Raw genomic sequence first — 72,089 nt, 5'->3', positions numbered from 1 at the left:
ACAAAAGCTGATTTTGGCCCAGAGAGGTATTTTGTTTGGCATGCACTGGATTTTTTTTTTAAAACTCAAGCCAACGTTTAAAAATCTGGATATCTCATGGAGTTATTTGGACTTGCAGCTTCTTTAGAAAGATCAAAAGCTCTGACACTTGGTGCCCCAGTGGCACTATTTCTGGGCCAACAGACAGCAGGTGCTGAGCAGGGGCTACGGCTTACTTCTCTGAGCCTGTTGCCCTGGGACCCCCTAATACAGGGTGGGCTTTGGCACTGCACCCCAACAGTCTTACTGGCACTTATGGTTGACTTTCTGATTTGTTTTTGAGCCTGTGGACCCCAGTCATCAGATAACAGAAAAAAATTATCGTCCATCATAACCTAATCTGTGCTGAAATCGAGCAACACAAAGTGAGTTGCTCACGGTTCTTTCCAAACCAGAAAAGGGTATACACTTCATTTTCCCCCAGGAACCAGCCAAACAACACCAGCCAACTAGTCAAAATTATAGCAACACTATTTTCATTTTTAAAATATTGTAACCACAAACGTATCTAGAGGGAAAAAAAAGCTGCTGACTTTGACGTTGCTGGTCATTTCCAAGTTCCCTGTTGTACACTGTGTCTGCTCCTTTGCTCACTAATGCAAGGCAAGCATTATCAAAGCCAACGGAAGATTCAACAGTGACTTGCCTTCTCTGGCTGCCTTGGGGGGAGGGTGCCTTATGTGGCATTTACAGAGCACAGTGTGGCCCGGAGACCATGCAGGTGAGGAACCAGGACTGCTGAATCTTATTTTCTTCAAGTGGCCAAAATGGTTTTTTTCTGGGTTTATACCTGGAAGGACTGATGTTGAATCTGAAACTCCAACACTTTGGCCACCTAATGCAAAGAGCTGACTCATTTGAAAAGACCCTGATGCTAAGAAAGATTGAGGGCAGGAGAAGGGGATGACAGAGGATGAGATGGCTGGATGCGATGAACATGAGTTTGAGTAAACTCCAGGAGTTGGTGATGGACAGGGAGGCCTGGAGTGCTGCAGTCCATGGGGTCGCAAAGAATCGGACACGACTGAGTGGCTGAACTGAACTGATATGTGATGACAGAGAGGCTGAGAACCAAAGTGAAGTGGGGATGGTGGGGGAGTGGGAGGCGTGAGGTGGGAGAGGATGTTCAGTCTTGAGGATGAGAGGATGGGTAGATGTTCTCCAGGCAGATGAGGCAGGAAAGGCATCCCAGACAGCAAGGGCCAAGCTGTGACTATGTCACATGGTCAGCAATCACAGGTGTCTTGGGTTGATCGCGTTGTAAGGTGCAGAGGACAGATGCTGAGCGAGAGGCGTGGCCTGACCCTGGATGATGGAGTGTATTTCATGCCATTTAACTTGAGCCTAGGGGGTTCAGTGACATAGTTACATTTACAGGGAAGACAGGAGGAGCAAAGTGGTTTTTTTTTAAACTTGGAAGTGAAATCTCTGGTAGCAGAGAAGGAAGGGAGGGACATCTTCACTGTTGCAATTCAACAAAGCACAACTGGCTAAAAGCAAGCAGAATGCAGAGAGGACCTGTGATCAAGCGGGTTTGGTAACCTTGAATACCGTGTCCTTTGCTTGAAGGGACTCAATTTGTATATGACATATGAAAAGTCCCGAGAAGGTCTGCAGTACAGTAATTTGCTCAACTATGTTTATTTTGGCAGTTTCTAAACTTATTTGACTATGATGTTTAAAACATATTTATTAATATTTTTGCAGGACATTACAGTTCTAAGGAACACATACTGGGATAAATTGGAAAAATGGATTTTCAGCTCCAGAAGCCTGGAAAGCTAAAACCACAAAGAATCCCAGACACTGGAATCTTCCCCGAGCCAGAATCCTGGGTCTGGATAGCTTTGACTACCCAGGGCTTCCTTGGGCTGTGGGTGCTGGAACTGTTGCTGTCCATGGCTTTCCCTGATCCACGGCGGGCCTCGGAAAGAAAGGCCAGCAAAGCGTCACGAGTGCTTCTGGAAAGATGTGAACAGAAGGCGGGGAGCCTGGTTATGTCAACCTGGTTGACAGTGAAATTTCTAGTCCAGAAGTGCAACTGAAAACCATTCCTCTGTTTCTGGAACTGTGGGCTCTTCCTTGACAAAGCAGATTCAGTAAAACAAACACAGAAACAAAGGCAAACAAAATAAACAAAGGCAGAAAGCCTCCTCCAACTTGGCCAGGAGATGAGGATGGGGGAATGGAAGCAGAATTCTTACCGTTCCAGGTGAAGAAGGAGGGCATTGGCCCTACCACTTGAGGTCCCTGAGGAATTCCCAGTCCTCCTTTTTGCTCAGAGGAGGTGTCTTAGTTGGCCAGAATTGCCATTAAAAAAAAAAAAATGAGCACAAACTTAGTGGCTTGAAACAAGAGAAATTTGTTCCCCTGGGATTCTGGAAGCCAGATGTCTGTAATCAAAGTTGGTAGGGCCATGCTTTCTCCGCAGGTTCCAGGGAAGAATCCTTCTTGCCACATCTCGGCTTCTGTCCTTCCAGTGAGCCTCAGCGTCCGTGCCTGGCAGCTACATCACTCCAATCTCCACCTGTCGTCACAAAGCCTTCATCCCTCTGTGTTCTCTCCTCTTCCTATAAAGACACCATCATTGTCTGATGATGTCATCTCAAGGTCTAATTACTTCTGCAAAGACCCTATTTTCAAATAAAGTCACATTCTGAGGTTCCAAGTGGACATGAATTTGGTGGGAGGGGGATCCCATTCAAGCCCCTACAGGGAGCCAGCAATTCCCCGAGTCTCCAGCAGGTGTTCCCGTGGCCCCCCTCTTGGCAGAGGCTGACATGTGTGTCTGTGGGGCTGTCTCTTTCTGTGTTGAGTTGGATTCGATCACGGCCTGAAGGTCTGGGAGGTCGGAGGCTGGGCTGCAGCCCTGAAATTCACCAAGCCTCTCTTGTTACCCTGTGAAAAGCCAGAGCCCCCACCTCTCAGACACAGCAACGCTATTCATATCCCCACCAGCCGGCTGAGGCACAAGTGACCGAAATTTCACGGGGAGTTGAGTTTGGCTCAAAAACTTGAGTGAGCGGGAACTCAGGGTTGTGATGGAACTTAGAGGTTTTCCTTTGTCTCTTTGCTTTCCTAACCTGCCATTGTGTTCCTGAAGTCATGAGCTGGCTCTGTTTCTAGAAGTGGCTGGAAACTCTGTAATCACTTTGGGGATGGACTTTCTTTGTTGCTGGACAAAGTGGCTCCAGGGGTTCTGGGGAGCCCTTTGGGGTACACTGCTCCTTCCCCAGGCCCTGAACTTGGAAGCGCAGGGGGAAAAGTTAGGAGAGGCTTGGAAGCAGATTTGGGGAGAAGTTAGGAGAGGTTCCCCACCATTGACAGCTACAGATGCACATAGGGTCCCAAGAGACAGGGAGGCTCATGTCCGACTCTGCAACCCCATGGACTGTAACACGCCAGACTTCCCTGTCCTTCACTATCTCCTGGAGTCTGCTAAAGTTCATGTCTATTCAATCAGTGATGCTATATAACCACCTCATCCTCTGTCTTCCCCTTCTTTTCCTGCCCTCAGTCTTTCCCAGCATCAGGGTCTTTTCCAGTGAGCTGGCACTTTGCATCAGGTGGCCAAAGTATTGGAGCTATAGCTTCAGCCATCAGTCCTTGCCAGGAACATTCAGAGTTGATTTGCTTTAGGATTGACTGGAGGGTCCTGGACTACAAGGAGATCAAACCAGTCAACAGCCCTAGGGGGTAAGTATAAGTCACCATCCCCATTTGGCAGGGGACTAAACTGAGGCTCAGAGAGGCATGGCTTGCTGCCTGTTGGCACACAGCTACGATGGAGCCGGGATTCTGACTAGCCGGTTTGACCCAGGGTTCAGGTTCTCAGCTGCCACACCGCACTGCGGCTGCCACGTGAGGGGCCTCTGCAGGCAGCCTGCTGTCACCTAATGCCCATTCTAGTGGCAGAACCTATGACCCACTCCGAGCACAGCCTGGGAGGTAGTGAGCACCCGTCCCAGGAGGCCTGTGAGCAGAGGCAGGATGGCCGCTTGGATGAGACCACGACAAGGCTGGCTTCCCACCCCGGGGGAGCCTGAGAAACAAAGTGGAAAGAAAGCTGCGGTGGCATGAATTATTCAGAAACTCCAAGGGCTGAGCAATCTCATTAAGTGTGTTCTGTTCTCAGGGTTTGTTCTTTGCTTTGTTTTTTGAAGTGTTTTTGTTTTCTTTCCTTCTCATGAAACTTCTAGACCTGGAGGAAATTGTTTGATGATCTCAATCCTCGCTTTGTGTGTATAAAAGAGTTTGTTTCTCTCTGGGAAAAGACATTAAATCCTTTTGCTTCAGCTGAGGGCAGATCAGTTCAAGGAGAGTCCTGAGGCTTGTTCTGGGAAGGCTCCATCTGTGTGGCTCAAGGGTCAGCCTCCTGCAAGTCCCTGGGTCACCCTTGGTCCCTTCACATTGGAAGTCCCAGAAATCCTGCTGAGAATGTGAAGTCATTGCTCTGACCCCTGAGAATGACATCCCATACCCTGCATGAATTTCCACGTATCTCAGGGGACCATGTCCACCCCAGTCCTCAGTACAGATTCCACGTGATGCTCGGAGACAGCAGAGGAGAAAGAGAGGGTGAGCAAAGAGGGGAGACAGGCACTCCTGGTTAAGTGTGTTTAGCTATTGTTGGTTGAAACACAATTACGCAGGATTCTTTATTACAGGACTTCTCAGAGCCTTTGGGTGTCTATGTGCATTGTGACAAGGAGACTTTCGACTATCTTGTTTTCCTGAATTATTTAATTCTTGCCTCCTTTTTAAGAGACTATTATTTGGAGCCCCCACCCCCCGCTGAGTTTTTCCTGAGGGATATATCAAGCGACTATCTCTTGCACATGTTCCTTGGCATCGCCTTTTGGAGGAAATAACCTTAGACTGTCCTCTATTAGGACCTTTTCTCTCCACAGATGTTTTTCTCCACAAGTATTTGTGGAGTCAGTCCCTACAGTGAGCCAGCAAGGAGGCCAGGTGCTCTGGGGACATCTCAGGGAAGGATTCATCTCTCCTGTGGTTTTCTGAGTTCGGTTCAGAACTCAAGGCTAGGGCTTCTCATGGGCCTCTTTGCTCAAGGAGGGGACACGGCACCCCTTCCCTCCTTCCACAGGGGCAAAATGTGGCGCTCCGGGCTAGACCCAGAGAAGGACGGCCCTTTAAAGGTCCCCTCCCTCCTCCTGGGTCTCCTCCTTCTGTCTTCCCTCTCCTCCCTGACTCCACTTCGTGCTCAGGCATCCAGGCCTCCAACATCTCCCCGGGACTGGGAAGCTGTTTTCAGGGCTCAATACCATGGGGCGCTCCAAGCCAGATGGGGTGATGAGACATGGCTCTGGCTGTGGAGATGGCCCCGGCAGGCACCGCCCGCCCCAGTGAAGCGGGGAGGGCTGCAGGGCTGCGGGGAGTGGAGGCCCCTGAGGGCAGAACTGGGTCTGAAGGCCGGGGCTGTGTGGCTCTCACCGCAGACCAGTGCGTTATGGGGGAACCCTGACTCCCTGCCGGTTGTGGGGAGAGTGGAATGAGCACACTGCTTCTCTCCCAGCTCCTTCCTGATGATTCGTGAGACCACGGAGAACCTGAGTTTCCTGGAGCTACACAGGCAGAGTTACTCCTGCTCAGAAAACACAAGACACCTCCCTGGGCTCCGCTGACGGAGAGGAAGAGGACGTTTTCCAGGGACACTTGGAGGCTCATTAATCAGAATGTTACGGATGTTCTGATCTCACTGGGCTCTTTGTGGGGAGAACGCAGAGGGGAGGAAGTGAGTCTTCTCAGAACCCCCAGGAAAGCACGCAGCTTCCCTCTGGAGCAGAGGGGCCTGCAGTCTCTTACCAACGACCATCTCCCCTGAGACAGCACCAGAAATGAGAGCCAATATTCATCAGTATTCATCCTGCCAAGCTGTGTCCCAAGAGCTTTTCAACTTAACAAGGGAAGGACTATCATCGAACCCATTGTACAGATGAGGAAACTGAGGCGTGGGGATACTAGATTCGCTGGTCAGAGATAACAGAACTAGCAAAGGCAGAACCAGGAGTCAGAAGTGGGGTGGGGAGTCCGGGGACAGGGCCAAGATTCCATGGAGGAGCAGCTCAGGGGGTTCAAAGAGCTGCTGAGAGGGACAGAGTGGGCAGAGCCAGCACACCTAGGTGGCAGGTGACAGCACTCAGGGGTCACTCCGCCTGCTCTGCCTGCGGCCCCCTCCCCGCTTCCCTCACTCCCCACAGTACAGAGTGAAGTACCGGCTTTCCTGGACGGATTGCATCTTGGTTATCTACAGATTTCAGAGAAGAAAAAGCAATGAACATCATTTTCCTCTCTCAAAAGTGCTGCTTTATTTTTCCTGTATTCATCAACCAGAGTAGAGATACTATTCAGTTAGTAACTACCCTTCAGTTAGTAAGTTTTCAGATAATCGCATTTAAATAAGATAACTGTGTGCTAAAGGAAATGAAATATGATGAGGAAAAGATGTGTGAGGAGGCCTGTCCTGCTGCAGGTGCCAGGGGAAAATGGAAACTTTTGGAACACGATTGCCCAACACCTGTCAGTAACCTTTCTGGAACACTGCAGAATGTGGGGGCCACCCCAGGGCCCAGTCAGATGGGAAGGCCTCTGGTGCCCTAGGGGTGAGGACCAGGCTGGTGCCAGGCTGGTCTCAGAAGGCTGTCCGAGCCCTCTGGAAACGCCACCTCTGGGCAGCCGCTGTGGCCAAGCCCTCCCCAGTCCAGGCCCTTCCCTGGGGACTTTAGTGGGAGCCTGTTCCCGTCTCGTGGGCCAAGGCCGTCTCAGTACTGTGCCAGCCTCCACTCAAATCCAGCCTCCTCCCTGACTTCTCCCAAAAGCCTAGTGGCATCAACCACAAGGTGAATTTCCTACTTTTATTAAAGATTTGTGGAGTCGTGGGAGAGAGCGCATTGCACATGGCATTTCTGAGAAAAATCCCCATTTTCACGTGTCTTCTCCCAAAGCACCTTGATGACGGCACTGCAATGGGGCTCCGGACAAGGCTGGGGTGAGCGGAGCTGCTATCTCCAGCTTGTGCTCCTGCAAGAGCAGCGAGGCTGGCGTGCCTCTGCCTCTGCCTCCGGAAAGCAGCCCTCTTCATCGTCCCCACCTGCCTCGCCCCCTGCCCCGAGGCGGTTCAGTTCAGTTCAGTTCAGTTCAGTTGCTCAGCCGTGTCTGACTCTTTGCAACGCCATGGACTCCCTGTCCATCACCAACACCTGGAGCTTACTCAAACTCATGCCCACCGAGCCGGAGATGCCATCCAATCATCTCATCCTCTGTCAGCCCCTTCTCCCGCCTTCAATCTTTCCCAGCATCACAGTCTTTTCCAATGAGTCGGTTCTTTGCATCAGGTGGCCAAAGTACTGGAGCTTCAGCTTCAGCATCAGTCCTTCAAATGAATATTCTGGACTGATTTCCTTCAGGATGGACAGGCTGGATCTCCTTGTAGTCCAAGGGACTCTTAAGAGGCTTCTCCAACACCACAGTTCAAAAGCATCAATTCTTTCATGCTCAGATTTCTTTATAGTCCAGCTCTCATATCCGTACATGACTACTGCCCCGAGGCAGGGACGGTAATAAATAAGTCATCCAGACCGGCTTCCTGCTGCGAAGGCAGGGGCTCCCCAGACCCTCCCCTCTGGTATCCTGACCTTTCTCCCCCAGTGGCCCACTCTGCCCTCTGTGGCTCTGTCATTTCTCAGGCTCCTGGAAGACTGAGGCCGGGGCCTCCACATCCTTTCCTCAGGGATGTCAACAACAGTGATGGAGGTTCGGCACATGTTCATACTGAGCAAAGGCTCATTCACAGGAAAGGAGACTTTGACGGGTGTGGGTTTCCTGCAAGGGCACCGCGCCTCCACCTGCTTTTGTGGGAAGCCAGACAAGGGCAGGCCAGCCCCTGCCTGGAAGGTGAGTCATGGACCTGACAGCCAAGATGACTCTGCAGACCTCTCAAGGCCCTTCCTGGACACGGATCAGGTGCCACTAAGACGCACGGGCTCCTGGACAGGGGACCCGGGACAGAGACCCAGGCAGTATCTTAGATGATGGGCCGGGGAGGGGAGGACAGGAAGCAGGTCTCAGGGGCCCCTCAGAGGAGATGCTCCCTGCCACCTCTTACCGGGACAGCCCAGTCCTCCTGCTTCTCTTCCAGCCCCCCCAGGCCCCCTTCTCCACGCATCCTTTCACTCTGCATTTATTTATCAAGGGCTTTCTGTGTGCTTGACCCTCTGCTGGGATCTGAGGGTTCAGGAAAGCACAAGGCTGACCTAGCCCTGCCTTCATGGAGCCTACAATCTCATGAGGAAGCCAGGGGTTCTGGAAAAAGGCAAGCAGGATCAGGGTTAGTGGAGTATGGGACCTTGCTTGTAAGAGGAGATCAGAGGGCCCCGGCTGAGGTTGAGGTGACATTTGAGCAGAGGTCTTGGGGAGGGAAGAGTGAGCCCTGTGACCGGCAGGGAGAGCGAGCTCCGAGCAAAGGACACAGCCAGTGCAAAAGTGTTGAAGAGGAGTGGATTAGCATGTTCCAAGGCCAGAGACATGGACAGAAGCTAGTTAGTGGGCGGGGCTAGACAACACAGCCGCTGCCACTGCTCGGTCACTCACTCACGCCCCCGACTCGTCTGTGACCCCATGGACTGTACCCTTCCAGGCTCCTCTGTCCATGGGACTCTGCAGGCAAGAATACTGGAGTGGGCTGCCGTGCCCTCTTCCAGGGGATCTTCCTGACCCAGGGATCGGACGTGTGTCTCTTGTGTCTCCTCACTGGCAGGCGGATTCTTGACCTCTGCGCCACCCGGGAAACCCTTAGATAATGCAGGGCCTCCCTTACGGACAAGCGTGGTAAGAGCTTTGACTTTTAAGTGTGTTGGGAGCCACTGGAGAGATGTGGCCAGGGCAGCATTTGATGAGAATCTTGTGTCTAAAACATCACTCTGGCTGCTCTCAGGGCTTCCTGGGTGGCGCTAGTGGTAAAGAACCTTCCTTCCAGTACAGGAGATTTAAGAGACACAGGCTCGATTCCTAGGTCGGGAAGATCCTCTGGAGAAAGGCATGACATCCCACTCCAGTATTTTTGCCTGGAGAACCGCATGGACAGAGGAGCCTGGCAGGCTACAGTCCGTAGGGTCACAGTCAGACAGGACTGAAGCAACTTAGCACACACGCACACACGCTCTATGACTAGACCGCAGGACTAACACGGGAGCGGGGAGATGGCCAAGCTGTGGTTTTCTCCACCAGACCTGAACTCCCCTCAGGGGCAATGCGCTGGCCTGGCCACAGTGGACAGTCTCACTGGCCAGCAGGTCAGGAGCTTCTGCTCTTTCCTCCTCACCCGTCTGTCAGAGAAGCAGATGTCAGCTGCCACCTGGAGCAGCTGGTGGGAGCTGCTGCCCGGCTCTCTGATGAGCTGGCCCCCAGCTGGGCCCTCATGGGCGTCCAAGCAGCTGGTCCACACATTCCTCCCACCCGGCCCTGGGGGAGAAGTCCCACATTCCTGAAAAATGGAACCATTTGCTTGAGTTGGTTGTAGGCCCACTGTCCTGACCACATCTTTCCGTGCGGCTTTTATCTGCCTGGAGACCCTGGGCTCCTGCCTGCTCATCTTTCAGGGCCACGCTGACACCCCTCCCCAGGAGCCCCCAGTGTCACCTGCTCCCCATCCTTTCTGAACCGTGGGGCACCCTGCTGTGGGCCTCTCCAGCTCTGGTCTCTGCTCTGTCCTTTCAAGGCCACTCCCAGTGGATTGTTCCACCTCCCCTGGGTGGGGTGTCCTTCCCTCTTGGGCCTGGGGCTGCTCCTCACCTCCCCGCTCCATCCCAGCCCCCCGTTCTAGGGAAGGGCCCCTGTTCCCCGACCAGGTGTGTTGAGTCCCTGGCAGACAGTGGTGGCTCAGTCGGTACTTGGGAGCTTGGTGGTTCCCATGGGTAGGGCTGGGGTGGGAGATGGGGAGGCCTCAAAGGCTGGCGTGCGGGAAGGGGAGGTGAGTCTCAGGCAGGAGGAGGCTTGCTGAGTGTCCTGGAGACGGTCAGAGAGGAACCACTGGAAGCGGATGGAGCAGGGTTCTGGAGATGCCTCACGGAGAGAAGGAGGTCCACCCTGGCTCCAGACCAAGTCCTTTCTGCTCAAAACAAGTTTTCCACGCTGCCAGTGGGCGATGTTAGGGATGCCCAGAGTCACTTCCCTTCTTCCTTTTCTCGCTCCCTTCCTCCCTGTCCCGTTCTGATCCCTGCTCCTGGCCTGTGTCACAGAAGCAAGACTCTCAGTCCTGAATGCAAGCTGACAGTCTCATCTGTCTTCTCATGAACAGGGACGCAAGCAGACCACACACGTTCCTGAAGAATTTCTAAAGACCTGAGCAGCGTCTAGACTGGCGAGCCCTCACATCTGTCACCTGTCATCTTCGCTCAACCATCTCGGGAGGCAGGCAGTATCATTGTATCAGTATCATTGTGAGGCAGGGCCTTACAACGAGGCCCAGGTGGCAGCTTGTCCAAGGTCAGTCAGTTAGATGGCAGGGACACACCATCCCCAGGCCACGCTTTCCTCTTTGTTCCACAATGTGGGCACTGGTGTTCAGAAGCACACCTGAGCAAGTTTGCAGAGGCAAAAAGCAAAACCCAGGGCTTGACTGACAGTTACTCAGCTGGCCGGAGGGGGGCTCCAGTCGGCTCTCTGCAATGTGCCATGGCATTTCCAAGAACACAAGCAGATCAGATTCTTAACATCCCCCGAATTAACTAACGTTACACTTTCGCTAGAATACTATCCTCCAGGACAGCTGTGAGACTGCTTCATGGGACACAGTCTATTTCCCTTGGCCTATTCTTGCCAAACATTAGCTACTTTAGCAAGGGCCTATTGTTCAATTACATTCCCAGCTGCTGTGAGCTCTAGACCACAGGGCAGTGAAATTAATCTGTAGAATTATATTTTGTCCTTGGACAGGTGGCTCTTTAAGAAAACAATCTGAGTGATTTCCCTCCAAATCAGGAGATCCAGGTTCAATTCCTGGGTCAGGAAGATCCCCTGGAGAAGGAAATGGCAACCCACTCCAGTATCCTTGTCTGGAGAATCCCATGACAGAGGAGTCTGGAGGGCTACAGTCCATGGGGTTGCAAAGAGTCGGACATGATTGAGTAACTAACACTTTCACTTTCACCCTGGCTGAAGCACTAAGGCTCTAGATGGTAGAATGTCAAAATATTGGAATAAAGTGAGCTCTTGCTATAGCAGAACACGTTAGGAGGTGCCTGGAGTAAAACTGAGATTTATTTTAAAATGCTGATAATGAAACAGCTCTTGGATTTAAAATTTTCTATCACCTGTTGATGTCAGCTATCATCAACTACCATCTGTTTACTCAGAACTGTCAAAAATAAGACTAGGTCAGTCTGAGAGATGCATGTTGTGTGTAGTTTCCCAGACCCACTGTCATGGGAACAGGGGTCCATGAGTCAGGTGAAAGTGAGTCACTCAGTCGTGTCCAGCTCTTCGCAACTCCAAGGACTTACACAGTTAACAGAATTCTCTAGGCCAGAATACTGGAGTGGGTATCCTTTCCCTTCTCCATGGGATCTTCCCAACCCAGGAATCGAACCAGGGTCTCCTGCACTGTAGGCGGATTCTTAACCAACTGAGTTACCAGAGAAGTCCTGGGATGAGGCTAACATCTTTCTGAAAAGAGCTAAGTTACAGTGCATCAGGGCTTCCCTGGTGGCTCAGACTATAAAGAATCTGCCTGCAGTATGGGAGACCTGGGTTCAATCCCTGGGTTGGGAAGATCCCTTGGAGAAGGAAATGGCTATCCCCTCCAGTATTCTTGCCTGGAGAATTCTGTGGACAGAGGCTACAGTCAGTGGGATCGCAAAGAGCTGGACACGACTGACTAACACTTTCACTTTCTAGGACACCTAGTCAGAGGAGGATCTGCCCCCACAAGGACAACTGGGTGCAGTTGAAATTTCATCTCAAGTTGGCATTATGGACCTAGAGTGGCAGTGGGTGAATTTTTTCCTATAAAAGGCCAGACAGTAAAATATTTTAAGCTTTTTAGGACATACAGTGTCTGTCCCAAGTACTCAAATCTGTCAAATGAAAGCAGCCGCGGACAAGGAACAAATGGGCGCGGTTGTTCCAGTAAAACTTTTATTTACGAAACAGGCAAGGAGCGGGATCAGGTCTGCAGCTTGCATTTTGCAGCCCTTTACCTCGAGGGTCTCAATGAGAGGTCTCTTCCTGTGCAGCCCCCCACCATCCGCCCATACCAGCCCACCCTACTTCAGTTTCAAAAAGGCCGTAAACACAAGGGAAAACTGATCCAAGCTATATTTTTAAGGCAGTGACGGGAGAATATCCTTTTTATCTGATCTTAAATTCTTAACTATTTGTTCAGTCCTTCTGAAGCTATCATCACAGGGTTTTTAACAGCCTTCTTGCCTAACTGCACTTGACTTTGCTATAAATAAACATGGAAAACAGAAAAGCTAAAAATCAACCCAAATCACCTATGGAACCTAGAATATCTTTCCTTCTTTTGTACTTGGAACAGTTACTTTCACCTTGACTAAGTCCTATTTCTCAGTGTCCTTGAAAAAAAATAAGTGGGGTTGGTAGTGTTAGTTGGCCTTTTTAGGTAAAAGAGCCAAATACTGAAGCAAGATGCCTGCAGGGACTCATCTGAGAGCCACAGTCACAGAAAATCTCAGTGGGAGAGAGGTGGGACTTTCTTGGCGTTATTTTGCGTGGGTCTTGTGAGCAAACACATGCAAGGAGCCTTTAAGGACAGGAAAGACAGCGGGGCAATCTGCTCATCCAAGTGTCCACTGGACCCGCCCATCTAATTGGAGTTCAGCAGTTCTCAGGAGAACTGCATTCCTAAAGCCTAGCTCCTTTGCTTTTCTTCTTTTTAAAACACCAGAACACTCAAGTATTGGTAGAGCCAATTTAAAATGCGTTTACATTTTAATTGAGGGACTTCTTTCATTCACAAAATGAGAATGAGTCACTTTGAGTCAGTCAAATCAATTGTGAGCAAGACCTCAAAGAAATAAAGCCCTACTGGTTCAGAGAATATTTTTACTTGTCTGTCAATTTCTGCCTTGCAGAATTCTTTTATTCTAGTACAACTGCCAGTATGTACCTGAACACTTTACTTCAATTGCAAAGTGCTGCTGAGGAGAATGAAATACTCTGCGTGATCACGAGCTCAGGAATCACAGACACCTGAGACTGTCCTCATGCGAGATGGAATCTCCAGGCAATTAACAGCCGAGAGAGGCACTGTTCTCCTATGGAGGTGAGGGCCACTCTGTAGAGAACTTCTGATATGGTGCCTCTGGGAGGGACCTGAGGCTGGTATTGACACTGCTCCACTATTGGTTTTGGGAGAACAAAATGTCCTGCTCCCACTTTCAAAGCAATGGAAAGACCTTAAGCAAGAGCGTGGGGAGGCCCAGGGCTGGTCACCATCTGCAAAACAATCAGCAACAGAACAGGGAAAAGGTAACGGTGAGTGACAAGAGGCGCGGGAGGGTGGGTCTCACGCTGGCAGAAGCTCCCCCGGTTTCCCCGCTCCGCCCAGCCTGTCCACTGCCAAGGAGCGAGGCCTGACAAGCACGTCCAGGGGTGATCTGCACAGGGAGATGCCTGCTGCCCTGAAGTCATTGTCTCTCTCCTTCCAAATGCCCCACTGCTGGTGTCACCCCGGGAAGCCTCCTTTGCTAAAGCACAGATAACCCAATGTGCTTAAAGTGCTTCCATGCAGAAGCAAGCTGAAGGTCAGACTCTTGAAAGTGATTCACTCACCCTTGTCTGCTCTTGAATTCAAATGCTCACCAGAGAGGAGTGGAGCAGTTCCAGCTTTCAGCCCACAAGGTCATGGGGAGAGGGCGGTTCGGGTTCTGCTCGGACCGGACTTTAAGTTGTGTCCTGACCCAGACTTGCTGCCACCCTAACCAGCTGGGCTGTGACACGGTGCAGGCTCCCAGGGCCTCTCTGCTCAGCACTGGCTGCTGAGCTGCTCTGCCTGGTCCTCTACGCACTCCCACAATCCAGCAGTGGATCACCGCCTATCTGTTGGCCTCCAATCCCAAGCACATTGAACTTTCAAATGCCCTCTGCTGGAATTTCTACTTCTTTCTCTTTGCTTACTAAGGCCGGCATTCTTTTCTCCCTTAGCCAGTTGATGGCTGAATTAATAAAGTTCATCCTGACAATCATTTTACCTACTAAACAATATAAAGAGAGCTGGGTTTGCCTCTGGCCTTTAAAAATTTGGTGGCACCTACCCCGGCAAAGAAAGGGCAAGAAGGTGACCAGCCACAGGACCAATGAATGGATCCTGGGTCTCTTCTAGGACATTTAGCAAAAGCACTGGCCTGGGAACAAGCATTCCTGGGACAGGCCCTTCCTCTCCATGGACCTCAGTTCCTTGTTCGAGGGAGGTTGATATCTAAGGGCAGAGACTACGATTCTATGTAAAAACACCTCCCGGTGGGTGTTAGTACATATGCCACCCTGGACGTCCAGGGGAAAGACAGGAAGACCATTACCTCACCACTCAGAGTCACAAGCTGAGCCCTGCCCACCCAGGAACCCCAGCGCAGGTGTTCCACCCTGTTCTGTGTTGCAGCCCCGAGTTCCTGCAGCCCGGTTCTGGATTCAGCAAAGCGGCGCTGGAGGGCGGGCAGCTGGACCAACTCCTGAGGCGCCAGCACACCACCCGACGTGATGCAGAGCAGCTCAGAGGACACAAAGGCCTGGCTGGAATTAATTCCCTTTTTATCATTTCTGTAAGTTACACACATTTAAATTTTTAGCAATAATTTATAAGTCACATCTCATATAGTTCAGTCATTGGAAGAACACAAAGACAGAAAATTATTAGAGCACAGAGTCTTCAAAGAGGAGGTTACTGTAACCCATCACAGAAGGAGCTAAAATCCCAAATATCTAAGACTCCACAGACAAAACCTAAAGCTTACAATTTCTCTAAGAGCCTATACACTTGAAATTACAAAATTCAGCAACTGCCTAACCAAGAAACGAACAGTTCTGTTTTCAAGGTAAGAGAACAAGGAATGCCATGGTAAGTCACCTTTACTGTTTAAATGTTTCTGTTCTGTTTATACCTTGAATGGCTGTATATACACACAGGCACAGCATGTATTTCAGTATAGCTCTCACAAGCTGCTTTTACTACAGATTTAAATCTAGTCTATGTGAAAAGCAATTCAATTGCTTGGATCTTAAATTTTTAAAAAATGAAAAGCATTTCTAGGGACTCTTAAAGCTGTCTGCCAAAGTATAAAATGTTATACTTTCAATATCTGAAGCATTCCTGTCTTTCTCTGAGATAAATACAGGTCCTGGGACTGGCTTCTTATAGTATAAATGCTCACATACTGTTGTGCATACATGGTAAACAGTCCACGAGGGCCCCGGAGGGGACGGGACCCTCGTAGGTCTGGCTGTGACCGTCCACAGCCAGACCAACACCCCGGCCGCTGCTCTTGAGGCCAGGTGCCCTGGGGCACAGAGACTGGTCACTCTTCAGTCAGTCAGTTCTTGCTTGGGGGATTCCAGTTCGGTCAACAAATCTCTGCCAGCTGCTCCAGCCTTTGAAGCAAAAAGAACTGCTCCCTGTTTAAACCCGAGGTTCTTTAAACTTCGGGCATAATCTGCATAAATAGCAGAGATGAGCTTCTGTAAACTGCAGTTAAGGAAGAGAAGGGCAGAGAGGGCTCCAGCAGGTTCCCACAGGCTGGAAACAAGGACCAGCTCTGCCAGGGGAGGGCAGCGCGGGAGGAGCACAGGGAGCTCTTCTGGGGGAGGGCAGCTCACGGCGGGGAGGTGAGGTTTCAATCTGCAATGTCCCTGCACTGGCACCAGCTGAGCCCAAAGCCCGACCTCCTACAAGACCCAACTAACATGCCCTCAGATGCTCCAAGGTCTAAATGCACTGAAGGAGTAGAGAGGGAAGGATGACAGAAGAGAAATACATGTGCAAACCCTTGAGCTGCTTGCAAGCCTGAGAGGTTGGCATTTAAGGGGCAGATCCAGCCTCACTGAGTGGCTCAGATGGTAAAGAATCTGCCTGCCATGCGGAAGACCTGGCTTTGATCCCTGGGTTGGGAAGATCCCCTGGAGGAGGGCATAGCAACCCACTCCAGTATTCTTGCCTGGAGAAATTCATGGACAGAGGAGCCTGGCAGGCTACAGTCCATGGGGTCGCAAAGAATCAGACACAATTGAGTGACTATCACTTTCACTTTGGGGATGTTAGACAGCCCTGTCCCACTGTGTTCTGATATCCAAAACAGCTCCACTGAATCAGAGCCAACTCCGCCAGTGCCGAGATGCATGACACTGAGTTCAATTTTCTGTTAAAAAAAAATACAGAAAAATAAAAAACATGACATATAGCTATGAGGCCACAATGTAACCACTCAAGAAAAAGTGCAAGGAGAACAACAAGGCCTCTGCAAACACAAGGACCTGAGAGTGGGATTCTCAAGCTCCTTCTTTTCAAAGAAAAACAAGTGACTCAAGTGGCGGGCGGAAGCACTGACATGCTCCTGGTCACACGGGGCCCCCGTGACCTGCCCAGGTAGCGCACCTCTCTGAAGTGCCGCTGCGTCCTGCCCCGCGTTGGCGCGCCCCTGCGGTACCAGCCCGCCTCTCTGACCCACTCTGTGGGCATTTACTCCAGCAGAGCCTCCCGCACCTTTCCTGCACTGCTAGTTCCTCTGTCTTCTTTCTAAGTTCAAACAAGACATCACAAAACCTGGGCTCCCTCCACCTCACAGCCCTCCCTGGCTCTCCATTTATCTCACAGCTGATGCCGGTGGGGCAACAACCTTCTTTCTGATTGGTCGCTTTTTCCTGGCTCTGAGCAGTCAGAACACAGATTTTTCTCCATACAATAGTTTCCTCCCAGGCAGCACAGCCAACGGGGATGCTTAAAACCCACTCACGGCATCTGGTTCCCCCGCAGCAAACACGTCCCAGCAAAGGATATCTGTGTCCTCACTGACTTCAATGGCTCCGTACTTGAGACAAGCTTCCATAAACAAGGCCGCTCTGTCGAAGTACCTCATGCTGCTCAACAGAACACAAAGCGCGTCAGGAGCTGTGACTTTCATCATCTAGGGGTAGGACCATCCCAGGGAGTGTTTCTATACAAGGACTTGTACATACTCTCCATAGAAGCCCGAGGGCTGCGTGAGGCACACCAGCACTGGTCTCTGCCCCAGCTTAGAGGAAAGGAGAATTCTCATGCTCCAACCCATTGCTGTTTTCTATTAACTCTTATAAAACATTTGTGAAATCACTGAAATAAAGACAGGACAAGAATCCTATCTTGTCTGATCTACAGAGACAGGACAAAAATCCACAAACCCAGGTCCAGATTTCACAAGTAACTTTCTGTCCTATCTGCCTCAACCTACCTCCCTTAGTTTTAAATAAACAAAATGTCCTATGGTAAGTGATAAACATTAATATCCCTTCAAGGTTCTCAGAGGGGACACCTCTAACTTGCCACACGTTCTTCCTCCTTCCTACTGCTTTTCTGCCTTTGTCTCAGTTGTTCTACTCAAAGCTAAATTGACCTCAATTCTTTTTAAATATTCTTTTTAAACAGTTAACTATTAGGTTTGACTAGCAGATTGGCAGAGAAGTAGCAAAGTTCCTACACCAAAAGAATAATGAATAAGCATGGGCTGTTTCACTCCCTTTAGTTTTTTTCTAAAAAATAAACCTAAAATATATGCTTCTCCCTTCACTCCCAACATCAAGGACTATCACTTTCCTGGCAGAGCCTCATGAGCGTGAGGTGGTGAATCCCGGGTGGTTCTGACCAGCCATGGACAGCGGGTGTACCTGTGAAGCGTCTCGGCCACGCTGGAAAAGCAGCCCAGGGAAAGGAGAACCAGAAGGGCCTTGGACTTCTGGTTCACTTGAGGGGAGCAAAGGTGGTCAACCCATCGTTTCAAAACGTCAGCACACTCTTCAGAATTTAAGCGGACCTGAGAAAGATGCTCATGTTAAAAAGGACACCCTGCACTATACTGAAAGAAAAAAGGAATTCAGTTGAAATGAGATCAACAGATCTCAAGTTGTTACCATGAAAGAGAGCTCATCTCTGCTTTATGACACAGCCCCTGCTGCTGCAGCACCGTGACCAGAGGTGACAGGGACCTACGCCTCAGGACCAACGGGTCCAGGACCACCTCTTCGCTGTACGTAGTCTGGACTCACACCCCAGCAGGGACAGGAGGCAGCTACTTTCACTAATTGCTACCAATGCAACCTCCACTTTGCAGTAAGAAGAAATGCAATTTATATGCAAAGAAGAAGAAGATGAAAGTTGCTAAGAAAATATTTGTAAAGCCGCTCTGCAGCCCAAAAAAATACCTTCAAATCATGAGTCAAAAATTCAAGATTGAACTTTCCCGCCTGAAGTTCCAGGCACCTACTAGAATCACCTACTTTGGCAAGCCACGCTGCCCGGTTCCACTCGCCGTAGGTCTGCAGGTAGCGGCAGGCATCCGCAGCTTTGTCTATCAGGCAGAGCAGCTGGACGCCCTCTGGAAGACAAGACAGCAGCCCCATGAGTAAGGCTGGAGCTGTCTCTCTGGCGACTCACTGAAGGGTAAAACCACCATCTGACTTCACCTGGTCTTGGACATCTTATACCTACTGGAGACATGACTGACTTAAATTTTAAAATGAAGTATTAAAATAGGGTTTTACAGTGTTGTCACTCAAGTAACCTGGGTTGGCAGTACAAATACAGTCCAGAAAACAAGAGTCAAGACTATCTCACTCACTGGTTTTAACGTTTAGGGTGCCCATGTTTGTCCAATTTATGTATATTATTCTGGCAATTATTAATAACACCGCTTTTACTCTTTAAAAATGCACTGGTCTAGATGCCTAAATTATATGGTCATCTTATAATATGAGGGCTTCCCTGGTGGCTCAGATGGTAAAGAATCTGCATGCAATGCAGGAGACCCAGGTTTGATCCCTGGATCAGGAAGATTCCCTGGAGAAGGGAATGGTAACCCACTCCAGTATCCTTGCCTGGACAATTCCATGGACAGAGGAGTCTTGCAGGCTACAGTCCATGGGGTCACACAGAATTGGACACAACTGAGCGACTAACACTTTCATTATGTAAACTGCTAGCAATAATTTATTTTTCTCCAGTGTATATAAAAAAGGAAGAAATATTCCTAATAACCAAATACTTTCCTAGGAATGGGTCTGATTTTTCAGAGTACTGACAAATATACCCCTATGCTTCACCTGCCAGTTTTCCGTTGGCGATCATATTAGTTGCCACAAGCTTGATGGTGCTCTGGGAGGGGCCTGACGAGGTGACGGTGGTGACCAGGCAGGCTTTCAATGAATCACAGTAATAATGCTGGTTGTCTGCGCTGGTTTCCAAAAGCAACTGCACGGCTCTGTCTGTCTAATAAGGCAAACAGTTCTTCTAGTTATGAGGCCATTTTCCTCCAACATAACCTTTCAAGATTCGTAATTTGGAACACTGAAGTTTTCAGCTTAAAGAAGACTTTCATTGTCAAAAATTATCCATAAACACATAGTTTACATGTATACAAGTTGAACAAAAGTGCAACACTGCTTCTTTAGAACAACTGTAAAACCACAGTCTGGTTTACACAGGTACTTATTTAAGCTCTGTACTAGTCAGACAAAACCAAAACAAAACAAAAATAGGCAGGCCTCATGTGACATTATGGAAACCAAAATTACAAGTTGGTTTACCATATATTTTTGCTTTCTCAGAACATCTGTTGGTCTTATTTTGAGAGAAAGCATATATTTACACTTATACTTTCAGGGAAATGTTATAGTGTGTGTGCACGGTGTTTGTGTGTGATATAAATGATGCTCTAAAATACTAATCAACCATCAACTCCCTGAAACATGAAAAGAGATAAAAACTGACATACTTGACCCAAGAGAAGCAGCTGGTCTGTACATTTCCTTGTATGATCATAAGTTGACCGTTTTACTTCCTGAAGATTAACCCTTTCCAACTGAAATTTCTAGAGCAGAAAAAAAAAAAAAAAGAGAAAATTGAGTCTGGATTTTAAAAGTTTTGAATTATTTAACTATTAGTAAACATTGCTTAGACTTCTGAGTCAAAGAAGAAGTCCAACAATTGAACAAGAATTTGAGAAGAAAAAAATGTTGAAATGTACTATAATCTGTGTGCATGTCTGCCTGCTTACAGAAACTGGCACTTTAGTAGAGCTGGAAGAAAAATCCCTATGTGTAATTCAGTACTCTACTGGAGGTTAAACAAATTATGAAACTACCTTTATATATATAGAACAGCAAATTCAAACCAAGTAAATTAAGTATTTGTTATTTACAGAAAATTAGTAACATGAGAAAATTAAAATGAACCAAGTTAAAAATTTTTAAGACCCCCCCCAAAATTAAAAGGCTGTTAATAAAAAAATTTTAATGTCTACTAAAAACTCAGTAAGTGTTTATGAGCTTTTCAAGTCCTGAATCAGGCCTTTTTTATGTGACTGTGCCAAGAGACTCATTTCTGTTATGTGGACCTTTACTGAGTACAAAGTTTCCCAACTTTAAGATACTTACAAAGAAAGACATAGCTTTAAAGGTTTTTAATATATGAAACGTAATACCTGAAAATAGGCATTTTCACAGAGGACGTCGTAACATATATCTAGCGGGTTGTTCACTCTGTCCCGAGGAGCGGCTTCTTTAGCCACTGGTGTGCTCGCGGCCTTTTCCTGGGACAGGCTGTGCAGATAGTGGGCGGCAACAGTCCAGAAGTGCAGCTCCGATTCATCACCATAAAGCCTGGCCAGGGTGAGACCACAGTCTCCACTGACCTCACGCAGCAGCTTGGGGCCTGGACAGGGGCTCCCCACGGCAGCCTGAAGTGCCAGGAGCATGGTGCTGGCCCGTGAGAGACCACGTGCTGGCTGATGGAAGAGCTGAAGCTGCAAGTCCTCCAGCCCCGTTACTGGCTCTCAAACAGCACAGGGCCCTGACTGCACGGGGCCGCTTCTGACCCAAGCCTCCCTTTGTTCTGTTAAGAGCAACACTGTGGTGCTGTAGCCTGTGCTATTATTTACCTGGTTTGCCATCAGCACATCTTTCAATCTGCACCAGTTAAGGAAGAAGTTCCTCTGGGATCACTGACTATATAAGGTGTGGAAATAATATGCTCTTTATTCTCTGGGGAGTGAAGGGAATGGTCTTTCTTATAAGGGATGGCTCTACTCTAAGTAAGAACATATAGGTTATTACTTCTAAATATAATCTAAATATAACTTATGGGTATACTTAGGACATGTCCCTTGTAGCTGATATTTTAAAAAGCTATCTGTAGAATGGAGTCTTTTCAATAGAGAAGGCCTAGATCTCATGTTTTTTTCTTTTTCCTATTTGTAATACTACTTTCAAAACAATCTGTAAGCCAACTATAAAGGATGAACTGATATATTTTCTAAAATTCCAAAGAGTTTGGTTTTAACTAACAACTCTTGATGAAAGGAGTGAGTTAACCTGAAATTCCCTGTCTCTTACACAGGACACTTCAAATAATGTTACCTTGAAACAAGCAGGCATCTCTGCAGGAGAGTAAACTCCGAATCAAGCAAGAGTTTCTTTATGTCACTGCAGGCAGGAATCCAGACAAAGGCAAGACAGAATTTTTGAATCCATCAATAAAGGAGATAAATCAATACACTCTTAAAATGGAAAATTCTACCCAAAAGATATGATAAGAACCTACAAAAGAAGTCACTTTGCCACGGCCCTAAAACTGCAAAAGCTTACAGAGCTTAGACAGCATCTAGGCTTGGAGAAGTGGAACCCATCAACCACCGCAGCTTAAGGTTCTAATTCTGATTTACCTTCTTGAAGCAGCTCAACTCCCATTCTAAAAAATATGAACAGCTACCTAACTACAGGAATAAGAAAGTCATTGTTGATAAAATGACTTTAGTAAATGATCATCAGGAACACTCTATACTTCAGAGAAGATGCATTCAGAATTTATTCTTCAAAGTACTGAAAAATTAAAATATATAAGGAAGAAAGGCTAGTGTTTCATAAATTGATATTTCTACAATAGCCCATTATAGACTATGACCTGTGTGCTACACCATACCATTGTGGAAACAATAAATGAAATGGCATTGCCCTGATCTTTTCAACAGAAAAAAAAAAGAAAAAAAAAATAGACTTTATAAATCAGAAAGAAGAGGAGATAGTCTTTAAATCTATTCTTTTCCATTTAAACATAAATGCTAACCTTGGGACAGAAAAGAGAAAAAAGTAATTACTTTGAATTTGACATCAATATAATATTCCCTTAGCATTAGTTTATTAAGTATTAAAATATATGTGATGGATTCTAGATTGCCAAGATATGTTTTCCCAAGAACTCCTTGTGGAGTCAAGTTTTTCTACTTCCTTTCCGTAGAAAAGGAATAACACTCCTTTCCAGTGTTATTCACAGTACCTATCTGTAAATGCTCTTGACTCTAGGGAGCACATTAATTTCTTAGCCAGAATTGTGCACACACAGCAGCTGACACAGAGAACTTATCTCAGCAGAGAGAAGCTGACACACAAGAATTGCCCTGTGCACATCCATCCTCTAACGTGAGGCTTCGCAGGGCATTTGTGCTGGAGGCAGGCTAGCTACAAGGCGGCTTACCCCACTGCTTCATCTCCTGCCCTGACATGAGACCACAGCAATCTGAAACTTACTTCCACAAAACAAAGACTCTAAAGGGAAACAAACTGAGGCGAAGAGAAGAGTCTCTCCATGGGCCACTAATATTTTCCAAAACAAGGCTTATTTTAACTTTAAAAAGTCTAAATCATTATGTTCTTCTTTTTCATAAGCTTATTCTCTAATAAAACATAGTCAGAGTGCTTACTTAGACAATGAGTTCAACTGCTCTTGAAGGAGATTCTTTATTTCTTCATTTTCTGGATAATCACTGTGCCAAGAAAATATTTTAAATGAGTTCATTTTTTATTTACCACCATTTATTTCTTTACCAGGAAAAAAAGTTGTGTTAATACAGAAATAACTTCTTTGTAGTCCTTGGTTAAAAAACTGCATGTAGACTGAAATAGCAATAGACTACTCAGGAACCTACCAATCATCTTTAATGTCTGCTTTTATCTTATTGAGTCAAAACTGAGAAATGAACACACAAAGTTTCTCTGGCTTTCAAGAAACCAGAAAATTTATTAGTGAGCTCTAAAACTATCAGGTTTTAGATTCATATTAATAAGGAACTTAGCAATGGCTACAGGAATCTGCTCGTTGCTCTGCAAAATTAACATTCATTTCTCTGAGTAGATACTTCTTGGAGAAAAAACATCTCATCACATTTATTATTTTAATTCTCCTAACCCAGGGCTTTGCTGGTGGCTCAGTGGTAAAGAATCCGCCCGCCAGCGCAGGAGATGTGGGTTTGATCCCTGGGTCGGGAAGATCCACTGGAGAAGGAAATGGCAACCCACTTTAGTATTCTTGCCTAGAAAATTCCAGAGAGAGAGGAGCCTGGTGGGCTACAGTCCATGGGGTCACAAAGAGTCAGATACGCCTAAGTGACTGAGCACACACACAACCCATGTCTATCTGTGCATTCCACACAGCAAAGGTCCCATAACACTTGTGGTAGTTTAACTAACCACTACCAATAATGGTTTCTGTGACTATTTTTTGCAAGGAGGCAGGCTATAAAACATAAAACACTTCTGAAGTAGATTCTTTTATGCTACTTTTAAAAAGATTTAATCTTGTCCCCTGACCCTGATGCTGGGAAAGATTGAAGGCGGGAGGAGAACGGGACAACAGAGGATGAGATGGTTGGATGGCATCACCAACTCAATGGACGTGAGTTTGAGTAAGCTCTGGGAGTTGGTGATGGACAGGGAGGCCTGGCATGCTGCAATCCATGGGGTCGCAAAGAGTCAGACATGGCTGGAGTGACTAACTGAACTGAATCTTGTCCCCAAATTCCTCTTGGCCTCAACTGGCCCTCTCCACACTCAGAATGGCATGCCCAGGTTCAGACCGTAACATGACCACAGGGCCACCTGACAGCCCTGTGTGTACTCACAGCTGCGCCCAGGTCCCCAGAGTGGGAAAGACAAGAGGCAGATCAGTGACTCTTTCAGGGTCTCTGCCATCACTGCCTCAACTCGGTTTTAAGGTTCCAATCCCTGTAAGCCCTGGAGACCAGCCACTGCTAATTTTCATGGGGTGTCCTTCAATCTTAAATCAATTAAGAAAGGAAAACAAAAATGCAAAAAAACTTACACATGAGAAATGTCCAAAGAATACTGTCCATTCCAAGGCTGATGTAATAAGAAAGCTTTCAAGGTGAGAGCAGCCCTGGGAACAAGGAGATATGGGCACCACACAGGCTCTAGACAAAAACACAGATTTTGCTTTTAACAAGTAGAACTGTATACAACTATAAAGCTTCTGCTATAGACAGTTCACAGAGAAGTCAGAAGACAACAATGTGTAAGTCTGGTGGTGGCAACTCAGACAGTATATTAGTGTAATCACTGCTTAAGACACAGGGGCTAAGTGTTGGCAGAGAGTTAAACCGAAGAGTCTCTGACCCCACAGAGATAGTACTGAAAGTTCTTGGAAACAGCATCATACAAAATATTATTAAACAAGTCTTATAGTTCTGGATTCTTTTCTAAGACACTGCTAAAAAGAATATTGTTTTATGCCATTTTACGCCCCTGATCTAGGCAGCAGGTAAGAAGGATTCTCCAACTTAAAAACAGGGATTCTAATTATCTACATTTGTCTGATTTCCCCTTTTACTGGGAGAAGAGGCAGTGTCAGAAAAATGTAAATAAGGGGCGGGGGTGGAGGAAGAAGACTAAGCTATTCTAAGAAAACAGATTTGAATCAACATCCTATGATCTTCTCTACTTGTTATAAAGGAGAAATTAAGCAAATATATTAAATATTATATCACTGCATATGACCTCAAATGATTTTATTATCCTACATCAATACGGTCCAAAATATATTTCTAATTCCTCAGAATAGAAATATATTACATCAAACATATTTTTCCAAGCTCAAATCAGCACATTTCTGGCAGCAAACACATAGAAATCTTTTTCCTAACTCCATGTTTACATTCTCACCTGTCTTTATTCTTTAACATTTATTGAGTGTTGTTATGAGTTTAAAGTTCAATTTGGGGAATATATGCACAATTTCATTGACTTTCCCCTTTATTACTTTAAAACTTGCCCTTTTTGGCTGAGATTGCACCACTAGAGATTCGATAGGATTTTTTTTTTTTTTAGGAAAATTTTAAAAGAAAAATGTAATATAAAATCTGGTTGAGGGTCACCTGTTCATTCATGGTATCAAACAGTCATGGTATTAAACATGGTAGCCCATTAAGCTAACAATGGGCTCTCATTCATTATATAAAGAGTTTAATTTAAAAACAAGTACCTTGGCTTTGGAGACTTTTAGACTCAAATTTTAAGATAAAGGTCAAAGAATAGCTTCTCAAACATCTAGATTATATTTGCATACTTCTTTACCTAGAACTAATAACTAAAAGAAAAAATCATTCTTGAAATTCCCTTAATTTCCTCAATAACTTTATGTTTTAAAGTTTGTATCTATGCTTGTCCTTCCCTAGAGGGAGGTCCTGCTACTTCTGCAGAGCTGGCAGGGATCCTGAGGACAGATGTGGGAATGCAGTGCTCCACTGCAGCTCACTAGACGGCAGTCACAGTTAGAGTAAGAAGCGATGGTTCCCAAATACAGTGGCAGGGGTGGAGAGTGACACAAACAAAAACCCATTTAATCTAAGTTAAAGGCAGCCCAGTCAACATTCACAGCAACTCAGTAGTGCCTCAAGCACAAACATAACATGAAGGGTCATGTTTTTAAAACCCTACTGACTCTGAATGACAAAGACTGACTCTGTGAAGGTACAGACAATTTCCAGAGCTGACAGTTTCTATGATGAAACTCTGTAAATGATTAAACAATTCTCTTATGACTTTTTTTTACAGATGAGATAGCCCAGTGTGTATACCAAAGGTATGCTTGGAGAAAATTTAATGAAGGGACATCTCATTTTCAAATAGATTGATGAGTACATTCACAAACTTCTCATTCATAGCTACTTTTTACTAAAATAGCTTTCATTCTCAGAAAAAAAATCGCAAAACCATCATATAAAAAAAGGCAGGGTAGTGCAATCATCTAATTCTGTTTTGGCTGGCCCTTTAACAAGTCATAAGACAGGCATTACAATTCACACTTTCCAAAGTTATTCTTCCATGATATATGGTTGCAAAAGACACAAGACTCACTATTAAAAAGCCAGCAGCACTTTACCACTAGATTTGTGTCCTCTGATGAGCTCTCCTAAAGTCTGAGGAAGTCATTTTTATTCATGTAAACATCTTTGATCTTTTGACAGAGCACTCAGAAAGAGGTCAAGGAAGGGGCACTGCATAAACCAGCGTTGGGGAATGACTGACATCTAATTACAGACTCTAGCATCTCAGCAGTAAAAACACTCAAGCTTTAAGTTAATATACATTCTCAAACGTAGATTCCTAGAAAGAAAGAACAAAATTAAAGAGAAGCAGCTCTCTCCCATGAAAAGAACAGCTGGTGCAAAATAAAGACATTTCCAAGCATCCTTCCCTTAGAACTCCGTACCGGTCAACTCCTGCTCATCCATCCTAAAGCACGTGGACTTCATGGACATCTCCAGGACCCTGATACACCCGTCATCGGAAGCCAGGATCACTTTATCTGACGTGCACCAGTCCACGTCCAATATCCGAAAGGTTACATTTCTTCCACTTCTTAAACTACTCACCATCTGAACCTTCAAGAGTGAATTTGGTTGTCACTTTCAGAAAGAAAAGGAAGATGTTTATCATTCCAGACTAAACGAGCAAGAAAGACAGTGCCTGTGGTGAAGGTCCAGTTCATGTCTAAAACTGAGCAGTCTTGGGCAATCTATCTTCCACATGCAGACTGCATTTTGAAGGTCCCAGAGATAGTGATAACATTAACAATCTGTTGAGCTGTCACCTTTAGAACAGAAATACTATAAAAGAAAAATTTTTAAAGGAAGAAAACTGTTCTAAGAAGCTTGACAAACCCATTTATAAATCAGAAGGAAGGAAAAAAATACATAGCTCCTGTGACCAGCAGCTTCATTTGCAGTGAACCCACGTGGAGCTAGGCTTACCTCTTTAGAATCCCATACTTCAGCTCCATCATTGTACATTGCTATTAATTTTTGGTTTCCTTTACCAGGGGCAAAACGAATCTTCTTCACCCAACTTCGGTGTGTAGGTATTCCTCTGAGGACAAAGAGAAACCAAAACACCGATATGAAGTAGAGTAATATCTCGTTATTGAGAGATATGTCCAATGTCTCTTTCTATTTCTGCTTTTGATGAGGTCCAGTGAAATGACAGGAGAATCACTCTGCTTTCTGGGACAGGGGTCACACATGACAGACATGGTCTGCTCTTTAACAACAGCTGGAATAGTGTCCCAGCACTTCTGTGTGGGCCACCTGCAGGTAACGGTCATCTATGACTATTCTGGAGTTTAGTTCAAGGCCGTTCCTCTCAAGTTCTGTAACAAGAGACCCAAGGGTCCAACCTGCACGTGACTATATTTAGTGACACTTATTGCCAAGTAACAAGCCACAAATGGAACTATATCAAGATTTTTTGTTTCAGCCAAATAATACACCTGAATTCTGACACATACCTGGACACTCTGCCTTTCAAATCCCAAAAATTTAAATTTCCATCCATGTCTCCAAGAACTAATGTATCACCTTTCCAAGCAATGCAAGTAATGCTACCCATACTCCCCTAGAAAAGAACAGCAACAAACACACATCAATTTCACCACTTATAAGCAGTCACAACAGAGAAGTACTTTTATTTAACAACTGTGAAGAAATAATAAAGATATCTTGCTTGTGGTTTAGTCGCTAAGTCGTGTCCGACTCTTTATGACCCCATACACTATAGCCCACCAGGCTCCTTTGCCCATGGGATCTCCCAAGCAAGAATACTGCAGTGGGTTGTTATCTCCTTCTCCAGGGGATCTTCCCAACCCAGGGATCAAACTTGGATCTCCTGCATTGCAGGTGGATTCTCTACACACTGAGCCATCAGGGAAGCCCCTAAGATACTGTAATAAAACATAATTATAAATGGATTCCCTTTAGTATGAACATCATCAAACACTAACAGAGTTTAGTCACTAAGAGGGCTACCTAGCATTTCAATTTCAACTAAGAAGAAACAGAAGATTTCAATTCAATAGAGATTATCATCTGAACTAGATTTATAGAGAAGGGATGTCTTTTGAGGAAGAACTACTTCAGAGAAAAGAAAATTAAAAGAAGAAAAAAGAGAAGGAAAGGACATCCTTTCACGAGTTATCCCTCACCGCTAAAGGATGAACACATTTATTCTGGGGGAACTCAGAGCTGTCTCACAACCGTTCAGCAATTCTTCTACTGAGAAGAATTCTTCTTCTTCTTCATTACTAGGCAGTACATCTGAAACTAACATAATAGTGTGTGTCAACTATATTTCAATTAAAAAAGAAAAAAAGATTCATAGCTTCACTGATACCTTCATGAATAATGAAGGAGAAGAGATACTGTACACTGAAGGCATCTGTAAAATCTGAATTCACAGAAGGTTCTGCAGAGAAGTTACACAGGGAAACACAAATACAAGAATGAGACACTTCTGTAACAAATCAAAGTGGGTTGGAAGGAGCATGCAGCTCTAACACATGCACAGAGGTACTGTGATGGAGAGACGCAGAGTTGGGGCTCTCAGGAAAGCTATGTGGACTTGAATCCCAGCCGTATCACTGAATTTGCTGTGTGATGTGGGGCATGCTTACTTAATCTTTATATGTCTGGATTTATTATCAATAAAGTAGGGCAAGCTCATAAAATTTGAGGAGTTCCTATTAGTGTTAATAAATTTTTACAGGTAAAGGCCTTATGACAATGTTTGCCACAGAGTCAATATAATGCTAGCTATTCAATAATATTGCTCAATTACTTTTCTACTTATATTCTTATATTCAAAGAAATCTTGTTTCATCATTTGTAGAACAATATTAAAAATTCACGTTTGGTTCTCATGGTATTGCTAGTAAGAAGTAGGAATGCTCCCAAGTTTTGCTAAATTGGCTGTTAAAAGACTTGCGCATATACCAAATACTGCATAAATCCTAGTGGTAGGTCAAGAAACAAAAGATAAAATTGAATTAAAAATAATTATTCTAATGATTCGATTAGTAAAAAACTTAGAAAGCTATGTTAAATAAATAGAATTCAGTACAATATAAAGCAATACTCCAAGATCTTATTTCGATTATTCTGACCACATTAACAGAATGTTTAAGAGTTTGACTTTAAATTTAACCTTTTTAAGTCCTGAGGATTTTTTTTAAACATTTTTACATTAGTTTCCAACTTCTAAAAATTAGAATATTAAAAGTTAAGTCCAGAAATCTGTCACCAGCTTACAATTACAAGTGATGTATTAAAACAACTGTACAATTAAACAATATAGAACTTTCTATCTAAGAGTTTGTTGATGGGATACAAGCCATATGAAGATTCTAAGGTGCTTTTGGAGAAATGTGGGACAAACTTGCTTTCTGGTTCCAAATAATCCCAAGAGAACCAATGGAAGATTTAAAACTCAGTAGAGTATTTTTAGTTGGCACTGATATGTTGCCTACATGTAAAACACGATGTTCAAAGGATCGAAGTAAAGCTGGCAGCAAACAGATAATCATTCTCTCCCACAGTTTTCTGAATAAAGGCAGTCAGTCAACTATAAACTCTCCATGGGAATGTAATTTAAAATATATCAGGATTCTTCTTTTTACCATTTCTTATATGCTCTATAGTTCTGGGGCCAAAATTTAAAGGTAAAGTTCCAACTCAAAATAACTGGCTTAGTGGCTTAGTACTTTATATTTGGAAGGAAGGTTAAGAAAAATATTAGATTAAAATAAACAAAACCTCTGCCTCAATTCTACACACTGGTCACTGAAAAATATTTTGATTACTGAAAATAAAAATAATGAACCCAAATCAATCATTCATGTTTTATACAGTAGATACATAACTCTCTTTTCCTAAAATACTCTGCTCTAAAATATACACTAATTTCACTGGAGGCTGGATCCTTATTAGGCTAGTCATTCTTTGCTTCCAGCTGTAGAATAAAAGGATCTGGCAGGCAGAATTAAGACTTGTTATATCCTGACCAGACCTCCATAAGAAGAGGCAGAATCTTATAAGCTGTGTTGTGCAATAATCCTAAAAGCAGCAGGACTTTTCTCTCCCCTTTTCTTCCCTACAAAAAGGAAAATTCATGTGTCTAGTGTTCAAAAGTTTTAAACTTTTTCTAGAGTGGGGGGACCTAGAATCTCAGAAATTATTGGATTATTTCTATTCTAATCTCAAAGATGATGTAATTAAAAACAAACAGAATGAGTTATTAGCAAGTGGCACTAGAGGAGCTAAGGTGGGGCCTTCTCTGAGGTCTAAAGGAGGAGCTCTGAAAGCCAACTGATTTTCCAGAATAGAGCTCATTACACTGAAACTCTTAAGGCCACACTTTTGAACTGCAGTTTTTCTATCTACGCACTTAAAGTTAGGTTACTGCTCCTATTATAATGCCAAATATCAATCTTTCACATTTGCATTATTTTTATCCTTTCAAACTTGTGAAAACTTTTGGCACTATTAAGAGTTTAAAATAGACATTACTAACTCTCAAATATGACTCATTCTGTGTAACAGTAAAACTGGAATTACAGCTTGAAAAGCACTTTCACATGCTAGTTATATATAGTTATATATATATATATATATATATACATATATAAAATCTCATCCTCTACTTAATAGGTATAGTAATATTAGCAAAAACATTTTCTTCATCCACTCAGGAAAAAAACCCATCAGATACATGCTGACACAAATTATTAACTATAAATCCTTAGTTACAGAATTCCACAAGGCCATAGGGGATATATATGTTAGTAAAGATTAATAAATACCTTTATACCTACAACTTGATTACTGTTACCTAAAAATAATACTAGATTTTTAAATCAAATCCTTCAGGGTAATACTTGAAATGTAAAGAGGAGAGACTAGAGTCCGACACACAGACCTGGTTTAAACGCTGCTCTGGTATGTCACGAGGCCAGGCAACCTGAGGAAAGTTACTCATTCTCCCTCAATCCTATCACAGATAAAATGGAAATAGTTCCTCATGAATTATTATAATGACAAAAATGAGCAGCATATGTTATGCCATCAAAATAGTTATAATGCTGTTTTCCAAAAGTATGGGACAAATTTAATCAATGGTAACATCTCCTTAATAAAGTTTATTTAGATTAAATTTTTCTGAAATAGTTTTCCACCTTAACTGTGGCTTTACTGGATATAGAACTAATGAGGTCTATGGTAAGAAATCTTCATGCAGGTTTAACCAGTTAGGACTCACGTCTGGTGGGATCCGAGCACTGTCTTTCACTGAGTTTCCTTCAACAGTGAGATGATAAACTTGGCCATCATTATCGGTGAACACAAAATGCTCCCGGGCAGAGATGTTCTGACTGAGTTCAGATTTACTTTCAGCCTCCTGCAACAAGCTTTGGGATGGAGGAAAAGAAGATGAAGAATTTTTTTCCCCCTAGAGTGACATAATGAATTAATTCACCCAAAATACAGATGGATTAACAGGAGGTCAAATCATTTTTTTAAAAAAAAAGGCTGAAACTAATCTTTGCCTGGCAATAACAGGAAAACACAAATTATTCTTCATACCACGACTGAATGTTTACCCTGTACAGAAGAATGTAGTAATCTAGACTTCACATGGGAAAGAAGCCTCTTTGCTGTTTCTGCGGCAAAACAGAGGCCTTATCTTGGCCCATCATTCTCTGAAGTTTTTTATTTGTTAATCTGGTGGGGACGGGGCAGTACAAAAGTTAGAATTCCCAATACATTTCTGTGGTGAACATAAATGACAACAGGGTCCACCTGGGTGTTCACGCTATGTTCATTTGAACTTCAGAAGCTGAAGTCTATGGAGCCGAAGGGCACTGAGAATCAATCATGCTCACTAACAGGTGCTGACATGTAAACTGCACGCTGCACCAAGCAATGCAATTACTAACTAACTCTTTAGTCATATGAGCGTGTACTGAAACATCAAAGACTGTTCCAAAGTGGACTAGAGGTGCCTTAGGATGCCACCTGTCTAACAAAATTCCCAAGCAGGAAATAATAAATTCCTGGTTATCTGTAATAACCAGGTTATTACAAATGACAGTGGCGGAAGCAGGGCACCTGATCACAGATGACTCAACCACACTCAGCTCCGTATCTGAGACCACAGTCTGGCGGGCCATGGCCTCTCGGGTGGCCAGCTGCTTCTTCCTTAAGCTCTTCAAGTTGTGAGACGGTGACCATTCCTGTGAATCAAAGGCAGACACACCCACAAGTGCTCAGTTCCTTTTTCTTCCAGAAAAGCGGGCCATACTCACTATTGCCCAGCATCACTTCTTGTCACTGCACATGAACTCACAGTTTGTTCTTAGGTTTTACATTTTTTTATATTTAGAAAGGCTGAAGGCATGCATTTTCATTAAAGCTTATGATAGAAGGTTTCAATAATCTATCTCTATTTCCTTCCACCTCTAATCTTCAATTAGAGCTTAAGGGAAAAGAGCTTAATGGCAAACTCCAAAAGGCTTAAACTTTTGATGCTTTCATTTTTCAAAATCAAAATAATACATTTAGTTATGGTACCTCCCACTCCTTACCTCCCCACCTCCCCCTTAGATGAGCTGATCACACACTCCTCCAGTCATTGCCCATTATCACCTTTAGGCCCACCCCAAACCTCTAGTTTTATTTATTTACTCCTGGTTATTCTAAAACATTTAATCTAATATCCTCTCACATGTATAAATTCTTAAACATGTAGTTATTTTACATGCACGTATTTGTGGTCTGCATGAACAGTAGTGGATTATGTATCTCATCCCATTGCTCTTTTTACTCAGCACAATGTATTCAAGTCCCACCTCTGTTGTTTCTGTATGTTACACAGTACTTCATGGGTACATCTGTCAATTTTCAGTCTAGTTTTTAGTTTAGTTTTCCCAGGAAAGGACACCCAGATTGTCTCTATACTCTCATCATGGGCAATTACCTGCACTGAAATTTCAATGTCCACACAGAAGTTCCTGTGTGACCAGAAGCTGACCAGCTGGGGCAAAGAGGACGTCTGTGTCTAAGTGCTACCAGCTTGCTCTGCAGATTGGCTTCACTGGTCTACACCCCTACCAGCAATGCCTAAGAATTCTTACAGCCCATACCTCACCCACACGGGATGCTACTGGCATTCCAATTTTTGTTTGTCTAGAAGGTTTATCATGGCCATTTTACTTTGCACATCTCAAAACCCAGGATTCTTAATATTTTTCACATGCTTCTTGGCCTTTTAGGTCTCTCTGACATTCATTAACTGGTCATATCTTTCATCTTGTCCATCTTTCCACTGGGGCTACTTCTGCTTCATTGCAGGAGTTCCCACAATACTAATTCCATAGAGGGATTAGTTAGTCCTCTGTCCATCTTAAGACACTGGACAATTTCTTTTTTTAAAAGAAAGTTTAAAAGTTGTCTTCCATATTTAACTTTGACAGTAGTATGGTTCATTGAATAGAAAGCACCAATCTTGATGTAATCAAATTCATTAATTACCTTTATGCCTTTTGGTTTGAGCTTGTGATATCCTCTTTTACCCCCAGAACACAAAAATATTCTTCTGTATTTGACTATATTAATTTTATCGCTGTACTTATTTTCACATTTAGGTCATTAATCCTGTGGAGCCCACCTCTGAATATGGTATTATGCATAAATCCAGTATTTCTCTCTATGAAGTTAGAGGTTCCCAACACCTTCTACTAAACAGGCTGTCCCTCCCCTTGGGTTTGTAAGTTATTGTGCTGTACATTAAGTTACCAAATATTTATGGGCCTATTAATGAGCTCTTTATTATACTGATCCATTTCTCTTACTTGGGCCAACATGACATTACTTTATTTCTATGGAGTGGGATGGGGCCTACCTCCACCCATACTGCCTATATTACTCTCTTTTTTCCAAGGTTAACTTAGCTACTAAGGACTTTTATTTTTCCATAAATATTTTAGAATATGTTTATCATGCTCCTCAAAATATCTAAATTAAATTTTAATTGGACTTTCACATAATATTAGCTTAACCCATCCAAGAAAATAAGAATTATCTCTATTTGTTTAGACCATCTTCTCTGAATATACATTTTTTGCAATAAAACATATAGCAGTAATGATTTTAATTTGAGCTAAAGAAAAATATTCACCACGTATATACATACCCAAATAAACTGTTTACTTCTTTAAAACTGTAACTTACCAAAGCAGTTATTGCAGGGAAGTTTTTGGACATTTCTCTAAGAATGGTACAAGTCCTAACATCCCATAACTCCAGGGGTTTATCTTTGAATACAACTGCCAAATACTGCCTAAAATAAACAAAATTACTAAATGAAGCTCTTTTTGCAGTATTTTCACCATAAGTAGTACAAATGAAAAGTTCATAAAGCTCAGATGACACATTCTAAATGAAGATAATTTAAACTAACTTTTAGCCCTCTTGATTAGTAGTCCTAAGAAGGTAAAGCTCTAAGATGACCTATGAGAGTCACACACACCCTCAGGGCAAGGAGCCTAGCTCTGAATGAAGAATGAGAAAAGGCATGAGTTCACATCCAAATCTTAAAATAACCCTCCTGAGGCTCAATTTTCTCATTGAGACATGAAAATACCACTACGTGTATCAATGGGCTGATTGGTATGCAGGTTACGGGAAAAACTAAATGAAAAAGGAAGTAAAGTTTCTATCATGCCGACTGTGAGGAACTGTGACAGAGTAGGAAATGTGACTTGTAGCTCAGTGTATCACAGGACTTAAGATTCTCCCACTTGATACCTCAGAAAAACCATGTGACCTTTTGAGTGTTAGTCTACTTACCTTTAAAATGGTGTTAATAATACCTGCCTCATCAATCTCACTAAACACTACAAGGATAAAGAAAAAGGGACAGAACACATGAAAGGATTTTATAAATCACAATGGATTATGTAAATGAAATATGTCACACTTTATTATATTTAATATAAAAACAAGCAGAGACATGTATGTAAATAACTAATATAAATAAAAGAGAACCTGGTAAATGCTATAAAGATTCACTATGAAAGCTGATATTAACTTTGACAATAGGGAAATGGCATTCTAGGCAGAGTTACAAGTGTGATAAATGGCAAAAGACAGAAAAGGAGACAGGGTGTGTGGGGGAAATATGCTACTTGAAATGCAGAGTATGTGAGATGAGAGCAATCATTATGAGAAAGAAGAGTAACGTGAATTTTGGATTCACATTAAAAGCCCTAAGACACCCTAAAGTGCAACACTATTGTGAATAGAGATTCATTTTGTAGAGAACAGGGGATCCTTGAGTTTTGAGGCAGTGGTGATAATGTGACCAGACGTTTAAGATGTATTAATTTAGTAGGCTTGTGTAGAGTCAAGACTGACGAGAAATAGAAAAATCTGGCATCCAAATAGTTTGAGCAATTATCAGATTTTTTTTGTGGCAGGACTCCCTTACATTTGAAAAAATTACTGAGGATCTCCCCCAAAGAAGTTTTATTTATGTGGGTTTTACTGATATTTTGCCTATGAGAAAGTAAACCTAGCATAATTATAAGTTATATTAATTTACTTAAAATGAGAAAACAGAAAATAACTACCAAAATGGCAGATGAAAACATAAGCCATGTTGATAATTACATTAAATATGAGTAACTTAAACACTGCAATTAGAAGCAGAGATTATCAGATCAAGTAGTAAAATAAGTCCAATTATATGCTCTCTTTCAGAAATCAACTTTAAATACAAAGACAGAGATAAGTTACAAATAGGAGGAAGGAAAAAGATATACCATGCAAATACTAATCGAAAGAAAGCTAGAGTATCTATACTAATCAGACAAATCAGATTTAAACTTCTGAGAAAAGACAAACAGGTTATTTCAGTGATAAAGAAGTCAATAACTCAACAAGACATAAGCATGGCAGTCAGTTGAACAGAAAACAGAAAACCACAGAGAAAAATGAAAGAAACCCAAAGGATTTTCTTTGAAACAATTAATAAAATTGATTGACATAACATACTGATATACAGAGAACAAAGTAGTGATTACCATAGGGAAAGACGCAGGGGAGAGGATAAAATGGGTAAAGGAGATCAACTGTATGGTGACAGACAGAAAATAAAATTTGGGTGGTGAGCATGTTGTGAAGTATATAAAATACAAGTAGAAATATAGTGTTGTACACATGAAGCTTATATAATGTTACAAATAAATATTATGTCCAACTATTTTAGTATATGAATAATTGAAAACTGAAATTAACAGAAGAAAAAATATAATTTATAATAGCATCAAAGAAAAAGCAAAAAATAATTCACAAATGATGCACAGGACCTGTATACTGGAAACTACACAATATTATTGAAAGAAATTAAAGAAGAACTAAATAAGTGGAGAGATATATACCATGCTCATGAATCACAAAACTTGGTAAGATGTCCATTCTTCCCCATGTTGATCCATGGATTCAATGCAATCACAATCAAAATCCCAGTAAGCTTTTATGATAAAATTGATCAAGTTGATTCTAAAATTTATATGGAAATGCAGAGATCCTCAAAAAGCTAAAGCAATGTTAAAAACAATTTCAGAGTGCTTACTCCTTTCTTTGTTCTTTTGATTAGTTTTCAGTCAATCTCTGTTGTCAATGATTCTGCTTTACATATATTTTTCTTTGGAACAAAAAACTTACTAGAATTAGATCTAAGTTATAAATAAGGAAAATGAATTCTCTCACTCAATAAGCACATACTGAGGTAGAAGCTGAACAAAGAATTTAACCAAATAACAAATAACATTTCCTAGTGAGTAACAGGTAGTTCTATCAATATAGCTATAGTTGAACAAAATGGGGTTACTCATTTTACCAATCTGAAATGTTAAGATTCAGATAAGTCACCTTGTCTTTATAGAAATGGTGAATTAAAAGCAATAACAACTTAATTTTGCAATTAAAATATTTTCTATGATACAGCTGCACATCACAATTTGCTACCACTAAGAAATTCTATGCACATGCATGCATGTTCTCATTTCCTTAAAGATTAAAAAAAAAAAATGCTTGAGATTCCCTTGTGATAACACCAGATTTTTTTTTTTAGGTTGACACTTACTTCAAATGAGATACTTTAATCATTTCGATGGGCGACTCATCATTACCTCGTTCACCACGGAAAGCAATGCTCCTGCCTTTAATTATAAATATTAAACAAAATGTAAAAACAGCATATGAAACGCATAAGAAACTAAAAGCTGTACCAATGTAATTTGATCAGTGGTACCTTCTAGTCTCCTCCTCACTCTTCCATTTGCTTTAAGCTGTTTCTAATGATCTAAATTAAAAACTAAATCAAAAGTATTATAAGACCAACACTGTATTACTTACATTCAAATATCTACTTTATAAAAGGGTATTTTCATTTTTTTTACAGAATTTCTTGACGCCCTTCTGTGGTACCTTTCAAATAATTTAATTTTAGAAATTTAGAAACATCAATTTCTAAAGTTTTAATGCATCTATGGCAAAGCAATTATTACTATAAAAATTACTGGTATGTTCCAAGTATTATGAACATTTCCATGTTTACAAATATTAACTAATGGGGAAAGCACTCTTTGAATAGGTATTTAAGATTTCTTGTCCCATGTGCAAAATACTCAACTACAATATTTTGACATGTTCCTCCAAATGTCTCTATAAACTGAAATTGGGGAATATTAAGAATGAGTTAACAGCCAAAGAAGTTAAACAGTTTTCTATAACTTAAAAAAAACAAACAAACAAGTTCTACCTTATGTTTGAAAAAATATTTTAATAGCATCTCTTAGATTTCTATTTACATGAAACAAAAGAGAGAAGAGACTCAATTCAAAGACAAATGGATGCCTACGTGTCTCCCTGCTCTTCGGGACTATCACATCGAGTCTCACTCTTATTACTCGCCAAACACCCTACACCCTTTCCTGGCTCTGCTAGTCTGCTGGTCTCCTCAGAAGACAAGGCTGTAAAAATCTATAATTTATGAACTTAAATGTCCTAACTAAAAAAAGTCAGAATCTTTTACTCAGAAATCTGTTCTTCAAAAAGAAATCTGTGAAAGACAGATTTTAAGTTATCTAAGAGTTCTGAACCTGAGCTGATGGGAAAAATGCACAGGCATGTTTTCAGTGAATGATGCTACAGAACAGCATTTCATCCCTGGGCTACCATGTGACTGCACTGACCAGTGTCAGTTTACCAACAAATCAGGAATGCAGGGATATGGGTCACCAGGCAGGTCATTTCTGATTAGACTAGAGCAACACTGGACTAACAGGAGCTAATTCTTTGAGGTTTCGTAACATAATCTGATAAGTAAGAACTATAAATTGTAAATATGTATTGACAATATAAGGAACCAACCATATACATGATTTACTACACACACATATAACTTATTGGTTGAAACAACATATATTTATATTGCTAAGCCATTAAAAAAAACTTCCCATAATTTTGTTAAAAAAAAAAAAATGCTTGAAATCATTCCATGTGCTATATAAAAAATAATATAAAACCTTCACCTTACTCTGCTTTTAAGTTCTTATTTTGAAACTGACTGGGTTGTAGGTTTTTAACAACTGTGAACAAGTTACTTTACTGGAATATTTCCTACTGTAATGCCTTTAAACTCCAAAATTAAGTTTTCCTATTAGTTAGCCAGAGAATATCAAAAGTTTCAAAGCTGAGCATTTTAAAACAATCCTTGTAAGATTTTTAAGGGTTTCATGAAAAGGCCAAAATTTTTAAAAGAGATTCTAAAAAAGTGTAACTACAAAGATTTATTTTAAAACTGTACTTCTGGTTATCTGTAACAATGTACTTGGAAGTAGCACTGATATCTCATTTATGAATCTGTCCATTTGGGCTAATGGTACTCCATGAACTCGTGTTAACACAATTTGCATACAATGATGAGTCTTTTCTAAGGCAGTTATTTTAGAGCAACCAAAAAATGAATACATAAACATAAAATATATAAAAATGAATACATAAATTGAGAAAAAAATTCCAAGGTGAAAGAAAGAATTTTGAACATGTCTTCTAAATAGTAGCATCTTTGATCAACATGATGGTACTATTTTAAACATTTTAATAGTCTAAATACACAAACCTGTTGGAAGATCAACCAGCTGAAGTTCATTTCTCACTAATCCCATGTTGTTTGGTGTTGAGGTAGCAAAAGAAAGAAAACCAGTTAAACTCGTCCATTCAATACCCCTATATAGAGAAATTAAACAAAGATTAAAATTCTTTGTTTGAAGAATTTATTTGAAAATTGTTTTTTCTATGTCCTAAACCTTATTATACAAGTTAATTAAAGAATAATATTAATACAACATTTGAGAATAAATTATATATTTCCAACATAGAAAAAATTATTTCTAATTAAAACTTTATCCCCAAAGATAGCTTAGTTATCAGAAGTCATGGCATTAAAATGACTATTAAAATCTGGCAAAGAGCACCAGATCATTGCCAAGAATTCCATTGTTTAAAACAAGTGGTATAGAAATATTCTGAGCAGACTGCTTAAAGTTGAGTACATGAAGGAACTTTATCAAATTTTATCAAAATTCCTAGCTGGTTAGGAAGCAGAAATTCCTGAAGAAACAGACTGAACTGTTAGACTGGAAGTGGATGAAAGCTCCAAACAGTGTATCAATTAAAGAAAAGCACAAAAGAAAAAAATAAACATGTATGACAAGACACTAACCTATCAGCCTAATGCCCTGTTGAGTCCCGTTTCCTTGGGACTGGCAGTGGGTGAGTCCATGTTTTTTTTCCACTGACATAACCAGCTTAACCATCAATGGAAAACGAGGGGACTCAGGACATGTGAATTCATCACAGTAGTCACAAAAAGAAGTGAGAAACACTATTATTACCCTGCACTGCTTACAAGGTAATGGGGTCTCCCTGGTGGCTCAGCGGTAAAGAACCCGCCTGCTAATACAGGAGACGCAGGTTTGATCCCTGCCTTGGGAAGACCCCCTGGAGAAGGAAATGACAACTCACTCTAATACTCTTACCTGGGAAATGCCATGGACAGAGGGGCCTGGCGGGCTACAGTTCACGGGGTCACAGAGTCTCTACTACACAAGGTGACAGCTGGCTGGGAGGCAAATCTAAACCTCTGTGCTACACGCAATTGCTCATCAGCCCTTACAAGACAACAACAGAATATCAATGGCTGCTTTCACAACACAATGGCAGGGCTGAGTAACTGCGCCAGAAACCTTACAGCCTACAAAGCTTAAAATATTTGCCTTCTGTCCTTTACGGGGAAACGCCTGCTGACTGATCTAATTTTTCCATGTCTACTCTAATTTGAACGCTACTGCTCGAGTTAGCATAATTGCTGTGACCACCTCTCTCACCTGCTCAAGAAAAGGTGTGATGGCTCCTGCATCACATCCACGCTGTTCTCTGTGATTTTCAAAGCTACCCAGCAACACAGGTACCTCTCAATCATCTGAACCTGTCTGCTACTTCAATAAGAGTAACTTTTCCTCACTGACCCCTTGTGTATCTGTCTACTTGTCTTTTCTCAGAGGAGCAAAGATAATCCCAAAAGAACTGAAAATAACATTTGCAAGAGCTGGGAATTCCTGTTGTTATCAATTTATACCTCTTTAAATGTAAACCTGTTGTTGAAACAATCAGATTAGATTGCTGAAAACTGAGAACTCTTCAGAATTTTCATGCCTGGAGTGGCCGCTTCTCCTTCTCTCTTCGACTACTACCTGGTTCAAGTCCCAGCTCCAGCACTTACTGGCTCTGTGCTCCTCCACAGCTCAGCTTCCTCCTCTGCTGTGGAGGGGTAACAACACTGAGCGCATAAAGAAGGCCTGGCACAGAGTCAGTGCTGCAGAGACTCATCATCACCATCAATTACGCTTTTTTCGGGATCTCTAACTCAAGCTGTGTTTTTTTCATTAAGCCTCTCCATGAACTACACTCAAACCACAGCCATAGTGACTACAATGTAAGTTGGTTAATTATTCACTGGAAGAGTTCCTTTGTCTCTTGTTTTTCTTTCCCCTAACGTGGAGTACTCGTTAATTTTTCTACTTAGAGTGAGCACAATGGGAGAAGAAGCATTTTGGACTTCTGCTCTCTATGTAAGTCTGGTAGCTTCAATCAGATCTCTTTACCCACAGAAACCTTAAGATAAACTTTTCGAGTCTTGTTGATGGAAATCTGATACTCCGGTATAGTAATGCTGCTATCTCTAGACAGGAAAAACTTCAGTCCTCTCACTTTTCAATTATTATTTTAAAGATACATCTGTTAAGTACCCCATAAACGCTGGTGCCTGTGCTATTAAGTACCCAGGACATGTGAGGAACTTGCCAGACTAGGGAATACAGCTGCAAATGAGGCAGACTTAACTACTGTCCTTTAAGAGCCCCGTGATCTAGCAGGAAAGAGGCATTATACAAGTGCATCTGGAGTTATCTCTCACAAAACAGAGCAGCGCCAAGTTCAACAGGAGCTTGCACAAGTCACACAGAAATCTGGTCTCACGGGCCAGGTAGGGCTTCCTGGAGAAACATTAAAGCTGAGACTCAAAGGGCAAACAGGGCTTTGCCTGAGAGCCAGAAAAGCTGAGGAAACAGTGTAATTGATAGAGAAGCACGGCTCTAGACTGGACTCTCTTAGGAGGGAGGTACCTGTCCTGGCAATCCAAGCACATGACAGGCACTCAGCAAATTCTGTTAGATTAAAAGAATGATGTCCAAAAAAAGCCTACCACGCTTCCTTATGTTTCTAAGTGTTGTCCATACCCAGAGAAGGGCTTTCCCCACGTTTACAGGACATCCCAGTGTTGAGGATGTAACAGAACATGAGTAGCTGCTTATTTATAATCGAGCACAAGTATATTGCTTGTGAACAGATTCCAGCAGCAGCTTGTATATCTGACTCCCAGTGAACGACTAAAAAAAATAAAAATCACATTGGACTTCAAAGAGTATGAGATAAGGAGGGGATTATTTCTCAAAAGAAAAGAATGAAAACTCTTGTTAAACAGCTGAGCACAACACTGCTCCCAGGATTAGAAAACCACTGTCCATCTAGGTTTAACTATACACTGAGCTCTATTAAAAAAAACCTGTAAGAACTGTAGCTTGTGTTCTGACTCAGATAATCTGAGTTGGTTTTGTAGCACTCCTCACTACTGAACAACTATAACTTTAAAATCTACCGACAAGTGTTCAGGCTCTCACTTACAGATTCCCAAGTTCTGCCCTGGTCACCTGTACTGGGGATGGCACCCTGGCTACCTCTCAACACCGGGGAGTCGGAGGGAAGCACACACTTTCTGAAAAGCCTTGAAGTTCTACAATGATATGAAACTAACTTCTGCAAATTTACAGAGGAACAAAATGGAGATCATTTTACTTTGCCCAAATAACTCAATAGACTCAAAGTGATACTAAGTCCATCAGTGTTCTGATATCCATACACATTGTAACAATTTTTGACCAAGAAAATAATATTGGGCTATATTATTGTAATTTTAGTCTACAGGACAAAGATACCAACTAATAATATAAGAACTCTAATAATCTAAGAAAACCTGTATGTACCACTCCACACTATTTACTTCTAGGTATCTTCCACTGGATTATAAGCCTCCAAGATTTTGTCTGCTTACAGGCACAGAGAAGACATTCAATATATATTTCACATTTATAAAGTGTAACTGATTAAAACATCATGGTTTTGAAAAACACACAGATATAAACTATCTATAGTTAGGGAGTTCCAGGCCATGAGTATGCATAAGACTGAAGTACTTAAGATTAAGTGGTTTTAAAAAACACATTTAGTACAAGGTAGAAAAACCACCTTTTAAAAGTTGGTGTTTAATTTACACATGAGTATCTAGAATGTATTGGGTTTATTGCTAGTAAGTTCAGCAATTTTTAGAACACATCTGTGAAATTTTCATAATGGTTTTTAAATACTATAATTGCATTAACTGAAACACAAAGACAGCAGTATTTAAGCATCCTCTTGAGCACCATCTCTGGATGTAAAATGTGAATTATCTTTAAAATAGCAATTAAGAGGGAAAATTTATATTAAAAAAATGAGCGTATTTACGAGATCATTCATAACACTAGCCTGACTGAGTAGCATACCCTTGAGAGTTATTTGGTACCCCAAGCAACACTTTATAAATAATTTTTGTGTCAATAACAAATACTATCATAATGTGTAAATCATGTTCTTAGTGACACCTACAACCTGAGCAATCCAGAATAACCATCTTACTTATAGCAAATAGCTCACTGATTAACTAGCTATTGTGTCTTTATTAAAAACTTCATATTGTGGTGATCATTTCACCACACATACAAGAATTATTACATGGTATATCTGAAACTAATATATCTTACTGCACCTCAATATAAATAAATAAATAAGATTTCAGTGTTCAGAAAAAGATGAAAATGTGCTAGATTTCCCAGAAGCATGTACCAAATTCTTGGTATTAATCTTGGCTTAGTCAACATTTTTATCTTACTGCCAAACTGTTTCCAATTAATCTATGTGAATTTTTTTATCTGAAGACCCAGCACATGGATGCTACAAGCTCAGTTCTGAAGCCTAAAAGGCCTAGACTGAATTCCATATACCTTTTCACAGATGACTCTACAATACTCTGTTTCTTCTTCTGTAAACTGGGAACAATAATAGTACCTACTGCATAGAGTTGTAGTGAGGAATCAATGAAACAACGAAAGCAAAGTATTAATATTTAACATAATCCTTAGAACAAGTATTGATTAAATGATGAGTTTTGATTCATTGCTGTTTGCCATAAAAGGGAACACTACACACAAAATCCAAGGGTGAGAGGAAATGTCAATACAGATGGGAAAGAAAGGGAGAGAGAAGGTATCAGTGGCAGCAGGGACTACTGGAAGGAGAGAAAAAGATGACCAACAATCTGAAAGAATCCAAATAGATAGCTAATGCTTTTGAAGACATTATTCTTCCATGTAGGTGTATTTATGGAGATACTGGGGGGCAGTGGGGGGAAACAGCATAAAGTGACGATAAACAGTCACTTAGGCTATACCAAAAAATCATGCATTTGAAAGATTAAGGCAACATTAACTCTCAGAAACTTCCATCACAATCAGAAGTTGTGATACTTCAGGCACTGACCCTTCCCATTTAGAAAATGCATTTATTCATAATAACGTGTACGCTAAGGGTTCACCAAGAATTTTAACATATACATGAGACCTATAATTTATATAATATACAGAAGAAAATAGCCTGATACATTTGTTCCAAAATCATCCAAAAATAACTGAAGATTAACAAATTTATATTTTACATGTGTAACTTTACAATCCGTCATTACCAGGACAAAGAAAATAATACAGTCATGTGATCAGCAAAATAATGCTATGTAGCAGGTAGGTATATGCTTTTTATTTTTATTTTTATTGGATGGGATATAATACTTTAAAACATAGAGCAAGAGGCTTCCTTCTGACCTGTTAGCATTTCCTCAGATACCTCTGCATTTGGAGAACTCATAAAACAGGTCATAAGTCAAATGAAAGAATAAATGACATTAATTAAAAATTAAAGTGACTTTACTCAAATTTTTCATCAGAAGTCCGACTATAAGATCTTTATAGAAGTGGAAAAAAAAAAAACTATATAAACTGCAACAAGGAAAGAGAGTTATATCCAGGAAGAAAATAGCCTAGATCTTAGGGGAAATAAGTAAGATGCAGAAATAAAGTGAGAAAAAATTCTCCACTGAATTAAGGTCCTCTAGGAAGTAAACAGTTAGTACTCATCCTTGATGAACACAGCCATTAGTTGGACAAGAATATCTATTATTCAAAGCTTTCAGTCAAATAATCACTGCAGAGCATTTTGTGTAGAAAAGTCCTTAAGAACTTTTTTGATATTACGTATGTTTATGAGCTCAATATCCCAATGACAGACTCACTTGACTTCACACGAATGGATGCTTAACTCCTTGTGCAGCAGCCCACTGGTGAGATGGTACACCAGGACAGAACCATTGCTTGTACCTATCAAAATGACATGATAGAGGAGAATTAATCTAGTGGAAGTTCCAGATCTAACAAAAGTCTTCTCTCAAGATTTTAATCATTTTAAAACATCTATCTTTTATAAAAGGAACCTAGGCTAGGTGTGAAGGAAGAGTATATTTCTCTGTCTTCCCTCTTTTCAAAATGGGTCTAATCTCACGGACTCTGTGCTGCACTGTGCTTAGTCACTCAGTCGTGTCCAACTCTTTGCGACCCCATGGACTGGAGCGCTCCAGGCTCTTCTCTCCGTGCGATTTTCCCGGCAAGAATATTGGAGTGAGTTGCCATGCCCTCCTCCAGAAAGTCTTCTCATCCAACAGATCAAACCCAGGTCTCCCACATTGCAGGCGAATTCTTTACCATCTGAGCCACCAGGGGAAGCCCAAGAATACTGGAGTGGGTAGCCTATCTCTTCTCCAGGGTATCTTCCCAACCCAGGAATCAAACCAGGGCCTCCTGCATTGCAGGCAGATTCTTTACCAGCAGAGCTACCAGGGAAGTCCCATGAACTCTGTAATCTTACCTAAACTCAGAAACAGATTTTCAAAGAAAGACTTCAAAATCAAATTCAATACACACAAAATTTGACGATGCACTTTCTTAAGCTTTTTGAATGTTTATTATTATAACTGGTCCTCAAAAATGCAACCGAGCAGAACTCATTAACCAGATTTTTCTAGTTTTCTTTACAAAGATTTTTTGCTCTGTCTTTAACATTAAATACATCATAAAGAGATGGTAAAGTACAGTGGCTTACTGTGGATTTCACAGTTAAAGAAGCCTAAGTTTAAGCCCTGGCTCTGCCCTACACTCTTGCAGTTTTCTTGTTTGCACTGAAAATCTATTTATTCATTGGAGATTAAATGAGAAACGTACGTGTAAAACACTTAGTACAACAGTCAGCACAATGTAAGGATGTGATTATTACTATTACTGTTATCACTGTATTATGATTTGTAGTGATTATTATGCCTAAACCTTTTCACAGTCTTAGATAATAAGTCTAAAATTTAATTAGAAGGGACATGGCCACTTGAAATTCTTCAGAAATTAATGTTTCAGCCCTTAATATGTTTTTATAAGTGAAGCAAGAAAAGTGAACAATGTCAGTGGTTGCACAATCACTTTCTCACTACACATGACTGAAAGAATTAATGGATTCATACAAAGCAATTGATTGTAGAAATAATAATATAATAATGTGAAAGTGAAAGAAAAAGTTGCTCAGTCATGTCCGACTCTTTGCGACCCCATGGACTATAGAGTCCATGGAATTCTCCAGGCCAGAATACTGGAGTAGGTAGCCTTTCCCTTCTCCAGGGGATCTTCCCAACCCAGGGATCATGTAATAATAGTAAAAGCAAAAATGCTATGCAAATTCCAATCTTGGTTAACTTGCTGAATTAAAGCTTCAGAAATTTCTTGCAAAACTATTCTAGAGAAATATGGTATTACAACTTTATATTTATTACCTATGCCACAATATCTTCTAGTTCTAGTACTGAGAAAATATCTACATTACTCAAACTTTTCAATTAGCAAACGTTTAAAATGATTATATGATTTCTATATTCTGCACATTTTGATGTTGAAACTATGATCTACAGGCCCTAGAAGGAGAAGTAAATCCAGCTGAGCTCTGCTTATGTTTCCTAATAACTCTGCAAGACTTCAGGCGCATATATTTTTTGCTTTTACTTTGCTATTATACTAAGTTCAATAAATGACTTGCTATTCACTATATACCACTATAATACAGCTTATTCTACAATGGAAATCTCAGATTCTGATCAACTCTTATTATCTAACTATCTCAAGACATAATTTTCACCAAGAAATTAATAAAATCCTAATTGACAAATTAGGTATACTGACAATCAGAGACATACATTCTATGTACATTGACAAATTCCAACTGAAATTTCAATAAGAGATTTAATATGAATCAATAGTTTTTAGAGCAAAAATTAAACATCTATCTGTATTTATATAAATCTGGATACATATAAGCACAGATCACTGAATCTTAAAATTCAAATTACTTTCAAAAGATGATAAGAGAAAAAAATGAGAAAATAACAGTACTGCCAAACAGTAATACTCAAATGAGCCATTAAGTCTCACAAGCCAGCAACTCAACTAAGACACAAGGGCTGCAAGATACATGTGATCAGATTTTCATTTTAGGAAAAAAAAAAAAAAGAATCATGAATCACATGTTTAGAGTACTGGGAAAAAACCAGAACTCAAACCAATAGCATCTTAAGAAAAGTAATGACAATTTCAAATATTCTATTTTTCAAAACTTTAGAGAAATGAATTTTTAAACTTATATACTTAAAAGCAAATTAAAATTGGGTTTTCTCTGTAAAAGAAACCAGGTTAATCACATTACCATGAAATTACTGTGACAGCAAGCTGAAACCCAGACCAATTTTTTTTTAATCTAAAACATAAAAATTGCAATTTCAACCCAGAAGGCAAATCTTTAGTTTACAAAGACAAGAGCCACTTTGAACAAAATAAAACCAGGTTTAACATACAATTCTTAGCAAATATAGATCCTTGCTGATGCTAAATATTAACTTTGACCACACTGTTAGTTAACAAAAACTGAAAACAAAATGACATGTACAGGAAGAGCTTGAGATGGTCCAAGAAAAAACCAGCAGTCTGGTTTGAGCATCACACAGAACTACCCTCCTGACCTTTCAAAAACACACCCATGGTGTCAGAATCTCTGTCATCTGACGTAGGTGAATGAGTTATTGTTGTGATTTAAAAAGATTAACAAGACAGGGAAAAAAAGCACCTCAAGATGAGTATTTACACAATTTCATGGAGCCTCTTCCTCCACTTAAAGCATTCTAAAGGAGAATAAAGGATTTTTCAATAACCAGGAAACTTTAATGTCTTAAAAATGTAAAACAGACATTAAGAGTTAAAACAGGAACTCACCAACAGCGAGCAACGGCTGATACATCTTGATGTTTTTTGTGGTCAATGGGGGGCACATACGGATAGCGAACTGTGGGGAGGGCAGTCCTGAAAGCAGACCTGTTAGCAGGAACTTGAGCTGCACTTCCTGCAGAATGGAGCCTTTGGGATGTTCTTCCCCAGCAATTGCACTTTGCCCTGGTTTGTAATAAAACAACAACAAAAAAATACATTAATTGCAACATATGCTGATCTTAAAAATCTAAAGGAACTTTACCATGGAAGTACTCTTCAGATCTAGAAGGTGTCACGTAGCACTCTGGGGGCTTAGCTATACACTAGGTCTTATTTAGCTATGGGACTTAATTTGTATCATCTAATATCTCAAAGGTTCGATTACTCCAGAGTATTGCTATCCATAATTCAATTCAGGGGCCTTTATCTTCCAAGAAACACTTTTAGCCAAAGGTGCTGGCTTCAGGGCATCAAAGGCAAATACAGAAGGACTAGGGTTAGAGAACAATTTCTGTACATGACATATTATAGCATATTCCTGTCTCACTGCCTTCCTTAAGGGTTATGTTTTGATCTGATGCTCTTTAACGTGCACATAAAATTGGTAAACAAAAATAGGTTCAAAGAGCTCAAACCAGTCAAACCTAAAGGAAATCAACTCTGAATATTCATTGCAAAGACTGATGCTGAAGCTGAAGCTCCAATACTCTGGCTACCCGATGCAAAGAGTTGACTCATTGGAAAAGACCCTGATGCTGGGAAAGATTGAGGGCAGGAGGAGAAGGGGACAACAGAGGATGAGAAGCGTGGATGGAATCACCAATTCAATGGACATCAGTTTGAGTAAACTCAGGGAGATAGTGAAGGACAGGGAAGCCCGGCTTTCTGCAGTCCATGGGGTCACAAAGAGTCGGACACAACTTTGCAACTGAACAACAACAACAAAATGTGACTACAAAAGAGTGCAGCAAAATTGAAACTTTAATTCACTAATAAGGGTTTAAAATTTTTCTTCCTTTGTGTGTGTTAAGTTACTTCAGTCGTGTCCAACTCTTTCTGATGCTATGGACTGTAGCCCACCAGGCTCCTCTCTCCATGGGATTCTCCAGGCAAGAACACTGGAGTGGGTTGCCATGTCCTTCTCCAGGGGATCTTCCCACCCAGGGACCAAACCTGTGTCCCTTATGTCTCCTGCACTGGCAGGCAGGTTCTTTACCACTAGCACCACCAAAAGACTGGGACAAAGTTATCACACAAGAATATGTGTGAGTGTATGTGCATGTGTGTTTATCACAGGTGGTGCTACTGGTAAACAATCCACCTGTCCATGCAGAAAACACAAGAGATACAGGTTCAATCCCCTGGGTCAGAAAGATTCCCTGGAGTAGCAAATGGCATCCTACTCCAGTATTCTTGCCTGGAAAATTCCATGGGCAGAGGAGCCTGGCTGGCTACAGTCCATAGGGTCACAAAGAGTTGGACACGACTGAACACAAGCACGTATTAGTACATGTGTGTGTATATATATGTATATATATATATCTATATATATAAAATTATTCAGAGTGAGTGATGGGATTCTAAATAAACCTCTTAAACCTGTCAAGTTGTTCTAATAAAATGTTATTATGAAATCGGTAAGATATACACAAAAAATAAGGATCAACTGAATATGAATAAATGATCCCTTAGTATAAGCCACACAACTGATACTCATTTTTAGTAACAAAGATGGGGTCTAAAGCAATGGCAACAAGTAGATGCCATGTTTACCAACTTTTGGCAGCTTGGAGCTGATTCCAGGAAACTGCATATTTCTCTTCCAGCATTTTCCATGTGAAGTGATTCATAAAGTAGGGCAGATTAGGCCTTAATAAGCAACAGCCTTTACTCAATGAATATAAATCAGACCTCTGTACTTAACTGAATTGCTTTCAATTATCACTAAGTACATAGTGAATTTCAAATTAAAAGTTTAATTAAAAGTTTTAATTAAAATGTTTTCAAGTAACAAAGATTTAATTATTTAATACTTTCAAATCAACAACGTTGTCAAGAACTGCTATACAATCTGTATCATTTTGTCCCCTAAAAAATGTAATTTATATCACTTAGATACCTAAACAGCATAAAATTTCAAACTCCTATGGGCTTCATATTGCTGATTAGTTCTATGCATGTGGGTTCATAATTCTTTTCACTTTAATAGTTTATATTAAGTGCAGACAGGGTCAATTAACTCAGAAAATTATGTTACTAATAAAATAAATTTTGCAAAACAATTATGTGTCTGAACTTCTTCATAGGGATTTATGTCTGAAAGGTGAGAAGAAAAAATCTGAAGTATGTAAGTTAGCATCAGAGAGCACAAAGATTCCAAAACTTGCAGGAATTATGAGAATACCAGGGTATGGAGAGCTCAAGCCTTGCTTCGGTCACAGTGAAGCAGCCAGGACTAGAGGTCATGGCCAAGAAGCAGACTCCAGACTGGGATGATTATGAAGGTGGTTGTGGAACACGCAAAGACGCAGGGATTCTTGGCCTCTGGAGGAGAAGAATTCAATCCGGGGCCAGAGACGAGGCTTGATCGCTCAGAGCTTTTGTGTAGTAGAGTTTTATTAAAGTATAAAGGAGATAGAGGAAGCTTCCGACACAGGCCTCAGAAGGGGGCAGAACGAGGACGCCCTTGCTAGTGTTAGCCATGGAGTTATACACTCTCTAATTAGTTATTACAGTGAATCAAAAGAATGTCTGGAGGCTGTAAAGACCTCACTAGACCTACTCCTTAAGATAACAGGATTAGCCAGAAGGTATTTTCCAAAGACTGTCCTCAAGCAGGATACATTATTGTTACATAATCCTAAGGAATGTAGAGGGACAAAAAAGTTTGATCCTTTCTTCCTCCTTGAGAATTCCAGACCCCTCTCTCCTTGGGGACCCCTGGACTTCTTATCAATCTGCCTAGGAATTGATTCTCTCAATTATGACCACATTTCCACTTACTGGCTGTGTACTTTGGGGCAAGTGTTTTAATCTCTCCGGGTCTTAGTTCCCACATATATAAAATGGAAATAATAATAATAGTACCTAGTCCACAGGGTTGTTGGGGTATTATGTAGAGAATTTGAGACAGCATTTAATATAGTATTAAGCCCCCAATAAATGTCATCTCTGATTAAGAAGATCAATAAGCTAATGCTCTTCTTTCTAGTATATCATTTATCTTTATAGCATTTAAACAAAAAGAAACCTAGTAAATAATGTCCACATTTAATTACATAATGGAATAACAAATAATGGTAAAGAAAATACTTTATAGACCACTGGCCACAATTTTAAGTGAATTACATGTCAAATCTGCTTGGCATATTTATAATTCCTAGTTGTGTAATATTTGAAATCACCAACCCTCATTCTTCCTTGACTATATTCTGGCTCTATAATAACTAGATAAGTAAGTCTGAAATAATTTATTTGCAAATAAATATTTGGTGAAAGTAAGAATTCCCAACATAAAAATAAGAAAATGTAAGTCAAGAAGGTGATTTTTTTTTCTAATACTGCTCAGTTAATTATTTCTTCAGTAACTGGTTTACTGTACATCTAGAATGGGCAACACCCTGTGCCGAATGCTGGGAATGCAAGGCTGAATGAAGCTCTGTCCCACCCTCGTGGTATAACCTACGGGAAGACACAGACAAGTAAGGTCACAGTGACAATCGGCAGGTAACTCTCAGGACCACATAAATTTTATTTATTTTACACCCGTCTGATTTATCAGAAAAGAATGAATCTACATTTCAGTCTTCTGAAGTATTAACTTTTATTTAATAGTAACTATAATCACTGACTATTAATTTTGCCCTTCAAAAGTATACCTAACATGAAAGTCAGAAGGGAAAAAAAAAAGTGGCTTACCAATCATGTTATCTAAAGAGAGGTCTGGGAGTTTATTCTGTAGGACTCCTACAGGAATTCCACAGAAAGACACTGGTGAATATAAAGGTGACACGCCAGAACTACTGCAAAGATATAATAATTAGACAGTTCTTAGACATATTTAAAGTCTGCATCATATGTTAGTAACTCAAATTACTAACTTTAGATCACAGTACTCTATCCATTTTTTACACTAATATTTTAAACCACAGGTGAAATATCTTGGAGGTTTACATAATCCCCTTATAATCTAATGTCTAAATATTTGTTACAGAAAAAAAGCCCTGCTATTTTTATATGATTCTGGCAACCTTAAAAAGGGGGGGAAGCAAAGCAAAACAAAAAAGAGATCCTACTGGCTCCTTTACCTGCTCCGTGAACTCCGATTACAAACAGCAGACTTCAGTTCCCATATCATGACCCTGCCATCGCTTACTATGAGGGCAGCTGCGTTCTCATTGACGGGACAACACACCATACTGAAGGGACGGACAGTTTTTGTCACCCTGATTGCATCACACTGGCTTCGTAGGTCATAGGTAAGCTCCTGGACAGGATCTGGATCTTAACAAGAGTATTGTTTTCTTTAAGTATTAGAAGGCAACCATATTAATGTCACTGCTACTTGTTTCAACGTAAATAATACCTCAACCAAAAAGAACAGCATCCCTTCAACTAAGGCAAAGTTTGTCAAAAATGGCTTCCCTGTGTTTACAATTACTAATTTCTTCAGGATATAAGACAATTAACTTAATGACTGTCCACACCAAGTTTAATGTCCATAATAGCAATTATCAAAATAGCTTATTTAATATTTTTTAAGTGAAGAAAATCCTTCAAAAAAGGATCAACAGTGATATATGATTAAATAATGAACAGTGCACCTGTAGCCCATCATAATAATTTACTGTGCTCTACATCACAATGGTGTGATCACTCACCTAGAGCCAGACATCCTAGAATGCGAAGTCAAGTGGGCCTTAAGGAGCATCACTAAGAACAAAGCTAGTGGAGGTGATGGAGTTCCAGCTTTGCTATTACAAGTCCTAAAAGACGATGCTGTGAAAGTGCTGCTCTCAATATGCCAACAAATTTCGAAATTCAGCAGTGGCCACAGGACTGGAAAAGGTCAGTTTTCATTCCAATCCCAAAGAAAGGGAACGTCAAAGAATGTTCAAATTACCACACAACTATACTCATCTCACATGCTAGCAAAATAATGCTCAAAATTCCCCAAGCCAGGCTTCAACAGTACATGAACCGAGAACTTCCAGATGTTCAAGCTGGATTTAGAAAGGCAGAGGAGCCAGAGATCAAATTGCCAACATCTGCTGGATCATCGAAAAAGCAAGAGAATCCCAGAAAAACATCTACTTCTGCTTCACTGACTATGCCAAAGCCTTTGACTGTGTGGATCACAACAAATTGTGAAAAATTCTTCAAGAGATGGGAATACCAGACCACCTTAACTGCCTCCTGAGAAATTTGCATGCAGGTCAAGAACCAAGTTAGAACCAGATATGGAACTAGACTGGTTCCAATTGGGAAAGGAGTACATCAAGTTTGTATATTGTCACCTTGCTTATTTAACTTATATGCAGAATACATCATGTGAAATGTTGGGCTGGATAAAGCATAAGCTGGAATCAAGATTGCCAGGAGAAGTATCAATAACCTCAGATATGCAGATGACATCATACTTATGGCAGAAAGCAAAGAAGAACTAAAGAGCCTCTTGATGAAACTGAAAGAGGAGAGTGCAAAAGCTGGCTTAAAACTCAACATTCAAAAAATGAAGATCATGGCACCCGGTCCCATCACTTCATGGCAAATAGATGGGGAAACAATGGAAACAGTGATAGATTTTATTTTCTTAGACTCCAAAATCACTGCAGATGGTGACTGCAGCCATGAAATGAAGACGCTTGCTCCTCTGAAGAAAAGCTATGACCAACATAGATAGCATATTGAAAAGCAGAGGTATTACTTTGCTGAAAAGGTCCATCTAGTCAAAGCTATGGTTTTTTCAGTAGTCACGTATGGATGTAAGAGTTGGATCATAAAGAAAGCTTAATGCTGAAGAGTTTATGTTTTTGTACTGTGGTGTTGGAGAAGGCTCTTGAGAGTCCCTTGGACAACAGGGAGATCAAACTAGTCAATCCTAAAGGAAATCGGTCCTGAATATTCATTGGAAGGACTGATGCTAAAGCTGAAGCTCCAGTACTTTGGCCACCTAATGCAAAGAAGTGACTCACTGGAAAAGACCCTGATGCTGCGAAAGACTGAAGGCGGGAGAAGAGGAGGACAACAGAGGATGAGATGGCTGGATGGCACTGAATCTATGGACATGAGTTTGAGCAAGCTCCAGGAGTTGGTGATGGACAGGGAAGCCTGGTGTGCTGCAGTCCATAAGGTTGCAAAGAGTCAGACATGACTGAGTGACCGAACTGAACAGTAAGCCTAAAAATAAATGTATTTTATGAAAGATGTGAAAGTCACTTTCACCTTTACAGCACACATCATTCCATTAAAAACATCAGTTTTATTCTCCAGGATAAGACTGAAAAAGACAACTGAATGCCCTGAAGACAACCTATGCTACTTTACCATGGAAGTGACACAGGTTTAAGACATTCCTTCCTAAAGCAGAAGAAAAGTCAAAGGAGTGTAATAATAAAGGTATATACAAGGTTGGACTTGTGCTAAAGAAATAGTCACAAAAGATAACATGCACTTGGCTCACGGATACAGTCAAGAAGGGATTACAAAATACTACTATTTTTGCTGCATTACAGGAGGTGCACTGTCGTAATACCCAGAGACTATCCAGGGTTTATGCTTTCTCATGCCTCATACTATAACTATATTCTATTATCTTAAGGCAAGGATTATGATTAACTCCATGCTTTGGCTACTATTCGCCACATAAAGCTTTATAAAATAATTCTAAAGAAAAATAAAGTGAACATTATCGTGAGATATAAACTTACCTGGTTCCTCATTTGAAGTGGTGAAAATACTACTGTAAGATCTTCGAACACGTAAGGTTATACAACCATTTTCATGTAGGCAAAATAAACCATCACGTTGAAAGCAGGGAATTACCTTTAAATAGATGATGTATTTATTTTTTTAAAACAACACATTTTAAAATTATATACATGGTGAGACTCATAAACTCATTATTTACAGAACACAGGCAAAAAGTAAAACAAAAACACAAAAGCACACATATAATCCCCTAATCCATCAATCCTAAAAAAATCTGTTTTTTATTCAAGTATCTTAAATAGTTCGGTATCTATCTCCAGATATGCAAGAAGAATTTCTAAGGTTAAATCAAACCAATCAAAAATCCAGAAAAATAAGAAATGTAAAATAACATTGTCAATCCTTAAATAATAGAAAAAAAGTGAAAACTAAGGACTTTTGCAAGACTATGCAAAAGTATAGATTATCTTTCTCTATATAATTCATAATCAACTTTTGGTGATGTAATTTGTAAGCTGTAGATACCTGCAGAAAAGGAACTCCTGTTCGCTCTATTGCAATCACACCCACTGTCTGATTCACTTCAAGATCAAGGATTAAAATCTCACGAGGATAGAGCAGCAACATGTGATTCCTTTTGGAAGGCAGATATGCCAACTGAAGGCAATCATTGAGAGTTATGAATTCTGCACTGGAAAAAGTAAACATTTACTTCAGGCATCAAGAAATGAGTCAGACTCACACATGAACATATGTACAAAATAGATACAGACCCACAGACATGAAAACAAACTTATGGTTACCAAAGGTAGGGTGGCAGTGAGGGAGGGATAAATTAAGAGTTTGGGATGGGCAGATACAAACTAGTCTATATAAACAAGGTCCTACTATATGGCACAAGGAACTAGATTCAATATCCTACAATAAACCACAATGGAAAAGAATATGAAAAAGAATAGTAATATAACATGTATAACTGAATCACTTTGCTGTGTGTGTGTGTGCATGTGCATGCGCAGGCATTGCGTCACTCAGTCGTGTCCGACTCTTTGCAACCTCATGGACCATAGCCCGCCAGGCTCCTCTGTCCATGGGATTCCCAGGCAAGAATACTAGAGTGGGTTGCCATTCCCTTCTCAGGAGACCTTCCCAACCCAGGGATAGAACCCAGGTTTCTTGCATTGCAGGCAGATTCTTTACTGTCTGAGCCACCAGAGAGGCCCCATGTAATATAATATGTATAACTGAATCACTTTGCTGTATACCAGGAATTAACACAACATTGTAAATCAACTACACTTCAATTTTAAAAAATGAATCAGACTTTATTCATATCAGAAAAAGCTAAAAAAGGACTGAATTTTGTACTCTCCACATAATAACCATCAATGAGAATGTACAACCGTCTCCTGAAATAACCAACATGAGCTAACATCTAAAAATTAGATCTCTCCTTTGTGCCAAAATCCAAATTATGACAACAACATTGTATAGGCTAGAGAGACAAGTTTCCAAATCACTGAAATTTTAAAGTAAACTAGTAAGTCTATGATATGAGATGGTAAGTGACAGTACTACACAGCACTCGTAAGATGGTACTGTCATTCTTATTCTGTAATCAGAACTGCTAGATGGACTGCTGAAAAGAAAAGAAGCCTTGGAATTAAAACAAAAGCATTTAGAGTAATTAGGGCTAGACAACTGGATCAGGAGTCAATGGACTATCTGTGTGGCCTTGAGCAAGTCACTTCCTCTACTCTCTTCCTTCACTCTTCAACTGTCTTAAAGATTTTTTGGAACAAAGTTGGGTATTTTATTCACTTACCACAGAATTTTCTTCTGTGTAAATAAGAGAGATGAAACAACATTAGGACTGTAAAGATTGTTGAAGAGTCTCAAAAATCATTTCAGTAATTTGTGATTGTTGTATATACTTAATCACAACTTTGTGTTATAATTTACATATTATTTCAATAGGAATGGGCATATAAGTATGTACCATCTTTTTACATAGGTTTTGAAATTTAAAATAAAGTTAGATCAGAGGACCATGGAGAGGGATGTGGACTGCATTAAAATTCTGGCTTTGCACTTCCCAGTTGGGCAAGCTTAAATAACAAATTTAAAAAATGTAAGACTCAATTTCCTCATACAGTTGAACATATGATTCACATGAGAGAAAATACATTATGTAGGTCATAACTTATAAAACTATGATACAGAATAACTGCAAAAGAAATGAGTTCTTAAGATACTTAAGGAGCAATCTTCAATCATTTCGGCATAGGGTAGGGGATAAATTAGGGATAAATTTAACCAGCCTATGGTTTAATATATAAAACTGATCTTTACACATCAGTTCAGAATTTGTACAGCAATTTGTATTTTACCATGTGTTTTTCAGGTAATTACCCACAAAGTTTAGATAGAATAATCAGTGTATTAAAAATAAAAGCATTTTTAAAATGAATGCCAAAAAACTACCAAAGCAATAAAAATTTAAGAACCACAGCACTAGGAAAAAAACAGAAATCTATCTTTAATGCATAAAATTAGTTATTCAAAATAAAATTTCATTCAGTTGAAATTTCTGAAATAAACAAAAATAGCTAGCATTTACCAAAAGAATGCTTATTAAGTATCAGATATTATGACAAAGAGTTAAGTTTCTGTATCTATTAATCTTTACAACAGCCCTATGAAATACTTTAAAACACTATGTTGGCTAATTGGAAGAGTGAAACCTGAGAAAGATTAAAGTATACTCCCAAGTCACAGAGCTATAGTTCCCCTAGAATCTTGGCCCTTAACCACTATGGGAAACACCTTTACATGCAGAAGAAAAACACCCATATTTTACTGGCTAATGACATTACACGGCATTTAAGTCAGGAAAATGCATTCCAAATCATAATCCACTTTTGCTCCCCAATTTTTAATGTGCTCAGTGGCCCCCATCTTAGAATCTTTCTCTCTCATTTTCAGAAGTCAAAGATGTTCTCTGTGAAAATTGGTGGGGGGTGTTTACTGCTTTACTGGAAACAAAGGAACCATGTTAAGTGCTAAATCTCTTCTTAGAGGAGGAAACAAAAAAATATTTTTCCTCTTATAAATTCAAAATTAGAAACAAGAAAGGGTAACATGAACAAGAAAATCAATCTTAATACATCTCCAAAAATGATATTTTCAATAAACAGATAAACGTTGAATTACATGAATGTTACTGCTAGTTTTATACTTGCAACTTACCTAGGTTTCTCTTGAGTGATTAAGATTTTCACTTTATTAAGAGCCTTCTTGGCCCCTGTGGCTGCAGCCAGCTTGTTGTGAGCTGGGCTGGAGTGTGGACTGGATATGTAAACTTTTTTCCCAGGGCCTGAGGGAGGCTTGGATGGAGAGAAATCTGAGATGAATACAATGCCCTCGCTGGTGAGTACTGTACTGAGAGAAGTGAAACTCTGATTAAAGTTTAATCAAGTTTAGCATAGAGTTTTATTCCAATACACTTTTGAGAGCAAGGTAATGATAATTTTAATAATAAAGAACTGGCAGTACTATGCAGACATAACATAATGGGAATGTTCTCCAAGTTAAAGGGAAACAGGTGGTCCATTATAATTCATCAGAGGCCTCCAAGCTCAGTGCTCTAAATTAATGTTTTATATTAAAAAGATACCAGAAGGTTACTGGCAGAAAGAGCAAATGTTTGTTCTTCCAAATAAATTCAGTGTACAGACTTTCATTAGAAACCTTTCCTCATTATATCTCGTAACTTCAAAATCCAAAGACTTTCAGAATATAAAATTCACAGAAGAGGGGAAAAAAAAACCCATATATGAGGTTCTGCATACCACAGTTGGCAAGTTCAAATATTTAACTTGCTGATACTAATTTTTTATCATTATCATGAGTTGCTCTGTCTAACTTTACTTCCTTTTTCTTCTTGAGTGTCAGACTGAAGCTCAGGATGTGCAGAGTGTTTTCACTTAATATCTAGAGTAAAAGTGCCAACAGGGGCTTACTAAGTGTACAGGAAACAGAAATATTTTACGCCTTTTTATGACTGAAAAAATAATCCCCCTCACAACTAGGGCCGACTAACAACTATCTGATCATAAAAATCTTATCTACCCTGGCTCCTGGCAATGAGTGAGGCTGCTTTAACCACAGGGAACAAAGCATTCAAGAATTATGACAAACCCAGCACATTCAATGAGCAAATCAAAGATGTTAGGTCAACTGATGCTTTGAAATCTTGTGCTTTCATCAACTAAATTACAGAGATGCAGTAAATTAACCTGAAGCTTTGTCTCCATTTCAGATTACAGAAGGCATCCTTCAAGGGTGAGGTCTGTCCCCTCCTTCTGTGATGTCCTCACTCCCTGACTGTCAGCTAAGCCTGTTCTCCTCAGGGCTCCCACAGCACTGCCTTCCACAGCAACCCAATGAGTGCACACATATGTTCATGTATACACATTTACACATACAAAGCCTAAACACACCATGTTGCAGTTACTTACACAGCTGTGTTTTTCATTTTAATTTCTACTTGTCTGACCTTCTGTCCCTCCATCAACTCACATACCCCTCAATAAATATTGGAGGATACAAGTTGGAATTTTGAGTCATTCAAATCCAGGGAAAACATTCTTTACCATAGTAGATTCCCTCATCTCTTTTAAGTTGTTCATCAAGTATCAAAATGAAGCCTACCTTGACCACTTTATCTAATACAACAAGCCCAATCCCACTCCCTTTATCTTATTTTTTATACCACTCATAATATATTGCAGTGTACCAATTCATTACGCCCATAGGTTATCACCTAATTCTTGCTCACTAGAATGCAAACTTTATGAAGGCAAGAATCCTTGTCTTGGTTCACTGATATATTCCAGACTCCCAGAACACTCCTGGCATATAGTAAGTAAAAGCTCAGGAAATATTTGCTGGATAACTGAATAAAAAATATTTTCTAAATAATTCAGTCACAAAAATATCTGTCCAGAATCTGATTTTTAGATCAGTGGCTCAGTAAAACATTAAAGTATACTGGCAAAAACAGTCTCTGCCAGAAAAAACTCCCTTGGGCTTAGTCTGTTCCTGACATGCATCTGTTTATGGCACTCAAAAGGCTTGGAATGAATTAGAACAATATTCTGAAAAGGAAGAAATGAATTTGGCCACAGACTAAATGAAACCCTTGACTCAGGTTCTTTTGATGCTCCTAGAAAAAAAATTTAATTAAGTCTGAATTAGAATAACACAGCAACTCTCTCGTTCTCTGACTAATCTAATTCTGATCACAAATTCCACACACTGAAGGTCTAGCTTGCTGATTTAAATTTCTGATCATCAGAATACTTGCAAAAAATATGGGTTATGATTTAGTATCTGTACTAGGAGCTGAAAAGATATGAACTAGATGTGCTTCTCATTTTAAGATGTATGATGTATGACTGGGTGTGTGTCTATGTGTATGTTATGTATATAGCATTAACCATATATATTACAAATACCTCAATTCATTTTCCACAAGAAACTAGTACTCACAAGTTAAATGTGAGGGATCAAAAGGATCAAAAGAAAAAGAAAGAATGTTATCTGCATAGCTCTTCTTCCAGAGTTTGGTGCCAGTATCTGCATTCCAGAGCACAATGTAATTTGGCGGATGGATAGCAAGCAATAAATCCCGGGAAGCATCTTGATTCCATAACCACTGAACATCTGCAAAGACCAGATAAATAAAGGCAAAATTCAGAAATCACCCACTTTAAAACACTTGGTTAATGTATCCTTTATATCTAGTTGTGTGTATGTGTTTTCATAATCCTTAAAACCTTAACTTTCCCCCTCCTCTTCAATGTTGCATCTAAGTGTATGTGTCAAGATTGACAGGGAAAACTAATTTTACATAAAAATAAGCTGCCTGAACATTAGAATCTCGAGGTCAGCATTTCCAAGTAATCTGAAATATTACTTCAAAGAAAATACAAGGCAATTTACACTATTCATTAGTTAAAACTTTATGTCACAGACTTGTCCTAGCCATGATCAATGTCAGACTCTCCTATTGTTTTTGTGGAGTTACTTAATGGGACTTTACAGAATTGCACGTTTTTTCATGATAATAAAGAAGTTAAAGATCTAGTTCAATAGGTACAGTAAGTACTCAATAAGTATTTTTTTAACAGTCATTTAAAAGATTCACCCAGTCAAGAGAGCCACTCAGTCAAAGCCAGGAATACTGTATTGATTAGGTCAGTAACATAAGCAAGCAAGCAAATGATCTATTGATATATGAAAATGAGAATATTTTATCTCTATTAACAGAAAGTAAGCATTGAGGGCTAATTCAAAGGAGCAGTTCAGGGGAGTTTATTTATAGCTTAGATTTACAAGACCATTTATAAGAAGCTTAATTTTTCTCTTCATGCTCAACTGAAGGCAAGGTTGAAATTAATGCATTTTACCAAAGCACAAATCAACTGAGATCTGAGGAAATAAGCCCAGAAGTATATTGATAAGGAAAAGAAAGCTAGATTCAGATCCACAGAACTGGCTACACACAATCAAGAGGCAACTTGACAAGTGATGAAAGTAAATGAAAGGGACAAAAACCAACCGCTCTAACAGTAAGTGTATTATTACAGACGCTCAACCGAGCGTGGACTTTCCTCACCCTGAATAGGCTTGGCATGCTCTTGGATCTCACACTGCGCTACTCCTGCTGCTACATCCCAAACGATGATCTTTCCATTGACATCAGCAGAAGCTAAGCGCAAGGAATATGGCGAGCCAATGTTATGATGATAATTTTCCCTGGCCCATTTAACCTAGTATCAAGAAGAAACCAAATCAAGTAAATACTTGCACTGGATGCAAACCATATATAATTTTCATAAAACACTGACCAGAACTCAAAGCTACATTCTACACTTATATTACAAAAATAGGAAATTAGCTTCCTCAAAAGTCAGACATTTTTATTATGATTTTTTTTAAGTCACAATTAAAATAGTTTTGAAAATATCACAACTTCATTGCCTTTAAAATATCGGAAATGACACAAAGCCTTAATAATCTGAAGAATTCAGGTAAAAATTCCAGAATACCATCTCTTAAAATGGTATGATCACTGGTATATCATCTAATCACAGTAAAGACCATAAAATCTAATTCTGACAAAACACGTAAAATTCTAAATTGTTAAGAAGAATCTTCTCTTGCATTCTATTCTTCTAATAAAAAGGAAACTTGAAGCTACAAAAATCCTGCAAAAGGAAAACAAAATCAAACAAAAAATCTGGGTATCCCTCTCATAAAATCGGAAAAAAATTGTTAACAGGTCTTTCTCTAAAAAAATTTATGCATCATACTTTTTATAATAACATTAATAGCTTTTTAAATAAAAAATAAAAGAATCCCAGCACAAATCAGGTTAATTCCTGAGCACTGAACACTGACAGAATAAGGAATAAAACGAGTCCCTACTCTGAGCCAAGGTCTTCCCTGGCCACAACCTCCCTTTTCTAGCTCAGCGTCCTACTTGCTTACTTTGGACCATTTCCCACATAATACTCTGTAATTATTTTATTTACTTTGTTTTGACCTATCACCAGTCCCACTCCATATGGCAGGATCATGGGGGCCTTGCTCACATTTCTATTCCCAGACCCTAACACAGTGCCTGCAGCTGATGTTCAAGTATGTGTTTAGTAAACACACTTAACACTACAGACTCTTCAAACATATAGCTATATTTGAATATATAGGCATATACCTATGTACACACAAATGTATGTACATATAAAAGTAAACACACTCAGAGAAAATGCGAGGGTAGGGGAGCATGCTAATCAATTCCAATAGCATTCATGAAAAAGATGGCAAAAAGTTTTCCGAACTTCAGAGTTAATGAGACACATCTTTTCCTCAGGCAAGAGTTTTTTTAAAATTAAAATGTGTATCTGCACATATGCATGTATATATGTTTGAGTGGGTATGTATGTATATATTTACTTTATACATGTGTGAAGCTAAGTATACTTTCCCTCCTTGTTATTTACAGAATTTGTATTTGTGAATTTGCCTACTCACTAAAACGTATTTGTAATTTTATTTGTAAAATCAGTGCTTTTATCTGCAGTGCTTTTACAGTCAATAATGGACACATGCAGAGCGGTGAAACATCTGAGCCACTCAACATACAAGAGCATCCCAGCTGCCGCTGAACAAGGTGCTCTTGTGTCAATTCTCATAACATAAACATGTCTTTTTGGAGGCCTACGTATTCCCGTGTTTTTGCATTCCTGTGCTTCCAGTTGTGACTTCACTGTTTAAAGTGGTCCCCCAGCACAGTGCTAAAGTGCTGTCTAGTGCTCCTAAGCACAAAAAGCCGTGCCATGCATTATAGAAAAAAACACATGAAAATAAGCTTTGTCCAGGCATGAGTTATGGTGCTGTCAGCCGTGAGTTCAATGACAATAAGTCAACAGTATATAATAAATATCTTTTAACAGAAACACATACAAAACAAGGTTATATATCAATCAGTTGATGAAAATATTGCAACTAGAGGCTCACTAGGAACCAAATTGCATTCTTTCCCCTAGGAGCAATCAGTGTTTCAGTATTTGCTAATTCGGAGAAGGCAATGGCACCCCACTCCAGCACTCTTGCCTGGAAGATACCACGGACGGAGGAGCCTGGTAGGCTGCAGTCCATGGGGTCGCGACGAGCTGGATATGACTGAGCGACTTCACTTTTACTTTTCACTTTCATGCATTAGAGAAGAAAAAGGCAACCCACTCTAGTACTCTTGTCTGGAGAATCCCAGGGACAGAGGAGCCTGGTGGGCTGCCGTCTACGGGGTCGCACAGAGTCAGACACAACTGAAGTGACTTAGCAGCAGCAGCAGTATTTGCTAATTCAGTGTTTCCAACAACTTTACAGAATAAAACTATCACAGATAAGAATTACTGTAGGGTGTGTGTATGTGTGTGTGTGTGTAGTACTTGAATTCCATCTCTGTATATATTTTTTAAAAAATCACCTAAACACATCATAGTCAAACTGCTGAAAATCAAGATAAGGAGATGAGGAAAGATACACTGCATACAGAGAAACAAAGACAAAAATTTCCCAACAAAAATTACTCTGGGAGATAATGGAGTGATCTTTAAAGCACTACAAGGAAAAAAAAAGTACTGGTGAAACAATTTCTCAGACAAATAAAATCAGAAAGGATCAACCAATATCAGATACATGCCTCAAGGACTTGAAGGAAATTCTTTAGCCAAAAGGAATATGACACCAGACTAAAACACAGATCTATACTAAGAAATGAAAACTCCAGAAATGCAAAAAAGACAGAAATGGGGGGAGATAATATTTCTTCCCAAAAAGCAAAAAAAGTAAAAAACAAAACCTATACCTAATATTAGACTTGATGGTGAAAGACTGAATGCTTTCTTCCTAGGCTCAGGATAAGACAAGGGCATTCTCCCTCAGTCCTAAGCACTGTAGTACAGGTCCCAGTCAACACAACAGGACAAGGAAAAGAAAGAAAAGACACCAGATTACTAGTGAAAAATCCAAGCTGTCATTATCTGCAGAGACCATGATTGTCTATGGAAGAAAAACAAAACAATACCACTCAAATTACTAGCTCTAATGAGTTTAGCAAGATCATAGGATACATGTAGATATTAAAAAAAAAAAAAATCCCCTGTATTTTTCCCTATTGCACATTACATACAAAAATTAACTCAAAATGGATCTGAAACCTAAATATAAGAGCTAAACCTGTAATATCCTTAGACAAAAACAAAGGTATAAATCCTCTTGACACTGGGAAAAGCAATGGTTCCTGGATACAGCCAAAAAAGAAAAAAAAAAAGATTTGTACCTACAGCAAAATTTAAAACTTTTGTGCTTCAGAGGGCACTATCACAGAATGAGAGAAAATATTTGCCAAGCATATATCCGATAAGGGACTTGTATCTAGAACCATAAAGAACTCTTACAACTCCAATATCTTAAAAAATACAATTTTAAAATGGGCAAAGGAATGAATAGACATTTCTCAAAGAATATCTACAAATGACCAATAAGCACATGAAAAGATACTAAACATTAAGGAAACATTAAGGAAATGCAAACCAAAACCACAATGAGAACCAATTTGAATCCCCTAGGAGGGCTATAATCAAAGGAACAAGTAACAACAAATGTTGAATTTGAGGAGAAATTCCAGCTCTGATACATTGCTATGGGCATGTAAAATACTGAAGCCTCTCTGGTAAACAGTCTGGCAGTTCCTCAAAAAGTTAAATAGAGAGTTACCATGTGAGTCAGCAATTCTACTTTGAGGCATATACCCAAGAGAAATGAAAACAGAGGTTCACACAAATAAACTGTACACAAATGTTCATGGCAGCATTGTTCATAATACCTCAAAAGTGAGATATGCCAAATATCCATCAATAAATAAATGTTGTATCAGTGGAATATTATTCAGCAATAAAAAGGAACAGAGTACTGACACAAGCTATATAACATGGATGAAACTTGAAAAACATTATGCTAGGTGAAAGAAGCCAGGCTCACACTGTATCATCTCATTTATTTCAAATGTCTAGAACAGACACATCTACAGAACAGAAAGCAGATTAGTGGTTGCCTAGGGATGAAGGGCAGAGAAGGCAATGGCAACCCACTCCAGTGCTCTCGCCTGGAAAATCCCTTGGACGGAAGAGCCTGGTAGGCTGCAGTGCATGGGGTCGCACAGAGTCAGAGACGACTGAAGTGACTTAGCAGCAGCAGGGATGAAGGGAAAGGGGATGGGTGGCAACTGCTAAGGTGTACAAGGTTTCGTTTGGGGGGTTACGAAATTGTGGTAATGGCTACACAACTCTGTGGATATACTGAAAGCCATGGAACTGCATGCTTTAAATGGGTGAATTTTATGGTATGAGTATCTCAATAAAACAATTAACAACCAATAAAAGCCCCCAGATGTCTATCTCCAATAGTAATGTCTTTCCTAAAATTTCAGATCAGTATAATTCAACTGCCCCAGGTGTCTCAGACTTTGCACCTTAAACACTGACTTCACACACACTCACCTCATCAAAACAAAACTACCATTCAGTTACTCAAACAGAAACCTTGAGTCATTCTGATTCTCCCTTAAGATTGTTCACTATAAAGGCTATCAAGTTCACCTCTAAAGTGAAAGTTGCTCAGTCATGTCTGACTCTCAGAACCCATGGACTGTTGCCTGCCAGGCTTCTCTGTCCATGGAATTCTCCAGGCCAGAATACTGGAGTGGGTAGCTGTTCCCTTCTCCAGGGGATCTTCCCAACCCAGGGATGAACCCAGGTCTCCCACACTGCAGGTGGATTACCTTCTGAGCCACGCAGGAAGCCCAAGAATACTGAACTGGGTAGCTTATCCCTTCTCCAGTGGATCTTCTCAACCCAGGAATCAAACCAGGGTCTCCTGCACTGGAGTCATTCTGACTCTCCCTTAAGACTGTGTACCATAAATGCTATCAAATTCACCTCTTAGAGAGCTCCTAAATCTGACTCCTTTTTGTCTCCTTTTTATTTAGGCCCTAAGAATTTCCTGCCAAAATTACTACAACTCTCCTAAATGACCCCATTGCATTGTCTTGCCTTTTTCCAACAGATCCTCCACCACTGCCAGAGTGAGTTTTTCTAAAATGCAAATATGATCAAATCAATCTCCTCCTTAAAAATCCCAAATCCATCATAATCTTATAAACCTTTCAGGGTAGGTGAATTTCTCAGGCTGCCTTCTTTTGTCACTCCTACTGATTACACGTGTATTCCATCTTTTAGCCATCCTTTACACACTGCTTCCTTTTGAATCTATCCTCCTTTTTTCCTGCAGTGCACTTCCTAATTTTTCACTCAGCCAGATACTGTTTACCAGTCCCTAAAATGAAAAGAATTCTGAGCCCTCCTCTGATCCCTACAACCAGGTGATCTGTAGCTCCTCTGTCTTCCTAGAGCACATAAAACAGGTCTCACTTACCACACTCTATTTGTTTTCTTTTCACCCTTCCTCCCTAGAAAATGAATTGCTTGAGGGCTTTCATCTCTATACTCTTAGCACATACTAGATGCTCAAAACTAATGACTGAAATGAGTGGTGCAGTACAGGACAAAATTAGTGTTTTCCACTAGCATTAAAATGACCTAAGAACTAGCATTTAATAGTTCATCCTGATGCGACAGTAAATGTATATATGGAAATACTGCATGTGCATGTGTGCTCAGTCTTGTCCAACTCTTTGTGACTCCATGGACTGTGGCGGGCCAGGCTCCTCTGTCCATGGGTTTCTTCAGGCAAGAATACTGGAGTGGGTTCCATTTCCTCTTCCAGGGGATCTTCCTGACCCAAGGATGGAACCTGAGACTCCTACACTGGCAGGTGGGGTCTTTACCACTGAGCCACTCAGGAAACCCCATATTAGGCTACCCCAAATAGAGTATCACATGTAAAACCTACTCAACATTTCTACACATGACTTTAATGAGATTCCAGCGATATTTAAAACTTTAGAACAGACAATTTATAATAGGGTGGAAGTAGGATCTGACTTACCTTGACAACATCAGCTTTATGCTTTTCTAAAACTTGAAGCGTTTGAGCAGTATTGGAATCAATCACTACCACAAGCGAATGACATCCATAAGCAATTAAACCTTGCCAGCCCCTAACAAAAAGTGTGAACATTTAAGTGAAGAGCAAAGCAAAACAACTTCTCTCTTGCCAAGAGGCATCATAAACAGATAAATCTAACCAACAGGCACCACCATTAATAAAATTATTATGTAAGCCCAAAGGCTAGTACTTTACATTTTACCATTTAAATAGAAAAGGTCTAGCTAAGCTTAAAAAAAAAAAAAAGAAAAGAAAACTTGTTGAAATTCTTTTTTTTTTCCGGATTAAAAAAAAAAAAAGTTCTGAGAGATATACCTGTAGAGGCGTAAAGACATAAAGCGACTCAGATCGTCTATTTGTCTCCTAGAGCTTATGCCTCGTCTTAGTCAACTTTGAATGCTGAGCATCCATAGAGTGCGTGGGACACACTCCACACTCTGGGATTAGCCCTGGTCCCTCCAACCAGATAAAAAGACAAACCCTGAACAGGAAGCTTCTATACTCTTGCCAACCTTCCCAGGAGCCACAGCTACAAGCAGTCTGCTTTGTATTTGCCTGGTTATTAATTATCGGTGTCACTTTATAGTAAAAAGATAAAGGTGAAATGAAGAGTTGGAGAGAGCCCAGGGGCCTGGCACAGCGTCCAGCACACTGTTGAATGGGTACAGGTTAAGAAACGGGGATGAAAGAAAAAGAAGACAGAATTGGGGAAGAACGGAACTGACATGGGGGCGAGAAGCCCGGAGACTTGGAGGAGAGGGTAAGAGTGGGGAACGGGGACGGCGAGGAAACTGAGAAGAAAGAGCGAAGAGAAACAAGAGATGGGAGAACGAGGGCAAATATATCCACCCAAGGCAAGTTCCCACATAGGAGTATTTACAGCTTTTATAGTAACAACAGAAAGCCAGCATTTAAAAATGAAAATCTCTATAAAGTGTGAAGGCAGCGTCCACTCTTGACGAGGACTAAACAGGGGGATGAAACCTCTTGTTCTTTCCCCTTCCCCTCACAGACTCCTGGCCGAGCCTGGCGGCCTCGGAGCCCGGCGCCCTCACCAGTCCACCGCCGCCTTGTTGTGGGCATTGAGGGCCCCGGTGAGGGTGCGCGCCGACACCTTAAAATTCACGGTGTAGGGCAACATCGCCACGGCTAAACTGGGCCCTCAGGGCCGCCGCGCAACCAGGAAGCCAGCGGCCACTGGGCTTCCGTTCCAAACAGAGTCCGGGTGGCTCCTTGGGCGCCGCACTTTGGTTCCGCCAAATCCGAGGTTCCACCGCTCCGGGATTCCGTTGCCTTCAGGTTCCGTCACTCCTGTGTTCCGCCTGCTTCAGGGTTCCGCCACCGTGAGGGTTCCGTAGCTCAGCATAGGATCTGGTTGTGCCTTGAAGGAAAAGGTGGTGGCTGGGGTTACGTCTGTTTTCTTAAGACTGGGAGTGCGTAAGCCTATGTGCCCTGATGAAAATGTAAGCCTATGTGTCCTGATGAAAATTGTGAAAAGCAAGAGCTAAAAGTCCCAATTAGCCTTCTGCCTTCGATCAGTTAGTTAACTTAGGAAAACTACCAATGTCTAGTCAAAGCTATGGCTTTTCCAGTAGTCATGTGTGGATGTGAGAGTTGGACTGTAAAGAAAGCTGAGCGCCGAAGAATTGATGCTTTTGAACTGTGGTGTTGGAGAAGACTCTTGAGAGTCCCTTGGACTGCAAGGAGATCCAACCAGTCCATCCTAAAGGAGATCAGTCCTGGGTGTTCATTGGAAGGACTGATGTTGAAGCTGAAGCTTCAATACTTTGGCCACCTGATTCGAAGAACTGACTCATTTGAAAAGACCCTGATGCTGGGATAGACTGAAGGCAGGAGAAGAAGGGGATGACAGAGGATGAGATGGTTGGATGGTATCATGGATGTGATGGACGTGAGTTTGAGTAAGCTCTGGAAGTTGGTGATGGACAGGGAGGCCTGGCGTGCTGCAGTCCATGGGGTCCCAAAGAATTGGACAAGACTGAACGACTGAACTGAACTGAACTGAACCAATGCCAGGCACTGTTGTAGGTGTTGGGGATATAGGGGTGAGGAGGACACAAAGTCTCTACCCTTATGGAGTTTATAGAATAAATGAGATTGTGGATTTAAGAATGTTTCCATGATCTAAAAAAAAAAAAAAAAAAAAAGAATAAGTGAATGTATAGGATTCACTGGATGAATGGAGAGAGTGAATGAGATGAAGAGCCGGAATTACAAAATTTTTCAATGGCAACCATGCACTGTATATGATCCATTAATGTTTCCTGTAATGAACTGCTATTACTAATACCATATATCATTTGTTGGGAATTACCACGTGCTAGGCAGTAAACTAAGGACTTTCCATGTGAGCTAAGCCTTTTCTTTGATCCTCACGCTGGATTTCCTTCTTCTGGCCCTAGGCGTCTTGAAAGGTTACTATCAGTAATAGAAGGGCATTTATTGTGACTTTGGGCAGATCACTTGAGTTCATTAAGCCTCCTTTTCTTCTATTATATGGGGGAGGGTAATTATCCTTGGATGATTAAAAACCTTATGTTAGATAATATGTTAAAGAACCTAACACAGCACTTAGATTCCTAAGTGCCTTATAATTTACTGGCAGAGCTGGAATATGAATACAGGTCCTTTTGGGGGTGGGGGTGGGACAGCACTGGCCCTTTAGGCTGTGCTGTGCTTAGTCACTCAGTCGTGTCCAGTGCTTTTCCACCCTGTGGACTGTAGCCCACTGGGCTCCTGACTCCTCTGTCCATGGGGATTCTCCAGGCAAGAATACTGGAGGGGGTTGCCATGCCCTCCTCCAGGGGATCTTCCCAACCCAGGAATCGAACAGGAGTCTCCTGCACTGCAGGTGGATTCTTTACCAGCTAAGCTACCAGGGAAGCCCCCACCCCCAACTAAGCTCAATCAGTTCAGTCACTCAGTCGTGTCCAACCCTTTGTGACCCCATGGACTGCAGCACGCCAGGCTTCCCTGTCCATCACCAACTCCTGAAGCTTCCTCAAACTCATGTCCATTGAGTCAGTGATGCCATCCAACCATCTCATCCTCTGTTGTCCCCTTCTCCTCCTGCCTTCAGTCTTTCCCAGTATCAGGGTCTTTTCCAATGAGTTTGCTCTTTCACATCAGGTGGCCAAAGTAGTGGAGTTTTAGTTTCAGCATCAGTCCTTCCAATGACTATTCAGGACTGATTTCCTTTAGGATTGACTGGTTTGATCTCCTTGCAGTCCCAGGGACCCTCAAGAGTGTTCTCCAAGAGTCTTGGAGACCCATTCCTTGGCGACTCTCATGGGGGCCCAAGTCCCTCTAAGCGACCTTAAATTTGAAGAAAGATCTTCCCTCTCTAAGGTGTATCCTGCAAGAGAAGAAGTAATGAGAATTTGGCTAAAAGTGGAGTTGGATTTGCTGAGTCACTCACAGGGATACCAAAACCACAGTGATTTGCTTTAAGACCAGGGCTTTAAGGGATCCCAATAGTGAACATATCAGACAGGCTTTGGGGAATCGCAGTTCTGGATGGACCATGATGACCTTGGCCCTGAAGGGGTAACTCAGCTCTTTCTAAAAAGCCAGCCTGTCTGTACACAAAGCCAAAGACGTAGGCTGTTTGAGCTGCTAGGCAAGCCCTAACCAGTGCTCCTCTGGCCACCCTGCAGTCATACCATGCTTACGATGCATCTGGAGCTCAAGTCTGTAGCCTCAGGAGTTAGCTTTAAAAGACTGCAACTTGTGTATCTTTCAGGATAACGATGCCCCCTTCTTTTCCAGACTTGGGTCTCCTGAGCTTCCCTTCTCAGGCTGTGTCTTTACTCAAACCCTTCTCCTATCAGGAGAAGGTCACTTAGCCTCCCACTACCTCTAGCATCAATATGGGCCACAACATTTACTACAT

At 40.9% G+C, this 72,089-nt stretch overlaps 1 protein-coding gene across 4 annotated transcripts; it reads right to left on the bottom strand.

Annotated features, from left to right (window-relative positions):
• Positions 1–14,804: 14,804 nt before the first annotated feature.
• WDR11 (WD repeat domain 11) lies at positions 14,805–69,378 on the bottom strand. 4 transcript variants are annotated; one of them, XM_061162787.1, is made up of 29 exons: positions 69,232–69,378; positions 68,117–68,228; positions 62,163–62,316; positions 61,034–61,207; positions 58,730–58,916; positions 56,006–56,171; positions 55,480–55,594; positions 52,858–53,053; positions 52,469–52,572; positions 48,557–48,733; positions 45,493–45,577; positions 39,616–39,722; positions 37,576–37,651; positions 34,659–34,767; positions 32,538–32,662; positions 31,690–31,837; positions 27,890–27,996; positions 27,357–27,471; positions 26,816–26,987; positions 24,410–24,518; positions 23,013–23,075; positions 21,673–21,738; positions 20,739–20,916; positions 20,031–20,126; positions 19,360–19,525; positions 18,538–18,635; positions 17,929–18,074; positions 17,066–17,145; positions 14,805–15,752 (listed from the first exon to the last, which is right to left on the bottom strand). In XM_061162787.1, exons 1-29 carry the CDS (start codon positions 69,315–69,317, stop codon positions 15,598–15,600), a joined length of 3,672 nt encoding a protein of 1,223 aa, XP_061018770.1. In that variant the 5' UTR covers positions 69,318–69,378; the 3' UTR covers positions 14,805–15,597. The 4 variants fall into 4 exon arrangements, with proteins under 4 accessions (XP_061018770.1, XP_061018769.1, XP_061018771.1 ...); XM_061162786.1 differs by lacking the exon at positions 14,805–15,752 and adding an exon at positions 15,759–16,427 and having other exon boundaries at positions 17,022–17,145; XM_061162788.1 differs by lacking the exons at positions 14,805–15,752; positions 62,163–62,316; positions 68,117–68,228 and adding an exon at positions 15,759–16,427 and having other exon boundaries at positions 17,022–17,145; positions 69,232–69,363.
• Positions 69,379–72,089: the final 2,711 nt, after the last annotated feature.

Source organism: Dama dama, chromosome 15 (assembly GCF_033118175.1).
Source record: "Dama dama isolate Ldn47 chromosome 15, ASM3311817v1, whole genome shotgun sequence".
Taxonomy (NCBI): Eukaryota; Metazoa; Chordata; class Mammalia; order Artiodactyla; family Cervidae; genus Dama; species Dama dama.
The sequence above is the reverse complement of the archived record's forward strand: the minus strand, read 5'-3'. Positions and strand labels throughout refer to the sequence as shown.

Excerpts from the sequence above, each read along its gene's own strand:
- WDR11 (XM_061162786.1), bottom strand. The coding sequence starts at position 69,317 with ATGTTGCCCTACACCGTGAATTTTAAGGTGTCGGCGCGCACCCTCACC. Across the intron at positions 58,917-61,033 it reads TGATCCCTCACATTTAACTT|TACTCACCAGCGAGGGCATT; the intron begins GTGAGTACTAGT and ends CTCTCAGTACAG. Across the intron at positions 20,917-21,672 it reads AGATGCCTGCTTGTTTCAAG|GCTTTATGGTGATGAATCGG; the intron begins GTAACATTATTT and ends CACCCTGGCCAG.